The 72089-nt window shown below is 30.5% G+C and overlaps 3 protein-coding genes across 5 annotated transcripts; 1 reads left to right on the plus strand and 2 right to left on the minus strand.

Moving 5' to 3' along the window:
- Window positions 1-3311: 3311 nt before the first annotated feature.
- Window positions 3312-7582, plus strand: LOC106774455 (30S ribosomal protein S1, chloroplastic). Its single transcript, XM_014661454.2, has 7 exons — window positions 3312-3676; window positions 4385-4660; window positions 4903-4983; window positions 5952-6233; window positions 6317-6427; window positions 6712-6798; window positions 7269-7582. Exons 1-7 carry the CDS (start codon window positions 3416-3418, stop codon window positions 7371-7373), a joined length of 1203 nt encoding a protein of 400 aa, XP_014516940.1. The 5' UTR covers window positions 3312-3415; the 3' UTR covers window positions 7374-7582.
- A 1224-nt stretch (window positions 7583-8806) lies between these two features.
- Window positions 8807-18962, minus strand: LOC106775871 (nuclear export mediator factor NEMF). Of its 3 annotated transcripts, none has more exons than XM_014663101.2 (13): window positions 18643-18962; window positions 18359-18568; window positions 18138-18262; window positions 16980-17472; window positions 16672-16857; window positions 15215-15508; window positions 14667-14819; window positions 13410-13564; window positions 12024-12129; window positions 10973-11917; window positions 10603-10681; window positions 9607-9966; window positions 8807-9289 (listed from the first exon to the last, which is right to left on the minus strand). In XM_014663101.2, the coding sequence occupies exons 1-13, from the start codon at window positions 18745-18747 to the stop codon at window positions 9099-9101; spliced, it is 3402 nt and encodes a 1133-aa protein (XP_014518587.1). In that variant the 5' UTR covers window positions 18748-18962; the 3' UTR covers window positions 8807-9098. The 3 variants fall into 3 exon arrangements, with proteins under 3 accessions (XP_014518587.1, XP_014518585.1, XP_022642712.1); XM_014663099.2 differs by having other exon boundaries at window positions 9607-9969; window positions 18643-18961; XM_022786991.1 differs by lacking the exon at window positions 18643-18962 and having other exon boundaries at window positions 9607-9969; window positions 18369-18482.
- Window positions 18963-20241: 1279 nt separating this feature from the next.
- Window positions 20242-48536, minus strand: LOC106775722 (E3 ubiquitin-protein ligase UPL6). The gene is made up of 26 exons (XM_014662876.2): window positions 47990-48536; window positions 45068-45165; window positions 44788-44915; window positions 41365-41476; window positions 38461-38641; window positions 36821-37003; window positions 35965-36147; window positions 34291-34366; window positions 33298-33416; window positions 32900-33201; window positions 32691-32787; window positions 32229-32369; window positions 31630-31713; window positions 31466-31552; window positions 31165-31305; window positions 30953-31078; window positions 30155-30253; window positions 29531-29598; window positions 27278-27344; window positions 26523-26693; window positions 26178-26267; window positions 22819-22899; window positions 21665-21738; window positions 21516-21587; window positions 21318-21407; window positions 20242-20570 (listed from the first exon to the last, which is right to left on the minus strand). Exons 1-26 carry the CDS (start codon window positions 48146-48148, stop codon window positions 20504-20506), a joined length of 3096 nt encoding a protein of 1031 aa, XP_014518362.1. The 5' UTR covers window positions 48149-48536; the 3' UTR covers window positions 20242-20503.
- Between the last annotated feature and the right edge of the window lie 23553 nt (window positions 48537-72089).

Below are 72089 nucleotides of genomic sequence, written 5' to 3' on the forward strand. Positions count from 1 at the left end.
CTTACTCCAATTGTTATCCCTACGCTAGTCCCAACTGAAAATATCAGAAATACTCATCTAACTCTTATCTATCTTCCTCACTTATCCAATTTGTTTCTCTCTCATCTCCATACTTTCCTTCACCCACACACAATAACCTGTGACACCGCAATTTATTGCTCTTCTCTGTTCGTTCATTTGTTTTCCAATTTAATAACAAAATAATTGATGAGATTGATGTTGATTTTTGATTGAAGAGCTGTGTTATATATTTTCCATTCTGATTATTATTAAATTTGTAAAAAACCAAAGTCTACACTAATTTCAATAATTTCAAAATTACAACCTTATAAGTAAGAATATATTATTGTTTCGTGCTACAAGTTTGTTTTCTTCCTTTTTTATAATCAACTTATAAGTTTTTCATATTTCCTTTTTTTAAGGTTGGGGTTGCTGTGAACATTAGAAATCAAGCTGGAGAAGAGGCGAGAATGCGTCAAAAGTATCATAATCCTCTAATGAAAACGACTTTTCCAAATTATTGAAATTATTGCAGACTTTAGTTTTTTACAAATTTAATAATAATCAGAAGGGAAAATATATAACATAACTCTCCAATCAAAAATCAACATCAACATCATTAGTTATTTTGTTATTAAACTGAAAAACTAATGAACGAATGTAAAAGTGCAACAAATTGTGGTGTCACAGGTTGTTGTGTGTGGGTGAGGAAAGTATGGAGATGAAAGAGAAACAAATTGGATAAGTGAGGAAGGTAGACTAAAGTTAGGCGAGTGTTTCTGATATTTTCATTTGGGACTAGTATAGGGATAGCAGAGAAAATGGTGGAGTAAGAGAGCTGAAAGAGAAAGTGTTGAGAGGAATGAGGAATGTGAGCAAGGGTTTGGGTTGTTTTTATTTTTGAGAATGAAAATTATTAAAATATCCTTAACTTAAAACTTAGAATTCATGATAGGTTATTTTTGTCTACTAAAACATGATATTGTTAAAATGTACCAACTAAAAAACAGGTGTAGCAAGTTAGCTAACCTATATATATATATATATATATATATATATATATATATGTGTGTGTGTGTGTCTATATATATATATATATATATATATATATATTCTATAGGTTCAAATTATTTTTTATTTTTTACCATTTATTTTTAATAGTATTGTTTTCTTTATTATATTTCTTTGTAACGAGAGGATGTTAAGTAGGTCACTTATATTTTTTTTGTCTTAATTGGATTTTTTTTTGTTAAATTAGGCTAATTTCACTTAAAATGATGTTAATGTGACATATTGATGGTGATTTTTAAATGACATGATCCAATTTATTTTAATTAGGTGATTCTATGGTGTATATCATAAGTTTTAATTAAAGATATTGGGAAAAAATTGAATTAAACTCATGCCCATTTCTTTTAATTAGGGATTGAGAGGAGAAAGTTAGACTTCGTTCTTTCAATTAGGATTCATTGGAATGAAATTTAGAATCAATTGTAGATGACTCATTCATGTTGTCTTCCACTTGTAATGGGTGACAGAAACAAAACTCTAATCTCGTTTTTCATAGTGGTGACAGATCTGAGATTGATGGTGCATCCATTTGTCTCTTTAGTGGTGATTTTGGTAGCTCGTGGTGACGCGAGACTTACTATGAAGACGAACGAGTGATTTGTGATTTCTTTTTGCAATTCCTAATTTGAAGAAAATCCTAAGTTTAATTAAATTTTTCCTCTGCTTATTAAATAAAAATTGTTAATATACACATGAGAATCACTAAAAAGAAATAACCTACCTCAATTAAAAATTGTACCATCAACATGTCACTGTAAAGACATTAGTTCAATTTAATGGAATATCACTCTAAAGATGTTGACCCAATTTAATAACAGAGTTTTAATTGTAACAATTTTGTAAAAATGAGATCCTAATTAAAACGAAAAAAAAAGTAAAAGATTTATTTGAGTTTTTGAAAAAAAAAATGGACCTCACGAACTGAGTCCATTGTTTTGGTTTTTGATTTTAGATCATCCAAATTCATGATGTACCAAATTTTATTTTATCTTGCTTGCATTTGATAGGTGGATGCAGCACAATATCATCTTTCATCTTAACAGTTAACAATGTTCATTGGAAATGATTTTGTTATGGACATTTAACTTAAAATAAATTGTTGTGGCTGGAACATGTTAGTTCAATTTATTTGAATTATGATGTCTTCATCTCAAATTAAAAGTAAAATTGAAAAGACACAATGAAACAACACTGCTTAACAAAAAGTATAATGAAAGAGGCGTTTTATTCACATAACAATCTATAATGTTCGGTGACATTTCAACTTGCCTCTCAAAATATTGAAAAGAAAAGAAGAGAAATAAAGTACCAGTGAAGTTTTTGAAATAAACAGTAAGGCTTAATTAAGTTGAAAAGTTTTAAAAAGTTTAACTGACTTTCTATTAAATTTTTATGATTTATTAGATTAATGAAAATTTATTTATTTTTTAATCGACTTCATGTTGTTACAATTTTCTGATAATTAAGTAATTTGGTTATATGACCTGACGGTTTTATTATCCTGTTATATGTGATTTTATAATTTTATAGTTATATAATTTTAAGATTAAATATGTTTTAAACTTTTGAAGTTATGATAAATTGAAATTTATATTTATTTAAATTTTTTATATATGGTAGTTTCTAATTTTTAACTTCTTAATTTTTTTAATATAGTGTTTAAATATATATTCATACTTCAATGTCAATTTAAAATATATTTTGGACACATTAAAAATATTTAATGAAATTGAGTTAAAAAAATTATGTTAATTTATATTTAAAAATTAAGAACTAAAATATATCAAAATTTTAAAATAAAAGAAAAATTTATATTAAAATTCAATAATTAAAAATATATTTAATCCATAATTTATAATTATAGACAAAAAATAATAACTGTTTTTATGATAAAAAGATTACAAAATTATAAATGTATGAAATTATATAATTATAAATTAAAAAGTTAAATATAGTGAAAATTAAGTACAATGAGGAGAGAAAATATAGTACTTATCATCCACTGATTAAAAAGGGAATTCTATTAACTAAAAAATTTTAAATTTTTTAAGACTGAATAAAACACTAAAATAGAGAATCAATTTAAAGTTCCTACATTTATCGGGCATGTATTAATTACTGTATTAAAAAATAACATATTACTTTTTGTTATTACTGGTCTCCTAATTAAATTGAAACTTATGAGGCTACAGAGAAAGATGTTTGAAAAGAGATTTGTTTAGAAGTTATAAGTTTGATCTTTGAAGTTGTAAGTTGATGCGTCATAAAAAAAAGTGAAACAATAACTTAATTTCTTTTCACGCCTTATCTATCAAACACCAAGACTGCACTATACAAAGCTGCCATGCCGATGGCGATGACCGCGTCGCAGTTGCGGTGGGGATGGAGGCCGCCGCCGAAGCAGCAACGGCGTCGTATGGCTCCTGTGGTCTGTTCAGTGGCTATAGAGAACGCGCAGAAGAAAGAGAGAGCGAGACTAAAAAAGCTTTTCGAAGAAGCGTACGAGAGGTGCCGCACTGCTCCCACCGAAGGCGTCTCTTTCACTCTCCAGCAATTCACCGACGCTCTCGACAAGTATGACTACGAATCCGAAGTTGGCACTAAGGCACGTTCCTTTCCCTTTACCGTCCAAAAATGGTTTTGAAGTTGTGTGTGGTTGAGAGTGTTTTGTGTTTACCTATTTTATACTATTTGCGGCATTTTGATAATTGATTGCGTGTGAAGAAAATGAAAGAGGGGCGAGAGGTTTTAAATTGTGGTTGTAGTCGCTGTTTTCTCTCTGTCCATGTGTTGTAGAGAATTATGGACAAATGTAGCTGATGTGACCAATTTAGGTTATATAGTTATTCTTGATTTTATAAAAAATTGTAGAAAATGCAGCTGATGTAGCGCAAGTGGTAGATACCCTAAATATCCAGTAGGGTTGAGGACTGAATTTTGGATTCTTGGGAGAAGCTTGTAATTGTAGCCTGAATTATACTTAAGTCCTATCTGGATAAACTTCTTCGTAAGAGATGATTGGATACACGTTTTTATACATTCAATATAAAAGTTAACTGCGTAAGCTGATTTTACCTTACCGGAGAAACTCAAATTCTTTTTTTCCTTACATATTTTCTTCTTTAACTAGTGCTTTACAAGGAAGTTTATCTTAATAGGGCCTAGTACATTTTACATTTTTTTCCCTCACATGTTTTCTTTAATAAGTGTTTACAAAGAAGTTATCTTAATGGGGTGTAGTACATTTTAGTTTACCCTTGCGTTTTGGGGGGTTTTTGAAATGAACTAGTGATGGTTGCTGATGGTTTTTCAGGTTAAGGGCACTGTTTTTGCCACAGATGGAGGTGGAGCTTATGTTGACATTACTGCAAAGTCCGCAGCCTACTTGCCCCTGCAAGAGGCTTGCATTAGCAAAATTAAGAAAGTTGAAGAAGCAGGTATAGTTCCTGGGTTGAGGGAGGAATTTATGATCATTGGTGAGAATGGAACGGATGATACATTGATCCTGAGTTTGAGGTCTATCCAATATGACCTTGCATGGGAGCGCTGTAGACAACTGCAGGCTGAAGATGCTGTTGTCAAGGGTAAGGTAGGTTTTGCTAACTGAGAAACTTAATTCAGTTAGGATTTGGCTTATATGTTTTTTTCAAGTCTTATTTGTTGTGACATCGATTTGTGGAAATCTTTCAAGTAAATATTATAGAGTAAAGCATAAGAAAAATTGATCCTGTTAACTTTGCGAATTTGTTTATTTGATCGTGGATTGCATTAACTGTTTCATTTCCCTATCCACCTCTATCTTCTGACTTATGTATATTGTATGGCTGGCAGGTTGTCAGTGCAAACAAAGGCGGTTTGGTGGCTCAAGTGGAAGGCCTCAAGGGGTTTGTTCCATTTTCACAGATATCAGCGGTAAGCTTCTTTGACATTCATGGACTGGCATGAATTAGATTCAACTTATAGCAAGAGCTCAACATATTGGCATTAATGAAAGTATAATAAGGGCTTTGGTGGGAACAAGAATCGAATATGGTTAACTTAATTGTGGGTATCTCAAAAGATGTAAATCTCAAAAGCATATTAACAATAGGTGTATAAATGAGTTGAACTGCACTGAACACTTGAAACTCAGACTTCGCTTGCATAAAAGTAGGGTGCTCAAGCTTGGCTCAGAGTTAAAACTTTGGCTTGGCTTGTTAGGAAGTATAAAGCTTGAGTTTGACTTGTTTAACTCATTTATAACTTTTCTTTATCAAATATATTCTTAATGATTTTCTTACTTTTATCTGTATTGTATTTAATAGACATTTTCTTTGCAAAATGAAATAGAAGTAAGACGTGAAAGAGAGTATTTGAACATAGAAGTTATATATAATCATAATTTTTTTTAGATCAATCACATTTTATTATTATTTTATTTAATACACATGTACAAGGTATTCTTGAGCCTTTAATGTCAAACCTAATTATTTCAAGGTACAAAGCTTGACCTATCCAAGTCTAAAGTCAAAAGCTTGAGTTTGTTTTGCTTGTTATGTGCTTCATCAAACATTTAATGGGTGGAGTTTCAATATTTCACAAATACCTCAACTCATTTATATTCCTAAATGATATGGAGAATAACAAAGCCATAATAGAATAGTTCTTTAACAAGTATTGATCACTACTAAACTTATAAATGTCCAACTTCCATTAACATCAATATTGAAATTGTTTGATGCAATTTTACTAACAGTACTTCTATCCTTCAATAAATTAATGTAGATTATTTTGGGTAAATAGAAAGTTTCATGTCACGTTCATTCTTCTGTCTTATTTTAAAAAATTACAATTTCAGCAGCACACTCAAGCAATTTCCCTTTTGCCTCTTTTCTCCTTAGAAATCAACTGGAGAAGAGCTTCTTGAGCAGGAGATTTCTTTTAAGTTTGTGGAGGTGGATGAGGAACAGTCTAGACTTGTCCTCAGTCACCGCAAAGCTGTGGCTGAGAGCCAAGGACAGTTAGGAATTGGATCAGTAGTCATTGGCTCTGTTCAAAGCATAAAGCCATACGGTGCCTTCGTTGACATTGGTGGAATCAGTGGCCTCCTTCATGTCAGTCAGATCAGTCATGACCGTATAACTGACATTACGACTGTTCTTCAACCTGGTGATATTCTGAAGGTAAACCTATGATAAGCTACACTGTATTTGCTTGGAATCACAGCTGTTTTGTGAACATAAAATCTCATTTGTTGTTTGGTTAGGTGATGATCTTAAGTCATGATCGGCAGAGAGGACGTGTAAGTCTTTCCACAAAGAAGTTGGAACCCTCACCTGGTGACATGATTCGCAACCCAAAGCTTGTCTTTGAGAAGGTATAATTCAAAAGAAGTAAATCAAGATTTTTGCCTGCTACTCGTATAAAATAAATTATGATTGTAGCACTCAAAGTGGCTTCACTTGTCATAGTTTATTTTAAGTTTTTCACTTCCTGCTTCTGTCCTCTTGATTGATATGTAGAACAGCCAAAATACTGGGTTCCTTTGATTATGTTACAACTTCTTTCTATCTCTTGCTTTCTGTGACAAATCTGATCAAACCTTCTCATTACATTTGAAAAAAAAACGCACCCTTATAATTCTAAATTTGTTTTTTACAGGCGGAGGAGATGGCTCAGACATTCAGACAGAGAATCGCACAAGCAGAAGCTATGGCTCGTGCTGATATGCTCAGGTTCCAGCCAGAGGTATTTATTTGTTCAAAATCTCATCTCAATGATTGATACTGAACGGAGTTCTAGCCTAGTTAGATTGCAGTAGGTATAGTGACGAATTAGCATTTTCGCTTTTGTTAAAAAAAGTAAAGTCACATACTTCTGCTGACTATAAGTATTATAGATTCTGAAATGACTATTTAAATGGTGTTTTGGTGGTCCTTTTTAGTGGATGAAATACGAAAGTGTTATATGCATTTCAATTCTGATGATCCTGGTTAGGATACCAGTGATTTTGATATTTTGGAGTTTGGACTCCTGAATGACTCATTTTACTGAATAAAGATATATGAATATATTCTTGCTTCCAACTATTACAAGTTTCATCTTTGGGTTGGATATATTTCTTTGATCACGTTATAGCATTCATGCATACTTTCATAGAGATGCACTATTTGTTCATTAGGTGAACCTATTTTCATACCTATCCTTTTTGTTTACAGGGTGGATTAAGTCTCAGCGGTGAGGGAATCTTAGGACCACTTTCTTCAGACTTGCCTCCAGAGGGAGTGAATCTGAGTGAGGTACCCCTGGCTGAAGAGTCATGATTCTGAACTGAGAGCCTTTTGTTTTTCTCTTTTTTATACCTTGGTCTGAATATTGTTCTCTTTTTTATACCTTGGTCTGAATATTGTTGTAGAAAAACGAACCTAATGTAAAGAACGGTTTTGTAGCAACTCATTTTTGTAGAATAGGCTGTTGTAGAACTCTTCATTTTCTCTCTAAATTATTTCGAGCTATTGTCGCTGTTATCTTTGATTAGATTGAAAATAGTGAAACCAGTACAAAAACAAGATTTACATATTTGTCTCTGATAACTTCATTATTACCAACTGCTACAAACCAAGAGTATCTCTTGTGTGGTTTCTTATAAGCAACACATAATTTTTAAGTACTTTATACAAGTTTTGCTTAGTAAGAACTCACTTTTATAATTTCGTATTTACATTTTACTTTTTGACAGCTTAAAAATAATTTAATTATTATTTTTTTTAATTTTTTTATTCTTATTTTTCTTGTTAAATATAATTTCCTGTATAAATTCTTGTTGTCACGTTTTACTACAATTTTTTATAAGACAACTATTTTTTTGTTTGTTTGTTTGTAAAACAACTGGTTAAGGACTCTGTTGGAAATACTCTAATATGTTATACACAACTATAATTAAGGTTCTTTTATTTTTAAATATTTAAAAATTGTATTCTAAAAACTAGAAGCCGACATCGATTCATTAAAATTATAATAGTAAACAAATAACACAGTTTAAATAAATCTTAGAACATATATAAATTTTCTTGTTTGATTACTCCTGTTATGGTTAATCATTTTATATAAATATTTAAGAGGAGGTGTACAGAAAGGATTCAAGAGACAAGTTTATATATTTTTTAAATCATACTAATTATATTTTAATGGATTTGAGTAAACTTTCCAAAAAAATGTCACATCTTTTTTATTGTTTCAAGTTTTTTCATATTTTAAAATATTTTTATTTATAACTTAATTTAATTATTAGATTTTAGTTTCAATAACAGTATTCAAATTTTGTTGTTATCGCATGTTATTGATAACATATCCTTTTCTGTAATTTTAATAAATAAATATAATAATCTAACACAAATACATAGACACAAAATTTAAAGAGGTCGAATTTCCTCAATTTTGAAAATGAGATTTAATTTACTACATAGACCGCCATTACATGCGGAGTGTACATTCCAAGTTATTTTCATTATTTAAATTTTTAAACAATTATGTTCAACATAAAAAAAAAATTAAAATTAAACAACTAAAATATTTCAAGTATTCAGATGAAAATAAAAGACTAATTTGACATAGTTAACGAATCAAACTTAATTGAAATTAAAATTACATTTGAAAGAAAAAAAATTAACTAATTTATATACAGATTACAATACAATCAGACTTACAGTTTAATAAGAATAAAAATAAATAAAAAAAATGTTTTTTCATTTAAGAATAGTTTCTAAAGATGACTCATTTAAAAGATTGTTAAATAAAAGCATTGTCGTTCGATGATGAAAACTCATATTTACAATATAAGAGACTATCTTCTGAATAAAATCCAGAGACGGTAGGGCAGAAAACCAAACAGGATATAAAACTGAGGGAAGAAAACTTCCGTAAGGTTGGAACTTAGGAAGGATTTACAATATACAAATTTCTAAAACTCAAGGTAAAGAAAAGAAACAGAAACAGAAACAAAACTTGAGCTGAGTAAATACTACAGAAGTGCGGAAGTAGAGTTATCTTCAAGCTTGTTTGCTGCTCTTTTTGCTTTTCTTTTGCTTTTGCTTCAATTGAGTTAGGCCGGCTGCTGATATTTTCACATTACCAATAATTGCAGCAACTAGCTCAGGATCTGTACAGGCCTTCATCAACTCCTTCTCTCGGGTTGTTGCTTCTGACATGTGGCTGAACAAGTTCATTGCAGTTTTTGCAGCTGTACAAAAAACGGAAAAAAGAAAAATAGTTATGGCCACGTCTTGAAACAAATATCGACTACTCTAAAACAATGATTGCCATGGCCAGGGGAGGAGAGAGAGTATATCATAGACTCCGGGAAATAAATAATACAACATGCAGCAAATGCAAGTTACAGAACCATATGAAGATACTAGTCGCCAATTATGAAAGAACAAATATTCGAACTAAGAAGTAGTTTTCTAAGACTTACTTCTACAAGGTACTACTAGTCCAAAATACAAGATAGCAAAAAAGAAATGCAGTAAATTAAATAATAATAATAATAATAATAACCTTTCCCTTTCTTCGCTGGTCCAGGAATTATCTTCACCCGATATTTGTAAGACTGAAGTGCACTGTAAGGACCACAAACAGGAACAGCATACAAGAGAATGTCATTAGGAAGTGGATTCCCAGTCAAGTAATCCACGTCATTTAGTTTTTCTTTTTCTTCTTCTCCTATTTCATGAATATCATCTTCTTCCATTGTCACCCTGTCTGCTTGGGAAGTTTCAATATCAGTCATTTTGGGATTTTCTTCAGCTTCACCAATTGCATTCCTATGCACCGGATCATCTGACTGTTCCTTACAATCCCGAGACAAGTGACCTGGCTTTTTACACTTGTAACATATTTTTGGGGCTTCAACAGGACCTGCTGCAATATCATATTACAAACAATACACAATAAAACAAATTAAACACTGCGATAACTGCTATATAAACGTGTCTAATTTACAGCGAAATTTAGATCTCATAATTAGGTAACAGATACAAGGTAGTGACACAATGAATTACAAAAACAAGTACACCACCACTGGGCAGTGGACCAAGCAGGGTCACTATTCAATCCTTCAAAGAGGCCCAAAGACTGTACATGAACCAAATAGTGGAACTTGGTAAAGAATTTCCAGGAAGTTTGACTTGTGACACACTCGACTTGTTTAGTTCATAAAACAAGTCTATCAAGACAATGAAAAAAAATAAAAACATTATACAAAGTAAATATATTACCATAAAAAATTTCATAAAAAATACAATATGCATGTTCATGAATCTATTAATGAAATGCTTGGTCCAGCTCAACTCAAATTGGCTCACAAATCTATATTATTTGAGCTAAATCAGAATGGTTATATTATCTATTTTAGCCAAACTCAAAACAAACAAATTGATTCACATAATTAAATGCCAAATTTTAAGGCAGTGCAATTGTAATCGAGCTGGGACCAAGCTTGTTGGTTAGCTCAATCTAAGTAACACTGGTTATGAAACTATCTAGAAGGCTTACCGTTGCCAGATTTTTTCCCTTTGTCTAATGCATCATTTTCAGATGATTTCTCTTCCTTCTTGATTGATTTTCCAGAAGACTACAAATACCAGAAAAACAGGTTGACAGTTATAGGTGGAGCCAGGGAAATCAGAGGAAATGTGCAAGAATTACATGGGAGACAGTAATATGTTCTTTAAATTTTCCATTATGTGATCTCATGTTCCTCTACACTGATTTATTCAAAAGATGTTTTAGGAATTACAGCATTAATTAAATTTAACATCTTTTGGACTCATCTTAGCAAATATAAAGCAGGTGGATGCATAAGGCTAAAATATAAATTATTCTGTGGATGGAAACGAATGGACATGTAAGCTACTGAACTCACAGCCAACAACGCCATTCGGATGTTCCGTTCTTCCTCATCCTGGTCAGCATACTTCTCCTTTATCTTTTTCAATTTTCCCTTCTGCCCACGGCTTATTTTTTGACCACCACCTTTTTTCACATTTTGATCTTCCTTTGCAGGTAGATTTGCAGAAATATCTTTCAGTTTCGGTTCATCCTTACCATGTTCAACATTTGAATCTGTATCTTCAAGTTTCTGTTCTTTTTTAAGCTTTCGTCTCTCAGCTTTTGATATGTAAGGTTTATCCCTAACTGCTGCTTTGCTTTGTTCCAAATGTTTGTCACTGCCTAAATCAATTTGATAGTTCTCAGTTCCATAAAGCTTACTTGGTTTAGCAACAGATCCAAGTTCCAGAGCTTGGTCAATAAGTTCCTCAAGTTGAGGGGGAACAGCAACTAAGCCATCTCTGCTAGTATCTGATAATATCTCCCTGTCAACCATATTTGATGTACTTGTCTCTTTCACAGGAAAATCACGTGAAATTTCCTTTTTGGAACTGATAGTAGCCAAATCAGTTTGAGATGAATCTTTGGAAAAGTCTTCTGATAGGGGTTTGTGTGAATCTGCAGACAATTTACCATTCATTTCTGAGTCGGTGACAGATTTTATATCGGCGACATCCTTCTCAGATTCTGAATCAGATTTGTCTTCGAGATTAGCATTTTCATAATCATCTGTTGCTTCCTCCTCTCCTCTCACTCTTCGTTCATTTAAATGTGATCCTAATGAACTCTCATCCAAGCGAAACAGTAGGCCAAAACCCATGATAAGAGGGTGTGGTGGAAGAAAATTTTTCTTTCCCCGGATCATGAAACTCCCTACTGTCAGATATTCACCTGTAGGAGCTGTTTTACTAACCTGATGAGGAAAAACCCACCAGGCACTGGTAACAATTTTTGAATCCCATGCCTGGCTATGGCAGACCTACATTCCAAAATGATGTGGAAGTGGTAAAGTTAAGGTTTGGTTTATTTCACAACCAAAAAACTAAATTTAAATAACAAAGTATAGGCAGGTGTTAAGCATATACTGTGAAACATCCTGCTTGGTTTAGGGTCAGTGGTGGAACTGGCTGAACAGGCTTGTGATTCTTGATAACAGTACTAGAAGCTCCATGCAGATCAGCATGTACATACCTATTATATGAACAAATCAATGAAATTAGAGAATCAGAGATCATATACTTCAAAACAGAAAAATGTTTAAAATTTTAAAGTGAACTTTTATTTCTAACGAACATTTACAGATGTTCCAGGTGCTTTATTAGAAATGGAATGGTAAAATTAATTTGAATTGAAAATAAAATTTAAGATTCCAGTCTTCTGAGAAGTCTTAAGACCAAATCTCCAAATTGATGAAGAGATAAGAGTAGAACCAATTAAATGAGAAAGTGCATCAAAGTCCATAGTTTTTTCTATCTGAGGCTCTAAGGGGGAAAAATGAAAACTACAAGACAAGGAATGCTTTTCAAAAGAATACAAGTTGATGATGCAATGAGAAAAGAAGAATAAGTTGAAGATAAATGGGTAAAACCAAATAACTATGAAAGTGCATCGAAGTCCATAGTTTTTTTTTTTTTTCTATCATCGAGGTTTCAAGATCAACAAAGAAAATGCAAGACAATAAATGATTTTGGAAGGAATACAAGTTGCTAATAGCTTGACGATGTAACAAAGAAAGATGATTAAGATGAAGAGAATACAAAAAGAGGATTATCTCTTCAACCACAAATCTTTTGGATATAAACCAACCTCAGATGTCAGTTACCAAACAAAGAAAACCAATGCACTCATGAGAACAATTTCCAAGAACCTTAATTTGCAATGCCATGGCACTCACATCCGATGATCCCACACAGTACAAACCCATACTTTCAATGTGGATTCAAGTCCCACAATTTGCAATTGAATCGTAGCATTAGCTATGTTGGAACTGGGGGAAACCACCATAACCACCTGCTAGTTGAGGATAAATTGAGTCCCATAATGCCCAACTCCCCCACCTCACGTCCCAGGTACTTCACAGTGTAGCAATAAATTTCAAACTAGCAAATATCTAATTTTCAAAGGTATTCGGTATTCCAACTCTAACAAAAGGAAGTTCCTGTGATTTTCTTCATTGTTTGCAATATTCAGTGATCTCGGACCTTTTTTAAATACTCAAATGTCCTTAATCAAGTAAGTATATAGGAAGTTTTGGTTAAATATAGTTTTCTTTTTCAAACGACATACAATTTAACATACTCTTCAAATAATATCGAGACGTGTCAACAGTTAAGTGTTTATCATTCAAAAGAAAATAGAATATGAACCGTGCTAATATTATTTTCAACATTACTCAACATTTTTTCATTAACAGTTAAGCATTAGCATCAAGGAGGTAGAATTTTATCTGTAATATAACAAGAAATACTCACAGGTCTCCTTTTGACATATACCGCTTTACTATCAGCTCATTTTGCTGTGCATCACGTCCACTGATAACCAAATAGTTCTCACTGGTAATGAACCAATTAAATTTCTCAAACCAGTGGACTTTGCGCATATGTGAAATTGAGGCAACAGTTTTTTCCTGGAAATAAATTTGATAGGAAACATATGATTAATTTAGTTAAGTAAAGGTATCAGGAAAGCAAAAGAAATCAGACTAGGGTTGCATATGAACGTATTACGGATACAAAATTGGAGAAAAAAGCCTATTGTTAATTTCCATTTTAGAGAGAATCGATAGGGAATATAAAGACCATTGATAAACTTCTAATTTGGAGAGAAGACACCAAAGATGACAAAAGATGATCAAAGAAGGAAACCACACCCCCTTGAAAAAAACCTTCGGCCAAATATCTAAAGAGGCCCAAAAGACTATCATCTCCTATATAAGAAAATTCAGAAGCTTCTTTTGAAAAAATAGAACACTTTAATGAGAGCAGAGAAAATATCGAAGCAGATTATAATAAATTTTCCTAGGGAAGATCCAGAAAAATATACAGGATAAAAAAATAATAGGCACAAGTTGACTTGTATGTCCTACCACAAATGGAAACCCAATTAAGTAACAAACTTATAATGCATATGTATAATATGATCATAATGACCCAATAAACTTGAAGTTGGAATGAGACAAACTCTGCAAAATAATCACACTGCTTAATTCTTCCAGTAATTACATACTACATCTTTAGTTTTTTAAGCCTCAAATGAACTGAATAGGGGTTCAGTTCCCAGTCAGATTGGTGATCTGATTTTGAAAAAAAAAAATGATTAATAAGCACCCAAACACTTAGGAAACCCTACCATAAAAGATGCTTATAAAGGGAGCGGGATAGAAAAAATCACTTAGACCCCACAACATTAAAGTCACAGCATTGTTCCTAAGAGCCAACATCACAGCAGCACACACTCTAAGATGCTTCACTCAGCATTTATGGTCAGCCCTTTGAGACATGCAACCAACCCTAACACCATTTGTTAACAATCCTGGGAGAACCAAACTACAAAAGCTAGCTGCTTTAGTCAGGGTGCCCAAGGCCTTATAAACCCACATCAGAATCCCATACTTCGATGCAGTAAGCAAGTTCCATACCTTGCAATTGGATTCTTATAGATAGCAATCTAATATCTGCACATTAATTTTCATTATAGATTAAAGATTCACCAATAAAAATTTTAACCACCTGATTAAGCTGTAGGCGAGTCTTTCTTTCTGCAGCTTTAAAAGCCTTTTCATGGGCAGTTACAGTTTTTTCCTGTTTGCTCTCCTGCTTTTTCTTCTGTTCATACCACCTCCGAGCATTGGCATGTGCTGAAAGAGCTAAATCAACTTCAACCTGGAATATCAAGGTACTATAGTCAGTAATGTCAAACATTCAGGAGAAAAAAACAATAAAAATCTGCATTTCAAAAACAATGAAGAAAATCGGTGAGGATAGTGATAATTTAAGATGAAAAAGGTTGATGAAAAAGTGATAATGCCGACTTATAGACATAAGACTAGGCTATAGGAGAAGAATATAAGGTAAACATCAATGGCATGTTTAAGTGGTTGGAGCATAACTCTTTTTTAAAGATTTAAATGATGCATCGGATAGCTTTGCTATGTTTTCTTTTACCACTTTATTGTTTACTATTCACCCTTTTTTGAGGAGGATCATTATCCTCCCTTCTCTACGTACTTTTCTCTGAATGACTTCATTGTTTTGCATGATAAAAAAAAAATAAAAACCTTATCCACAGGGAGTGTCTTCTCATCATCATCCATCTCATCAAGATTGTTGCTTAAAAATAAAGTCATGCAGTTCCTCTCAAGATGGAGCTTGTCGATGAGGCCAGCTACTGGATTTCCAGCTTTCTTTTCTTCCTTTACCATCCGAGCAAGGTCATCCCAGTTCATACCTTTTGCTAGAGCTACTCGAACAGCTAATATAGCAGCATCCACATCTTCCAAGTTATATTCTATCAATTCTGCCATCTTAACGCATTGATCAGCTTCTTTCCTCAAAGCATGTACTCGATTTTCCTACAAAGAAAAAATGAGATATATTATGCTAAGTATCAGATGCCCTAAATATTTATTTGAAGTTATAACTGTGTCCAGTATTACCACTTGCAACTATAAATAATTGTTTTAATTTATAGATGGAACCAGCAATTAAAAGATACACATGTTAAAATTCACCCCTTTGATGAATCTGAAGTAAAAAAATGGAATTTAGAGCTTATTTGGTTCAAAAAACCATGTTTTGTCTTCATGTCCTATCATGTTATTAATGAAAATAAAAGAAGAAAACAGATAACAATTTTGGAAACCAAATAGGCCCCCTTTATTTTTCTGACCTTTGTAGCAAGAAAATTATAATTTCAAGTAGCACAGCCCAAATATATATATTTTGAAAAATGGAACCACATGTACAAACGAAAAATTGAAACCACCACGAACACAGTCTGGTAAATATTAAAAACTATAGGAGATCACATTGCTATAACATAATATATAATTAAAGTAAACATACAAAAATTGAAATTACAAGAGAATATGTTTTAAAAATGAGCACAAGTCATTAGAAACATAATAAACAAAACAAATTATTTATTGTTGTATTCAAATCAATATTAGTACAAATGCGTAAAAAACAGAAGAACAAAAATGAAAAAAAGGAATTAAAATAATTTAAAACAGTGATAAAGACACAACCAACCACTATGCATTGAGGATCTAACTCAAACAAGAACAATGGAAACTAAGAAATGCAACCTTTATATGATCCAAAAGTGAGATATTCAATTAACAAGATTGTTAGAGATTCAGATGATGAATCTTAACCCACCTCGTGCCAAACACTCACTAACAAAAACACAGAATAGAATGGGAAGAAAAGAATGGAATTTTATTCACACAAGAATCAAGAATGCAATGTACAGAGGAGCTTAACCTCCTTCACCAGGTTCAAAGACCAGTCAAACAACAATCACAGAAATCAACCACACCCTCCTGAACACACGAAAGGTCCTTATATAGACCTTTAACCCGCTCTCAACTAACTGTTAGGCAGTTAGTTTAACTGTTAGTCTGTCTTACCCGTCTCCTTTCATATACCCTCCAAGTCCTAACAAAGATTGTGTGCCACATGGCTCAGATGACTTTCAAAGAAGTGTGTTGCCAGTTTGGGCAACGCTACCAACCTGATCCTGGCGAATCTTATTAAGTTTCTGAGCAGCTGTGTTTTCTTTGGCTTTCTGCTGCTGTTCAGCTCTTTGACTCTCAATTTTGCTGTAGAACTCATCTAAGGCTGCATCAAATGTCTCAAATTTTGTATAATCCCTTGACTTAAACTGGTTGAGTAAGATGGGGCAGAACTCATCATACATCTGTGTCAAAAGACACAAATATGTTAACACTAAATTCCACAAACATCTGAGTAAGAAGTATTTTACTATTTTCTCCTTTATGTTTGTAGTGCTGCTAAAATTACAGAGAAATAGAACATAACCTGGCTAACACTTCCAGGCTGAGATATTGAAGAATTGTTCCCCAAATTTTTGTTCTGCATCACAATGTATCCTTCAGGGACTACTTCACCTGAAATAACATCCTGCATCCAATCTTCAAACTTCACAACAGCTTGGACCAAAGCCTGAATAGTAGCATTATCCCACGTTTTATCTTTGGGAACTTTTGTACTTGGAATTAGGCCAGCATCTAATATTATATGTTCAGAAAGTGCAGGTCCATAACCAAGTGCCTCCCCAAGGACAACTTTCAGTGTTGATATCTTACCACCTTTTTGGGTTCCCTGCTTCTCTTTTGCTACACTAGAAGCATTATTTCCATTTCCATTGACCTTAACAGTCTCATCACTATCATCTTCCTTGGAAGACACCAGAGATGCCCACAACTTTTCAATAGTAGTCCGCTCAAAAACTCTACAACTTTCAACAGGATAACGATGACGTGACATAATTGCAAGCCCTTTATCATCGTCCCTGTTAATGACAAATTGCAACCACTCTGTTAATCACAGAAATTTTCAAAATCCCAATTATAGGTAAATTAAATAAGCAACAACCCATGCCCCAAAGAACATAAATAAAAAAAGTGCAAGCTAATGGATTCTGAAAGTGAAGTAAAACAATGTTAATTAATTGGTCCCGATTAAAAAGCAAGGTCTGGCAGCATAACACACCATGGCAATTAGCTCGACTAGGCATGAATAAAAGATTCAAATCTAAAAATGCAATACATACACAATCAACGGGACAATCTCATGATCCTACAAAATGTACACTTCACTATCAACAGAAGATCCAATGATTGTGAGCTGGTGAAAACATAGGTTACGCGGATTCAAACAGTCCATCCTTAATATTTTATAGCACAGTAGTTTATGGTCTGTTTAGGTAAACTTGTCTAGAAACACTTTAAAAGAAAAGAAAAGAAAATGAAGGAAAAGTGAAATAAGTTTCCCCAAGCTTGCGGCGAAGTCAATATGAAAGAACTTCTACAAATACATAAATTAAAAGAGAAACTTATGTCATTCTTGTTTTTATTTTTATTTTCTTCTTATATATAAATAAACATGAAGAATCTGTTCTAAAAGACTCCTAGACAGAAATGGGAAGTAGAGGACAGAATAGAAATTAGTAAGAACCTGTGAGACCGCAGCAGAGTCATGACCGTAAAACTAGAATCCGTGAGGAGGATATTCCCTTGAGCATACAACTCCAATATAACATAGTTCGCATTCTCCCCAAGTCCAAATTGGAAAAGAATAATCTGCCACAGTTTTCATAGAAACAAAATTATACACTTTTTTTGGTTTGCGAAATAAACAAAAGTTGGTGGATGGTATATGGAAAGAGGACACTATACCCGATCGTACCCAAGTTGGCGCACATCCTCGAGCCTCCTCGTACGAATATGCTTCCTCAATTTGAGAGTGAAACCAGAAGGTGTGTTGCTCTTGTCACGCATGTAGATAGTAGAATGCAATCTCACGCCACTCTCCATGAGCAGTAGAACCTTCTCGCTCTCCCCAGATTCCGAAACTCCACTGCTGTTCATCAGCTTAAACACGTAGGTCTGCAGAGAAGGAAAATGGAATCAAATCGAATTGAGGAAAGTGAAAGAACGAAAAATAAAAAGGGAGGTGCTACCTTGGGAGAAAGATCGTAGACGTTGGAGCACCGCATTCCAATGAAGCGCCGGAGGCATTTGACCTCGGCGGCTACATCGGCGGTGTTCATTCGCACCTTCACCATCTTGTGTTAGGGTTTTGATAAATTAGTGCGAGGGGGAAGAAGAAGAAAAGAATATAATTTTATAGTGTGTTTTGGTTTATTTAATTAGAATGGTTTTGGAGAAGAAGAAGAAGAAGAAGAGGGAAGAGCATGAATGTATATTCTGTTCTGTATTTGGTTGCAGGGAGAGGAAGAGAGACAAGGGGAGGCTTTTAGTCTTACTCCTTTTTGGATTATTTTTTCTGTTTTAAACAACTTTTAATTGTATACTTTTATATGATGAAAATACATATGTCTTTTTTTAATTTGTTGATTTAATAAAAAGTATTACATAGTTTTGATAGTTAATTATGTTCAAAATATATACATAAAGAAGACTTTTTTTAGTGTCTACTTTTTCTTTCTATTTTTACTTTTTTAAGTTTTATCTTATTTAAATTTAACTACTTTTTAAAATTACATAAATAAAAATCATCTATAAAATAAATAAAAACCATTCACAAAAATAAATAAAAATTATGTATAATTAAATTACAAAATTATTTATATTTATTCTTATATAATTTCATTATCATTTTATAAAAAAGCGAAAAGAGATGCATAATTTGTTTTCACTGATTAATATATATATATATATATATATATATAACTTATTATATAAAATAATAAAATGAATTAAATATTATATACAATAAAAGAACTATTACAAAAATAAATTTCCTTAAAATTGTCAGTTGTACACAATTTTTAACCATTATCACCATTATCCTTTACATAACTATTTTTTAATTAAAATAATTACGTAACTGTATTTTAAATTTTATTATTTTTAATTGACCATTATTAAAAAATTTCTACTTACTAAACTTAAATATCTATTTGCAATAAAAAACCATAAAAAAATGTTGATTATAATAGTTTTTTTATTAACTTTGATTCTTATAAAACAAAAACTTAATATTGTAACACTTAATATCTAAAACTAATATTAAATCGTGAAATGATTTTTATTTATTAAAACAAAAAAATATTAATAAATTATAAGATACCTTTAATAAAAATAATTAATTTTATAATTTTTAATTATCTAAATGAATTTTTTACGACTGAAAAAGAAAATTAAAAAATAATCTTTTAGCATTGGTAATTATTGAATTTAAGAAAAATAGTTCTTAAAAAGGTAAAATTAGAATAAAATTTATTTATTAATTTAAAAAATAGTTATTAAAAAGATAAAGTATATCATAAAGATGAACAAAAAAAAATGTGAATATCAAATGGACACGTACCGGTGGTAAAGTCTATTTAGTCAGTGTCCTCGTAATCAATCTAGGACCTATGACTAACTTTATACTTATATGAGCTGTATGATTAAAAGATAATCAAGGATCGAGATGTAACTCATTTATGACACTTGGATAATTTAATCTCTTTAAATATATATATATATATATATATATATATATATATATATATATATATATATATATATATTCCCATTTACATTATTTATGTGTGATCGTATGTTTGATATATCAATTGTAAGTTAAGTTCGATCCTGAAATTTTTAATTCCATAGGACTTTAGTGATACAAAACAATATCCCACCGTAATTTATTTTTGCCAAATATATTTACATTTAAGGACAAATTGACAGAGAAGATGAAAATGAATATTATGTACATGACACTCCTATCTTCAGTTCACATTACATCGGATATTCTAGTAAAAATTACTACTGAACCTCTAATGGTGCGGTAAATTGCCGTGCCTCCTTTTAACTCAAATCAAAGCCAGCGTCAGCATTTATGGCATACAATAATTTGGTTTCCATTTGCTCTTTACTGCAGTGAACAATGAATGAGTAGGTTTGCCACATAATAAACATCAAAAAGATAAAAGTACACCAGTTAAAATAAATTCAAACTACGTTATCGAGAATCAAGAACATGCAAAAATCCATGAATATTGACAAGACTTAAGAAAAACTAGTTTTCCAGTCGTAACGATGGAAAAAATTGAGGAAATGATAATGCTCAAATAGAAATCATAAACCAGAGATATGTCCTCCCTTGAGCTTGAAAAATGTTCCGACTAAAATTAGCGTTAACAATTATTATAGAGAAGTTCTAATATAACGACTGATATCCACAATCCCCAAACATTAAGAACATTCACAAAAAAATCCTATTTAATGAGTTAATATCCAATAACCACCTAATAAGGTTTCAGATCAGGTAAAAAGGTTTTCAAATTTTTAAATCTGCTAAAGATAATATCAATATTTCTACAACACCACAATCATTAGACTTCCGTGAAATCTTGTGCACACTCATGCCTCAACAAGACGGTGTAATGTCAAATCGAGAGAATCAGATTATCTCGATTAATTTGTGTTTCCAATCTAATTTCTCTCTCTCTCTTTACACATACTCACCGCTATAAATTGACAAAGCAAAATTTCTCCTTACTTATGTCAGGGTTATTAATTCTAACATCTTTAATTTTCAAACCACTCTACAACGGTAGAGACAAACAAATTTTAATGTACACACTACAAACTGTAAAGACAAGCTAGTACTATAACGAACCTTTTATAAGGTGGAAGCTTTAGTAAATTCATACAGGTGGCTGATGTCGGTAATCGGTCAAGAGCTTCCTCCGAAGCATTACCACCGGCCCTATAATAAGAGATATCAGACAATTCCAATATGATTCTTCTGTCTGTAAAATATACCAGCTCAGGTAGAAATGAATTAGAGCAAATATTTAATATAGTCAAAGCATACTTTTGTATGCAAAACAAAGGTTCAAGATATCGGAATCCAAGCAATGGTCCCCGAGAGCAACCTGTCACAAACCTGTAAAGATAATAAATTTTTATCCCACAAACATGTCATAAAAGAGCAAATAAATGTTATTGCGGTGTACATCTTACTTCAAAAAGTTTCTTTTGTTTTCTGATGAAAAGCCTTTGAGAACTTCCCAGAATGTCTCAATAACATAATCCTCCTATCAGAAGAAAACATAAGTCAGAATTCACAAGTATAAAAAGAGAAACTGATAAGCCAAAATGGTTCAAATGCTAAGACATTAAGACTATTGATATTTACCATAAGATAGATGGAAAAGTAAAAAAAAACGTAAACTACTAGATCGGCAAATATCCCTTTTATGTAGAAAGTAAAATTCGGGAGATCACAAGCTATCCTCCAACGTGGAGGAAAGAAAAAACCAAGTTGGAGGAAGTTCCCGTGCAACAGAAACCAGAAGATGAAAACATAACCAGATCCAGTAATTGGTTTAGCAAGAGCTGCCCTTAAAGAATCAGATCACTATGCACCAACCAAATGCTATGCTCAAAAGTTAAAAGGTTGAAAAGACTACATTCTCCCACGGAAATTGTTCTTTTGTTTGACCAAGACCCTAATGTGAATCAAATTTGATCCAATGTTGAATGGCAAACCCAATGCTCATCAGAACTCCAAAATACTCACATTACAGAGTTAAAATGTAAAAACAAAAGCTCCACAGTTAATGAGCTTATTGAATTTAAAGGAGCTGATTTAGGATTCAGTTACTTGAGTGGAGATGGGAAGAATTTGGCGACCATATTTTATGTGCTTACTTCATAAATTAAGGGTTTCTTTGGATATGTTTCTCCACGGACGTTTATAGTTAGGAAAAAGAACAAATAAAAACAATTTTTTGATACGAAACTTCTACAAATTAACGTATAATATTAATTTAACTTACGGAGAGTTTTTTTATTTTTTTCTTTTCATTTTTCATTCTTTATTTTCTTTTTTTATTAAATATTTATAGACAGATTTATCCATATAGGCCTTAAATGGGTACTTTCTCCTGGGCTGAGTAACTCCGTGATTGATTTATACATCAATAAAAGACATGACATTTCTCTCAGTTTCTACAATCTCAATCTTATCTATCTTCAAATCCAACAATTAATTATAGAAAAAAACAGAAGTAAGCAAAAGAACAATCTCGGGAATTTTCAGTTAGGGTATCATTCAAATGTTTCTTGCTTTTGCATTACTAACTAAATCCTCATATAAATACTAGAAAGCTTACACTACGATAGCCTCCTGCATAGTTTGTATGCTGCCGCAAATCATCAACATCCAAGCTGTCAAGTGAACCTGATATCAAAAGCTATGGAAAACAATAGTGTGAAGCAAGTTGAGTTACATTGAGACAAATTACAGATTCTAAAAGAAAACTTGAATTAGTTGAAAACTGAATCCAGAAAAATTGGCAGTCAAACAATGTGTGTAAAAAATTTCAGAAAACTACTGAAGTTTATCAACAAATAAATATTCTAAAAGTCCAAGCCTTTCAACTACTACATGTTCACAAAAAAAACTATGGCTATTGGTTACAATACATGGATATCATTCGGAATGCACTTTATACCCTCTTAGAATTTGAACTTAAGACCAAACTCAATTCCATAAAACACTTTTTCGTATTCCTAAACTTTATATGCTTTACTTTAAGTTTAATATCTAGATAATGTGGGACCCCTTGAGACTATGGTTAAGGAAGTTGTCAAAGAGGTTGCAACTAATTGTAGACTAAGGGTGCTTGCGGTACTTGATGAAACCCCTTAGCTACATATCTTGCTTTATTATATGTATTTGTAGAGCCACAGCATTCTTGACTCTATAAACCCACAGTCAACAACTTGTCTATGAGGAGGTAGAGATACAAGTCCAATGTATTTTTCTGCATAAGTGCGTCACATTCCTGCTGCATTGCAGCCCGAGAATTAGCATCCTCAACTGCTTGCTTAACCATTTCAGGTTTAGAATGAGTAAGAAACAATGAAAGATGAATTCTGGACTGAAGAATACCACATGTAGATCTAGTATACATAGGATAAGTGTTAACTACTGTAGCTTTATTAGGAACAGAAATAGACTAATAAGATGATGGATCAGAAGTGATAGATGGTGTATTAAGGGACTCAGGTGTGATACAAGTTATTGGTGAAGGAGCTGGAGAATTTTGAGGCAATGTAAGAGTGGGATTCAACCTGAACTACGAATTTCTTGAAGAAAATAAATGAGAGAAACAAACTGAACTGTTTATTATTTTCACACATCTGAAATAAGAAGGTTACAATATTAATTATAGGAAACAGCTTACAACAAAAGCTATTGTTAGTAAATGAAACTTTCATTTCAGTGAGCAAAGTAGAAATCCACGTTAATTCAGTGGAAGTTTGAGCTAAACTTCTATACTCGGCCTCAATGCTAGAACAAGCAGTAATTCACTGCCTGTGAGACAGCCAACATGTTAAATTGGAACCAAGAACATCTATCATCAATACATGTAACTCCTGCCCTTGAAGTAGAACATCTATCATCAATAACAGATACCCAACCAGCAGCACCAAAGGCTTTCAATGGCAAGGGTTCCACAAGAAATGATAGCTGATAATGTAGTCCATGGAACAAAGTACCTTTAAGATACCAAGTTTGTGTTTAACTACAATCTAATGAAAATTTAGTGGTTTGGCTATAAATTGACAGACTTTGTTCACAACAAAGTTGATTTTTGATCTTGTAAGAGTGACCTATAGCAAAACACCTACCGTTAAATGATATATGGTAGGGTCTGAAAATAGAGCAGCACCAAACTTTGATAACTTGAAATTATAAACCATAGGGTAAGAAATGAAATGAACTTCTGCCATGTGGTTTGCAAAGCAAGTCTCGAATATATTTGCTTTGAGTCATAAGAATAAACTTATCAGATAAATATTTAATATTTAGTCCAAGAAAATAATCTAGAAGACCAAGTTGTTTAAGACAAAAAAAGCTACACGAAGTTTGGTTGTAATCTATTGAATCAGAGAAACAGAGCTGCTAGTGAGTATTATATCATCAACATATTTCAGAAATATATTGCTAGAGATTGTTCTGTAAACAAAAAGTGAAGAGTCAAATTTATTGCTGACAAATCCAAAGCGTAGATTGCAATATATGAAATCATTGTCACGGTGCTTGTTTTGGATCATAAAGGGCATTATTCAATTCACAAACAACAGATTTAACCCTCAATTCAAATGCAAGATGTTGTGCTATATAAATTTTTTCTTCAAGGAAACCATTCAAAGAGGCATTATTGGCATCAAGCTGAAACAATTTCCATTCATATGAGATAACAAATGAGTTGTAAATAACTGATGATGAAGATGAAACTCGGGTGATGGTTATCAATAAAATAATGCTTTATTATCTTACATAGTTCAAATTAGTATCAGAGTTCCCAATCTTGGGAGCTTTGTTTCAACTGTCTCGTTGACAGCCATCAAGATCGTTGCTTGTCATTGTTATTGAGGTAAGTGGTGAGCCAAAAAGGTGCGCCCACTTTCTGTCACCAATAATAGGATTGTTGGGACCTCTGTGCAGCATGAAGTCCCATTTGACTATGATTTGATTCTTTTTCCAAACAAGTTTTTTCTATTATCTCCTTGTTATGTGTTTTTCAATGTCTGAAGTGAAAGATTTTAAAGAGGAACTTGATTATTTGAGAATAGTGATTGAACCAATTACTAAGTTTGCTAGATCATATACCCTACCCATGAAAGGTAAGAGCACACTCAGGGCTATTGGCCCTTTGCATTAGGGTGTTTGGATTGTTCATTTAGGAGCAATTGATCACATGACTCATTTTCCTAAGCTCTTTAATTTGCATGTCAAGATAATCAGAGAACAATTTCCATTGCAAATGGTGAAAATGTGTCCATGTGTAAATCCAGGAATATAACTTTGAAATCATCTATGGTATTAAAGGATGTTTTATATATCCCAAAACTGACCAATAGCCTTCATTCTATACAAAAGCTTAGGAAAAAGTATAAAAGATTAAAATTGTTCAGTAACTTTGTTTCTTTCCTTATTGTGTATTTGAATTGAAGACACTGCCACGAGAAAGACCATTTTAATTTCTAAGGAGCAAAGTGAGTTGTATCTATTGGACCACCGAAAAATATTGAATCCTACACTAGTTATGTCAGTCTTTGGCTTAAGGGTGTATTGAAAATCTCACATCAACAAAAGATATGACCAAATTATAGTATATAACCAGGAACAAACCTCAAGTGGAAAACTTGTTCTATGAAGTTAAATTAGACTTAAAATAACTTTCTAAGAAGGTATAACCATATAACCAAATATAACAAAGTCAAGGCCTACTTTTCACTTTATAATTATTGATCATTAGAAACATAATTTGTAGCTAGAGACAAAAATAAGCGAGTGCATGGCCATCTACCAATGGCAAGTGTAAACTATTGCATGTAGGAGAAAATGATAAGCACGCAATTGTTGATCAGACCCATAAGATCACCATGCAAGAACAGGAATTCGAATGAAAAAGGAATGGCTTTAGAGGCTTAAAAGTCAGTCAAGATAGAAGGAAACCTGAAGTTCATGCTCATTGAACATATCAATCCAATCCTTCTGAATAAGTTGCTGAAATCCTCTCAGGAAATGAGAGCTTTGCTGACGTATCTATAAAAGATAGTTATTTTTAATATATTTGACACATAAATACAGTCACCCTGAGATGCATTTTAAATCAAATAGAAAATTAAGCCTTGTTTTGTTATTTTTTTTTATACAAACAGTTCAAGTACAAGAAAGAGAGGTCAAATGAATCAAAATTTCCCATAAACTAAAAAGCTAAAATCATTTCTCCTCTCCATTTATTTCTTCTCTTACATGAGTGTTAATTGAGACCTTTATTCAAAGTAGGGCTTACTTTACCTGACAATTCAAGCGGTGATTGGCTACTAGATGAATAAAAGTAATGACATTCTCATTAGTAACACGGATGTTCTTTCCCCGTGGAAGCAGCTCCTCTTCTGTTTGCTCTCCGTATTCATTGTTTACTATAACAAAATATAGTTCCAACTCCGAAATGTCACCCTCATAATGCTGTTAACAAAAAAGAGGGAAAAGATTGACACACTCACCGAGACAGTGAAGGCTTTCCTACACGTAATCTTTCAATAATTATAAAGCAATTGTGTTACAAACTCCCCACCCATAGTTCTAATCCAAGGACAACATAGTCTTATAATATATTTTGTATTTGGGGCAGTATATCATGTATATATTTGGTAGGATTAGTTACATTACTATGTGGCAGTCAAAAAATGTATAAGATTCATGCTGACACCCCCGTCCATTCCAATTTTGATTTTCAATTGTTTGATCATACATGCAAGCATGACAATATGTTTATATAATGTTGAATTGTTACATTTGATCATAACAGTGCATATCAATTCAACAAGACCATCGAAACTTGACTGTTCATGAAAAAAAGAAAAATTATGTCAAGCTATATATAGTTCTATTAGTTTTTTTTAGCTTGGATACGAGCTTAAGGTGTTATTTTATTTTCAAGAAACCTTCTTCAGTCCAGCGATAACTAACATTACATAAACTAATTTCCATAGAGTTTTCGCAAGAATAAAATAGATGTCCGGAAATGAAAGCCAAAGACGAGCTATTACCTTAAGAAAAATAAGATGACGATATAATTCTGGATCCAGGGAAGGCAAGTCATTTAGATAGTTGTGCCTGATACAACCAGAAAATAAAGGCATAAAAACAAAGAAGTATAGCTTCCTCTCACCTAACAAATGCATCACAAATTAGGTATAATTTCTCATTCATTTTCTACATATTCCTAGTAGAGGCATGTTTACTTAGTAATTTACACATGCCTTTGTCCTATTGGTACATGTAATTTTTCTTGTTTATTTTCTACACAGGAAAGAAAATCCTAACCTTTATAAAGGATTGACGGTAGTTTGAATTGAATGCAGGAAGAAAATAGGAAGTTAATCATTGTAACCCCGGAGTACATGACAATTGTGGAACATCCAAAAATTAATTAGGACATTTTCACTAGGCCACACTTAGAAACTCTAAGAGGAAACTTGTGTCTCTGTTAAAAGATAGGTTTTTAGTTCTTTTCTAGTTTCCTTTGTTCTTGGATTCTTATAGCTTTTGTTGGAAGTCTCACATAAACTAGAACTAAGACCAATTTAGAGTATATAAGTGAATGCAAACCCCACCTTACAAGCCAGTTTTATGAGGTTGAGTAAGGCTTAAATTTGTGGAGTTGAGTAAGTTTTAAAGTTCACTTCTTAACATGGCATTAAAGCCTAAAGCTTTTGATAGTCAACAATTTGGTATGACTCAAAGTGAGGCCTCATCATTTGGCTTGATGACATTGTTTTCACATGCAGTGACCACCATAACATCTCCCAGATAAAACAACACCTTTGCCACCATTTTCAAACAAAAGATCTTGGTAAACTCATACACTTCTTAGGTATTTAGGTTGCACAATCCAACCATGTCAAAAGAAGAATTATGAATTGGATATTTTGGAGAAAACTCGGTTCATGAATTTAAAACCTATTGACACACCCATGGATCCTAATACCAAACTCCTACCAAATCAGGAGGAGCCTCTTTCAAATCCTGAGTAACATAGAAGATTGGTTCGGAAATTAAGTTACCTTTCAGTTACTTGTCCTGACATTTCCTTTGCAGTCAATGTGGTGACCCAATTTCTCAATTCCCCAAGTGAAGATCATTGAAATACAATTATCCATATATTAAAGTACATTAAAGGATCTCCTGGAAAAGGTTTGTCATATGGTTCCAATAAGCATACAAAAGTTTTTTGTTATTCAGATGTTGATTGAACTGGATCTCCTTTTGATAGAAGATCTACCTTCGGGTATTATGTCTCCATTGGTGGTAGTTTGATTTCTTGGAAGAGCATAGAACAAAGTGTTGTCACAAGATCTAGTGCAGAAACAGAATATAGAGTTATGGCATCAACCACTTGTGAACTTGTTTGGCTTAAGCAATTGCTTAGAGAGTTACAATTTGGAGATCTCACTCAAATGACACTTATATGTGACAATGAGGCAGCTCTTCATATCATTTTTAATCTTGTCTTTCATGAAAAAACCAAACACATTAAGATTGACTATCATTGCATTCAACAAAAGATTGTATCAAGAAAAGATTGTATCTGGAGACATTAAGACTGAGTTTGTTAACTCAAATGATCAATTAGCATATATTTTCACTATATCTTCAAGGGGACCAAGAATTGATTATATTTGTAACAAGCTTGGTATATACAATTTATATGCACTAGCTTGAGGGAGAGTGTTAAATACATTGAGTTTTATATTAATTAGGGAAACATATACTTTTGCTATTGTTTGATATTGGTAGGTATTGTTGATATTGTTTTCAATAATATCTTCTCTTTATCATATTTATGTTTGGTTGTCATATATACTCAAATCATTCTTCATTACAAATATATTACCCTGTATGTGTTATAGACACAGAGGAGATTGATCTTATACCTAGTTTTATTATATTTAACATGGTATCAGAGTTTGAATAGAGTGTATCCTAGTAATATTTATTGTTTGTTTGACATATTGTTCCACTTGTTATCGAGTCACTATCGAACCATCTATTAAGGTCTAGTCACACACAAAACTCATTTAATAGGCTCATTCACTTCAAGAAATAAATACATTTCACAACCAGCTACGCATTACATTAAGGCTAGCAAGTGTTATTTGTGAATCACAAAACATCAACATAAAGCAGTTGTAAGCAACTAAAGAAATGCATGGAAACTCAAGATTTGAGCATTGAACAATCTAAACTTAAATAGAGCAAATAATAACTGTAGCAAACAAACCAATAAAGCTAAGTCTTACTTTTGTTTCAATTTGCTCAAAAAGAAAGTAGCAAATGGTAAATCAACCAGAATCCCTTCAAACATAGCCTGCAAAAGTATTTTGTACGCGTGAAATGTTGTTCTAATCAAGCAAAATCAATATAGGAAACGAATGCAAACACACAGTGTTGCTCTAATCAAGCAAAATTAATATAGGAAAAGAATGCAAACACACAAGAAAAATAACGCATAGAAACAAATAACTGATACAGACCAATGACCGACAAAGCAGAGTCAATCACTATGCTACTTATACCAGATTGCTTGATCCAAACTAAACCCCAAAACACTATCTCAAGGGAGGAGAATAACCAGGTCTTATATGGAGTATTTTGGCCTAGTTCCTACTATACACTATTGGAAATCTTAAAACACCCATCTTGCACCTAGGAACTTGACATCTGGATAGTGAAGTTTACAGGGCTATACTACAGGTAGCCAAATACTAACGCTGCATAGCCTCTGATTTCATATATAAAAAGAACTGAAAAGTAGGATTCCATAAATCATGTAAGGAATGGATTATTTTGGCCACTTTTTAGAAAATATAGGATGTCTTGATACACCTTATTAAAAAGACAGACGAAAATGGAAAGAAACATACCTTCGCAAGAAGAGTACCAAGAAAATGGAAAAATTGGAGATGTTGTTCATGTATCATTCCTGATCCAGGATTAGGATAAAGCAGGTGATCTGCTGTCTCCTGGATATAATGATGTTCAGAACTTCAGATAATCATAAACCAATAAATCAAAGTAAGAATATAAGGACTATCAAGAAGGTGTCTAGCTGAAGCAATGTCCAATCAAAGATTACAAAACGCAAAAGCTTTTTTTTTTCAAATATTTTCAAAGACACATTACAAACAGTTGGTCATTGTTACTAGGCATAATAGCAGTTACATTTTCAAAATTCAACAAAGAACTGCAAAGTTTATTCACTACAATTCTTGTCTTTCACACTTCACCCATACACCCCAAACCAGCCACTCCACTGCTACAATATGTAAAAGTTGAATTTGCAGCTCAAGTTTGGCTACTGTGCTGAAATGAAAGTACTAACACAGTATCCAGACCCAATTCTACACTAAACTTTGGCTACATGTGAATAGTTTTGAAATGAACCAGCTTATCCCAAAAGGTTTGTCGGGCAAAAGAACATGAAGAGTTTTATATTTAACATCCCCTCCCACTTAAGAACCCTTTAGAACTAAAGCGAGAATAAATATGGTGTACGAGCCTAACCTGTGCTAAAATTCAACTTTAATTTAGAAGGGTGTGAGTTAACGGAGGCTATTCCCAAAGATTAAGCTATCAGGTGAAGCACAAAAATCATTTTATATCTAGCAGTTATTGTACGTTAAGAAACATGAAACACAAACAGTAAATCATATCCATATGACCTTAAATAATCCATATTGCACATCAAATGCAGCACGTGTGATGTTCTCCATAAAATCTTTGAATATTCCACCTCCATCTATTCCTGCCTCTTCAACTCCAAATTCATTAACAAAAGCCACACGAATCTGAAAATTACATTGAAGGATGACTTACAAGTTCTTTCCTGAAGACCAGGGAGGAAATGATTAGTAAACATTAGCATAGGCCTTACCAGTCCTCGAAGGTCATCTTCTGACAGCTGACTCATTTGATTGTAGGCATCTTCCAAAATATGATTCCGACGAATTTTGAACCGATTTCTAGTAAAAACAGCCTGAGATCCCTGTCTTTGTCTAGCAGCAGCTAGTTGAGACTGATGAATCAATAAATAGACAAAAGCTAGTTTATGAAACACTTAGGTAAAATATTATGATAAGCTGAAACTCCAAAGTTGCTTATTATCATCCACTGTAATTCTGTAATACAAAAATAACCCCTAACTGGATCAAATCAGAACTTAGTGAGATTCTTACAGTGAAAATTTTAGCCCTGCTAGTAAATGGTATCAAGAAAGGAGCCTGCTTCAAAATTTCATTTGCTCGTGTATTTTCTATAATGGCCTGCAGAAAAAATTTGCACAACTAACAAATTATGTTTCTGTACATATAACCCTAAATATCAATTGTATAGGAAATACCTGAGAGATAAAGTAGTCATTCACCCCATCAGCATGGAAGTCACTGGGTGATGTAAACTGTCTTCTGTTGTTCCAATCTTGCAGCTGTGGGGGATAAAGGTTAATTAGGAAGAAGATAAAAAAAACCTTCAGATCCATACGGTTATTAGTAGTGCAGATGCCTTTTTAGGACAGAGGTATCAAAGAAATTGCAATTTGAATTAAGTATTCGAAGAGTATGGATAACCTCTAAATATTCCTTGTAATTAATAGAAGAAAATATATTTCCATTCTTTTTTATAGGAAACCAATGATATATAATTTTTTTATAAAAAAGGACCAGAGATAATATTATTTATTAGTGAAAAAGGAATTAAAGCACCAGTACAGAAAATATTCGATATCCTTCAAAGTGGAATAAGAAACATTAAATCCATTACAATGTAAGGCTGTCCAAATTCTCTAAAACTCCCTAGAAATAATTATAGAATAGCACTATAGAAGCCACAAATGTATAAACCCATTATAATGTAAAGCATCAAGTGATACCCTGGAAAAACATCATAGTATCATGACATCTTCCAAGTTCAACAGTGTAGAAACATGAAAAATTGCTCAACCTGGGACAGAAGCTCCGAGACTACAATGCTAACCCTCTGTTGAATAGCTTCGAACTGCTTTTTAATTGCTGTGCTGACGGGACCCGATTTTACCAAATTGGCAGATGTGGTATGATTCACCCACAATAACTGCCACAGAGCCTGCAGAAACAGCAAACTTCAAAAATCAGTTGCTACTGCAAAGCACGTTACATTTGTTAGGGGCACTGCACTAAAACTTTAGGGATCTTTTTGACATTTGACCACCGATTTTCCAAAATGTAGCACAGTCAATTCTTGGAACTTTGATGCATGTACACATTGGTATACATCCTTGTTTAGGTCTTGATTAGAGAGCTAGAAAGATATGTTTTTTTTTTTTTTTAAATATGTGAGTGAATTCCCCCTTTCCTGGGACTACAGATTTGAATCTCTGAACTCTCAACAACTTGTCTCACTAAAACAAGCATTCCATTCCATTACCTGCCTTAGCAGAGTGATAAGGCTTCTAATATCCTTCAGTGATAGTGGTTTCTCCTGCTCATAATACTCCTCATTATCAACTATCATGAGCATATGCCTGATAAAAGACAGGTTATTATTAAAGGAAACACTAAAGGTGTGCAGAATCTACAAGTCATGCATTAATAAAAGCATGTAATAAAAAAGTGAATAGTTTAAAAGATCCTTACTTGTAAACAGGACAGAATACAGAAAGTGGCAACAGCCAACCTGGTGCATCACCGGAGAGGTATGATAACCGTTCAGACAAAGATGACCACTTTTTGTTCTCATGGCACCGTTTCATAAAATTCCAAAGTATAGGAACAAGTTCAGTTCTGTAGGCAAGTACAGTCATAATCTTTTCAAGTGGCAATGTGTTGAAGATAACATGTAAAAATCCACAAACTGCACCAACAGCTGCAACCTCCCTGTCCTCTGGCTCATGATCTGAACCATTTGAAGATGAAAAATCTCTAAATAATATAGTTGTCTGCATGTGACAAAACACACAATTCATCAATTTTTCAAAATAAATGGTTAAAAAAAATTGACATTTGGTACAGAAATCATTTGCAAGATGGTATACCAGTTGCAGAAGGAAGCGAGTATCAATGGCATTAGAAATTTGTTGGTTCAATTTCCTATCCAAAACTACTTCCATGACTTCATCTTCGCCAGTCATTTCATCATTGGCAATTTTAGAATCTGAAATTAACAATTCACAGCTTAAAAACAAATGGTAAAGAGAGAACCATCTCCCATATACAAAAAATTATAAATCTAATAATTATGATTGAATATAGTAACCAGGCTTCAGAGTTATTTCAAATTTAACATAGAAACAGTTGCACACTTATTTTTTCATTTTAAGTTAACTTCTCTATGATAGATTACTCTGTTAGGGGTTCTGAAAAAAAGTGTCCGTCAACTTTTTTGCAGTTTTTAATTATACACTCAGTGGTTGCAGGTAAAACTAGGCTGCTATGTTATGGCGTTAGAAGTAATATAAAACCATTCATGTCCCTTCACGTAATAATAACTTAAGCTTTGTTTGTCGGGTCATGACAAATTGCAATATGGATCCCCTGTTATAAGATAGAACTGTATTATTGGCTTCTGTCAATTTTTTGCCTGAGGTTGTTACTATTTTTTATGTTCATTTTTATAACTAATACCAAAAACAAAATTATAGACTACTTAATTAAATTTTTCAGACACCTGGGGTTCACTCTTTATTTCCTCTTTTGGCCTTTCTAGTATTGCCGCCAGAGATGTAATTGCCTTCTTTCTTCATAACGTCAATGTATGTATATCTGTATATATTGAGGATTGTTTATATAGGTAAAGCTGATCCATCCTTGATTAAAGGGTTAGGTTATCACCTAATTAGTTTCCTTATGTATATATAGATGTAATCGTACCTTATGATAATCAACAAAAAATTCAGAAATATCCTCACTAAATTAAAAAAACATTTTTCCTTCTTTTAAAGAGAAGAGAGGTGATGTTTGTAAATATAATTTAAAACTAGAATAATATCTCTAATAAGAAAAGTTTGAATGTCTGATCAGAATCATACTCTCTCTACCATCAGATCTTGTCGGAGATGGATATGATTCCAGCAAAAATGTAGTAACAGAAGCAAGGTCTACAGCCTGCATACAAAACAAACAGAAATCAACTTAGCTTTCAACAATGACTTTCAAACTTCATTCTTATTAAAGACTAAATCTTCAACCACCAAGCCTAATCCCCCATCAAAATAAATTAAAGATACACTTTCAAGTCATATCTAATGACATAACTTTGTGTAGAATGAATTGTAGATAGTTAAAAGTTTAATCGTAATGGTAGATGAATGCATAGCCTTACGGCCCTAATCCACAAAGCCTGTAAGTGTTCTTTAATCTGTTAGTGCTTCTTCCTTCATCCTAAACAAGAGACCAAGAGTAACAAGAAAAATTGTTTTCTTTTGCATAATTTCCAAAATTTTGTATTACAAAGAAGTTTTGCATTTATATAGGTCAATTGCAAAAGCAGAACCAAATTATTAAGACTTCGAATATATTGATTATAAATCATGTGTCTTCATTATAATTGTTTTCTAATGCATTACATTAGATCCTTTGGCTGCAAATTAAGTGCCTCGCCATTAATATACAATGAAAAGATTGCAAGCTAACAAAAATAAAGAAAAAGTCCCAATAAATAATTTCAAGTTGAATTTAAAAGAAATGATGTTTCAAAAGAAGGCTATCTTGATCACATATACCTGTTTAGAATTTGCTATTTTATGCTTACAGTGAAATATTAAGACCTTTAATTTTTATACTATATTCATGGTCTAATGCATTAAAATATGAGCTTTGTACTTACTACTCACTAGTATGTATATACCTAATAAGGCACTGAACCATATTCAACCACGAAGGTTGCTTATCATTAAGATATTCAATTATATTCAACATCGAATATTGCTTACAATGCATTAAGATTAGTCATCCTTTCTCTGTTTATCATTTACCTAAATTGATGGACTTCTTTAATCAAGAAGTCACTAACCCAAAACAATACACATAGAACAGACCCTCTCCACTGAATTTCCTCTTCTTATTCAAAGAAAACAAGAATACAATTGTATAGTAATCACCCCTAAGGAAGCCCAATCTCCCTCCACTGGACGAAGTTCCGGTCAACAAACAATTTACCAATTTCATAATCCCGCCCTTTACAACTAACACTTTATTTATACTTCCCTTTCCCTCTAACTAACTTCTAACATAAACTCTGTTTCCCGCCTTTATTTTTCCTCACATATACTTTTATTCCCCTATCATAAATTCTCCATATTTCATTCAAATCAAATAAAAATGTTCAAGGCCCAAGAGCAAAATCGTTGTAGAGTTTAAGCAAAACAACTATAAATTTTAAGGAAAAAATATCACATCTGGTATAGCCAATCAAATCAAAACTCATATACCATAAATTAATAGACAAACTAGCTACCAAACTACCTACAAATATCTAGTCGCACACAAATATTTAATCGCTCATTCAAAATGTCTACTTCTCAATGTAAGGATGTGTTTGGAGATCTCAAATCAAATTATAATATATAAGTGAATACATATCTCACCTTACAAACCAATTTTGATGTCTAATTAGGCTTAAAATCCATTTTCTAAACTATACAAAGCAATATCAAATTAAAAACTAGAATAACAATAACAAATGGCAATTGTAGTCTCCTTACCATATCAAATGAACAGTCAGGTCGAGACAAAGCAATTCCACCAGTTTCTAATATATTTCCAAGAAGACAGGCATAGGTAGGAAATTCATCTGATATATCATTAGGAAGAGAATTCATCAGATTTGGTAACCATGTTGCCATCTCATGAACGTAATGTTGGCCCAGGCCCTGTTGTGCAAATACCTAAGTAGAAAAAAAAATAATCCCACTTCTCACAAGACTTTTCAAGGTTAAAGCAAGTAGAAAAAAATAGTTGTAGAACGTCATCCAACATGCCAAGGAAAATTCAGCATGAAGGCTGGAAATTTGAAAAGACAAAGACATAAGCAAAAAGAGACAAGGATAATTTCATTTTTAATCAGTTTAGGTGGTCCCCAAATCCCCCAGATTATGCAAGTAGCATACAGAAGCCCAAAACACATAAACAAAGATTTTTTTTTTCGATGTGGCCCTTTTACTTGAATTATGAATGCCATGTTGACCTTTTCCTTCCGTTTTGGTTAACAGGATTATATTCTATATTGGTAGATTTCACAATGAAGATCCATCAGCACAAAAAGAATTTGGAATGTATTAATTTTCTGCATTTCAGCAGAGGAGAAATAAAAGGAATTTTAAAGGTGTTTAAAAGTACTGAGGAAAATTTCTTTCAGTGATTTCCAAGAATTTCATCACCATCATACGTGGTTTCTATGTTAAATGATTAGATACTTTGAACACTACTTCTTCAATCTGGATTTTAGTTCTCCCATATATTTAAAGAACAAATAAACATCTTTGATGAGAAACACCTCTGTTTAACCTCATCTTAGACAGAGAAAAGGATGTCAATTAAATAGGTTAGTACAATGAATACCTGTTTTAGGTTTGGAAAAACATGCCACAAGAAAGGAATCGAAAGGATCTGTGATGAGAAGCTATATACTGGATCAGTAGGTGAACAGATACATGGCTTCTGACCAATGTGGCAAGTTACAACAGTAAGCACACGCTCCAATGATGATCCTTTTTCACTGTAAATACAATTTTCAGCATTATCCTGCAGTAGATCATTTAGGTAGTTTATGGGTTCAAGTAAAGCATAGTATAACATAAATGTCATAGAAAATAAAAAAACTAGAAGCAGTCTGATTAGAATTATGACATGGATGGAATATAAAAGTCAAGTGTACATTTGATCCACTAGCTCAGAATTCCTCAAATTAATGACACAAATAACTAACGCAAACACATGCAATACACTGCATGGAAGTTTCTTCATACAGAATAATAACTTCCATTAATAATATAAAACAAGCTTTGATCTGAATACAATAGCATTCTGAATTTCACGGTCCAATGAAGGACATATCCACCCCTTGGCCTTGTAAGAGGACTGTCTGGCAGCCTCTACAGGCTTTTTGTAACAATAATGAAGTTAATCCATAAATAAACTACATTATTGCCTTTGCTCAGTCCCACCCGTTAGAAAATAAAATGTTATCTGCCGCCCAGCTTCTAGAAGCTGACTCGATTAATATTTACTCTGTACTTCTAGACAGGAAGTTTACTCATTGTAGCTTCCTCTTATCTTCACCTTTAACATGTTTTATTTACATAAGCGTCACTCCCACCTATTAAAATTAACTAATAACATAAATCTGAAATTTGTTTACAAATTAAAAGTTATGAGATAAATGTAATAATTTTCCCGCATTTGCATAGAACTTATTTTGAAAATCAATAATATGTATTTTTGTTCAATTTTGGGTTTGATCAGTTTGGAAAATCGTCAGCCTGTACTGACCATAATCAGGTTGGACAAAACTGAAGTCCCTAACATCTCCCAGAAATCCATGTAACATTATCTTAGGTAAAACAGCAGACGTTTGAGTCCATTCAATCACATGTCAAGTCCAAAACAAACACTGCATTATAACATTGAAGGAACATATCTTCAAATTCAACAGTCTGACATTAGTTGTTTATTATTAAAAAAAGAGTTTTCCTTACACATCAAGAAAACTTCAGATGAGACCAGTATCCAGGATAAAAATGCTCCCACACACAATATAAATATAGAAAGCATTACGATATACACTACATGTTACGATACACAGAAGAAATTAGTTAAGATATCCATGAGTTAGTTACTTGAGGTGTTAGATATAAATGCAAAATAAGGAGAGGAAAGGAGAAGAGAAGTGAATTATTGTAGTTTGAGCTTCAGCTCTTTCCAAAGGGGAAGCCCTTGAAGGAGAGAGTGCTCTCCTATTTTTATTCTTTTATTGTATTCAATAGAAAACCTTTCTTTTCTTTCTCTTTTCAATTCCTGGTTCCTAACACTACGGTGAACATATTTACATAGTATGATGACGCACAATGATAGTTAATATAAATATATTAAACCAAGATGTCCTAACTTGTTCTTTGACATTAATATAACATTAGATGGCGATGATGCTGTAGGGTGCCAAGAAATAAAAACTAAAAACAAAAAAAGAATTGCAATGTTACCTTTCCTGTAAGAATAATCTCTCTAAGTAGACTAAATGCACTGTTTTTAGACAGACTTGATACTATCTTACAGCTCCATGGCAGTTTGGGATCTATCAACAATACTAAGACCTCCAGTAAAGGAATGGCCGATACATTAGATTCCTTCAGAGTTAATAAAAGCTGATCCTTCAAGTGATACCTGTGCAGAAAAAATACCATATAAGCATGATAACACAAAAATCAATCCTTACCTATCAATCTATATTATTTATGTGAAATTTCATGTACCCAACAAAAACAAAGGAACAAGTACATATACAAAAGTTCTCCACGGTTTTAAAGTATTCTTCAAAATAAAAAATACAGCAACATCAAAATCCATGCCAAATGTGTCTTCCTTTTAAAAGGTCAATGACAACACAAACTCATTATTACAGAAGTAAAAGTGGCACGAGAAAAACCCAAACCAGAGCCCCGGTTTAATTCATTAAACACCATAACCTGTATACATGATATATAATAATCAAAATCTTATTAAGATAGCTTTTTAAAAAAAAAAAAAAAATCCTTAACAATTAAGCTATGTCTATAGCATACAAGAATTTAGGAGCTGTAATAATAGAAAAAGTAGTAGATCCTGTATAATTACTAATATCTACACTACATATGTAATATTAGAAATGTTTTTATTATTCTCCTATCGTATCTTTATTATTAAAGGATATCAAATTTCCTCTATTTATTGTATTGTTGATTTCATTTTCTCAATGTAAAAAAGCATTTGTGTTCTCTAAAAAACACACAGTTTCAGCTCAGTAACTCTCTTTTCTATAGTTTAATCATATGTATTTAAAAATTAGACACGAGAAAAATCAAGAAAGCATATAATAGAAATTATTACAGATATATATGAAAAGTTTTAGAAAATGTTACAGCGTTGAAAAGAATTTATAAAAACTAATTGATCCAGGGTCCTTTAAAAGGTAAAATTCTTGGAAATTTAACTTGCCTAGAACTCTTGAATCCCTAGACTATGTGATTATGTGGTCCAGAGTTCAATTCTTTGATGTTCCCACTTTTCTAAATAAACATAAATCACAACACAAGGTAGAGAGGATCAATGTGTTGCCCCTGCTTTAAGTCAAAGGCATGTTTGATATAAAACAATACATGTGGACTTTGTCTGACACACCCCACAGCTTAAGCTTTGCGAGGAGTTGGTTTATTACACTTAATAATATTGCTCTTTTAAGAAAATAAAAGGGGACAAAATCTAATAGCATTGTGCACCACATCCTTCATCCAGGGGTCAGGGGGGATACCAATGCCTTTAGATATGTAAGTGGATAGGGCAGTGTTTACAGACCCCTTACAGTGATCTTCAAATGATTTCTGTAAGTTCTGATCTCAGGTATGTATGGTCTGAGCAAAACATGGTGCGTTTTTATTTACATTAACTGTCTTTAGTCCTTTTACCTTCTTTTAACTTCCTTGGAGATTTTTTATCCTTCCCCTACCTCTGTTTTTCTTTGCTATCTTTAATAAATTATATTTTATAAAAAAAAAATGGTTAGAGAATTTGAGAATCAACTGAAAAACAGAAGTAGAAACTTGCTTTCAAACTCTCCCAAAAAATACTCCAACCCATCAAACAGCCTCCATTTTCTCTCTAATAAAACGAACTCTCCCAAAAGTGAACTTATTGATGAAAAAAAGGTTTCCCTCTCATGAGCCATTTATTTGGGCTTGAACCACGATAAATGCACAAACCCACTTAATTATGTGCAATCGTCATTTGTTCTTGAAATAAACTTAATTATGACAGAAGGCGCAAGGACGGATTGATGATCAGAGACCTTGATACCATGTCATCAACTAACTCGCCCAAAAGCTTAGTGGTATAAGGAGAAGGGACAACGTGAGTATTAAGTCTTTAACACGAGCCAATCAAATAAAAGTTAAAAGAACAAAGTATTGACAAGATCCTCCACAGCCTATATAGGCTATAACCCATTTCAAATTCATATTCAACATTCAGCCACCACTTCTAACAGTGTTCCAATCGAAGTCAGCAAGAAAACTCAGGAATACAGGTCCAGTCTAAACAAAAAACCATTTCGAGAAATTATTCATATCCAAAAAAATATATATGTATATATATAACCATTTTTTCTGACTTTAATTTACTGACCTCGTAAAAAATATCACAAATGAAACCGAAGAAATAAACTAATAATATCCTCAGTCCTCTATACAGAAAACACATGGGTGCAAATTTTTGTATCATAATTATATGAATTAAATTTTATACCCTTAATTTATTTTATATCTGTTAGAATAATTACTAAGTCTACCTATGTTAGTGTAGTCAGTAAGACTTAAATAGGAAGTAGTGTGTTGAATTATCTCTAATGATTGTACCTAGCAGTCTAGGACAGTTCCTTGACCTTCTATCTTCCTATTGTATCAACTCTTTATCAATATAAATAGTAGAACATGAAAAGGGTCTTTTAAGCCCTCAAGAATATATTTTTATCAGTTTTAATTTCAAGAATTGGTCTATTAACCTTTTAAGTTATACTCATTAAAGAAAAGTTATGCCTTGAATTAAAAGTAGTGCGTTTAAATATAATCAGCACTTGAACCATTTAATCGCTGGTTATTTTTTAAATAAAATTTAAATTTACGACATTATTAATTAATATTAAAACTAACTTAGCTATTTTCATTGATGTTAATCAATTAATTGCTTACTTCTTCTAATAAAAGGATATAAGGAGGTAGTATTGTTTAACAGTAACAAGTAACTTAGAATCCAACGCAAAAAAAAACAATAAACTAAAAGGAAAATAGCAACCAGCAAGAAAATATAGAAAAGACAAAGGCTCAAAAGTTAATGAACTTAAAACAGATAAAACCAACCTATTATGATGTACAGCACGAATACAAGTATATACAAATTGCTTCACTCGATAGTTCACCAAAGCACACCTGGACAAGTAGTCCTCAGCAGCAAAAAGTTGGACAACATCCCCTGTTGCATACATTTTAATCCAACACATTAAGCTCCATTCCCAAAGTAAAACTTGCAGAAACAGCAAGGATGCAGCGGCAGATATCATCAAACCAATAATTGCTTTTGTTCTATATTAGATCAGCAGCACACAGCAAAAATAATGACAGATTTGGGTTTCATGTCTACATACTTAGTCAAACTCCATGAATTGTGATTAGGCTTACAGAAGAATGCAGGAACAAAAACAGTGGGACTAAGTTGTCAAATATACCCACATTTTTATATAAAACCAGACTTCCTTTAGGAGAAATACGTACAAACAATGAGAACAGAAATAGGTTACATCCTTCAACATATTTAGCAAATGTCATTTCAATAATATCTTATATGCAAGTGCTTTCATAAAAAGGAAGTTCAGTTCACTGTACTAATAATATTCTTATTCTTATATGACTAATAAATTATGGACGTAGCATCTGTCATGTGGTACACTATCACTTTTTTTATCCACGATAAAGAATTCATTGAGAGAAATGAAAAAATCATTAATCATTAACATAATTGTTTGGAGAGAAAATATACAAATTAGAGTAAATGATTCAACATGCTGCACCTTTGTAAAAGTGCTGAAAAATTGGGTAAATAATCAAGTAATCACATACCACAATATCAGGTAGCCAGGGAAAAGCTAAGTGTTTAAGGGGTTCTAATAATCTTCACTCACCCAAAATGAGGAAAGATATATGCACAAACATGTCAGGCGACAGAAAGGAAGAAAATAGATTTCAATAATGTGGATGCATTAAAAATGAAGATGGAAAAGGTATTGGTAACAAAAATATCAAGGAAAGATAAAGGAGTTACTCTTACAACACATCCATTAATCCTCTATTTGGTATAGGGTACATGAAGAGAGAACGAAGTGAGTGCAAGTGAAGGGGGATTGGATGTTTGGAAGAACTATTTAAAAGAATCAAGGGATTCCACATTAATGATTTGCATGGAAATTACATTATTGCTGTTACCATAATTGGGGACATTGCTTCCAATACCTCCCAAAATTACAATATACCCATTATACCCTTTCCATTTATGATAGTAAAAGTGCAAAGTGTAAGGACCAAGTTAATTTGGCTAAGAGTAGAAGTAGTTTAATTGGATTAAGTATGAATATTTTATTATTTAAGTAAACAAAACGTCTGTTTTAAAGGATAATTGTTCAAACTTCATTTTACAAAAACCATCTTCTCAAAAACATTTTTCCTATGCCTTCTCTCTGGATCTCTGAAATAGTTATTCATCCTTTCATAGATCCAAGTCAATCTTAGAGATGGTGGTGGAGAGTATAACACTTTTGTCTTATCAAAAGTCATTTTTTAGTAAGTTTTTCTTTGCTCTTTTTTTCCTTGAGATGGTTTTGTGGGAAGGGTTGCATGCCTTGGGTTAAGACTATGCATGTGAGGTTTATGAGGCAAAGATAAATCTCTCTTAGTCCAGGAGTGTGATGATATGACTAGATTGTTGATCAGAGTATTTTATGTGCAGATTTTACCTTCATGTGACAGTAGCGAAGTTGGGAGCATAAGCTTGGTTAAACAAGTTGAAATTGTAAGTGAATCTAGTTATAATTTGATAGCACCAGAGTAGATGATTTGGACTATGGATGTGACTTCGTCACAATGTTTTTTGGCTTTTGTGTAGGGAATGTGTTTTGTTGGATGACATTCAAAGCCTTGTGTTTTTTATTTGGATAATACATGTGATGATTTTTTTTTTAGAAATTTTGATGATTATTCTAGGTTTGAAATATAGTTGATGTTCTTGATATACATTATCAGTTAGTAATGCATTATATGAATGAGATATTGAATTGCTGAAAGTGAAAAAAAATGGTGAATTTGTATACTTTGAATTTGAAACAATAAATGAGTTGCAATATGACGTAATATTTTGACGTTATGGTAGCAGAAGTGTAGAATGTTGCAGGTGGGTCAAATTGTGGAAATATGCATATATGGTTTTGATATACACATGTATATGAGATTTTAAGACATGAATTACCATGTTTTGTGTTTTTTTGTCTTGTTTTCAAATTGTGATGATGGAACGTTACATGGGAGCACAAGATATCTCAGGAGAAAAATCTCAACAGAAATAACTTCTACAGAGGGAAAAGAATTTCTATTTTGTTTGATTTCTTTTCTTAAAATATGTATATATCTATAATTCCCTCTGTAAATGAAAGTTTATATAAGAGACACTAAAGTGTAATATGAATATTACTTATATGTTTATATTATCTTGTGATGATTAGTAGTAATATAACTTTTAGTGGGATGTTCACAAAAGGTGAAGAAAAAAAGTGCATGTATAAAAACTATACTGGAATGGACATTAGAGAAAGTAATAAAAGCACAATTTCCAAACATGCAATCAAGAACAATATTTTAGCATCCAAAATGAGGGTTCTGGAATGCATTCTCTCCCATTCTAGAATGAATAATCTTGAAATATTACAGAATGAAGGCTCCGAAATATATTCTCCCCAGTTCCAACAGCAAAGGAAGAGTTGTTGGCGGCAGAGACACATTTCTCATCCAAGTGCAGTGCATTCCAAAACCCTCATTCCAAAATGATAAAACATAATTCAAAGTGCAGGATATGGAGTTGCACAGCCCGTTATAAACAAAAGGTTAGAATGGTATATAATGAATTTTCGGATGGTGGAGGAAGCAATAGGTAGAGTGCAGGAAGCAAAGACCCATAATCGGTAATTCAACCACCATAGCCAATTATGGTACTTTTGTGACCTGATAATCTCCTACCCACCCCAACCACGAACCAATTAATCTTCTTCTTCTATTATTATTATTAACAAAATAGAAAAACATTTAGAATAATAACACTAATAAATTAAAATATATATTCACACACACACATACATACATAGAATGAATATAAAAAAATAACACTAATAATGTGCTGCGTATTTGGCAAATGAAAGATAATTCAATTCAAAGGGTCGAAGATAAACACATAATTATCAAAGAGCTACTAAAAGAGACCTTCCTATAAATTGTTTTATTAAAGTACAGGTTGTTCATCGTGCTTGATGGCATTGGTTGGTATGCCCATGTAATTGACTCCACTCAGTCAGACAAGGCTTGGTTTGCATTGTCAGTTAAACAGATATTTTTCTGGTGGTTGAAGGACTAAATGTAAAAGAAATAAACATTACAGCTTGCAGAAAGATGCTAAAAACCTAATCAAATGTACATTATGAAATAAACTACAATATCACGACAAAAGGAACGTTGATTAAAAATTACCAGTCTCTTGAACATACTGTTGAAGCAATCGGCAAATTTGCACAAGAATTAAAAAATCATCAATACTTTCTGCATTAAAGAAATAGAGGAACTGACGGAGGAAATCTGAATCTGGACCAAAAGCATTCCTGAATTCAAATAAAGTGGCATTAACTTCAGTTTTAATAGTGCAGAGTTTGGGTCAGACTATACTAAATAAATAAATACATTTTAGAGAAACCGAGTGAAAGGAAGCAAATAGATGTCATGCAACAATTCAGAGTTAACAATCCAATTTCACCTGTCTAAGTTCTGACAGTTCTCCCCATAGATGCTAAGAAATTTCTCTCGTAGTTTAGACCGTTCTGTTCTGACAACTTTTCTCCCTCTGAAGCATTTCTGTAGCAAGAATCAGTCAACAATTTGCAAGACGCTCATAAAAGATAGATTAACACTCATCACTTTTCCAGTAATAGATGTTTATAGCACATATGAAACCATATTGTAGGGGCCTAAGCTTTAAAGTTGGCAAATATGAAATGCTTATTTCCCATAGATGTACACATTAAAAATTGTTTTATAATTTTATAAAACAAATTTATAGAACCATAAAATGGATGAGCACTGACCAAAATTAAATTTAAAAAAATAATGCATCTAGGATTGCACAAATTTCTTTTTCTTACAGCAAGTAAATGGCATGGCATCTTTTAACAGGCATTTACACGAGTTCATAAGGTCAATTTGAATTAAAATTTTGATTGTACAGATGAGTGATGTTAAATAGCATGGCAAACTATTGTAAACCAAATCTTCAATGTTGAAACATTATGCATGCAGTGCAATGCATGATTAATTGATTCAGTCATTTTATATGCCATATCATTGTAACTGAGAGCTAGACATTATTTCCTCAATGATCATTGGAACTTGACAAAGGAGAACAAGGAATAATCAAATTGAAATTTAAGAGACGAGTGTTAAAGATATGATACCCTCATGATATATACTCCAGCTAGAGGGGGAATGTTATAGATATGATACTCTATAACTAGAAAAGTATGCATGGCTAATATTCAAAATATGGTTAGATATATAGCTCAAGATCAGGCATATCCCTTATTACCCTTTATTTTGTTTCCTTATTTTGCATTCTTGATCGTCATAAATAGAGAACTTTTTGACTGCTTTTACATATTCAGCAAATCCTACTTTAACTTTAAACTTGAACTTTGGAGATAGACTTTGGAAACAAAGTGTCTTCGCTTAAGTAGGAAAAATGGGACATGGCATTCCACAAGTTGATCAGTTTATATTACAAAAGGATGGAGAAATCAACAACGAAGTCACACAGGATCCATGAGGATTGCATATAATGGAGAAAGACATATGGGGTTATTTGTAATTTCATAATACTCCAAACTCAACAGCGAGTTTTATCATACTACTATGCTTCTCACTAGTGAATGTTGAAAACAGCATGAGAGAAAAGTAAAAGAAACAAAAATGAGAATGCTAATATAGAACTATTATATATAAGAAGAGATTTGTGTATGACTGATTGACAAGAGAGTAATAGAAAATTAATTAAGGTGGTTTGGGCACATAAAAAGAAGGTCACGAGAAGAACAAATGAAGAAAAAGTAGACAGCATGGTCTTAGGTCCTATGAAAGGAAGCGAGGGAAATAAAAAAGGACACTAAAGGAAGTCATCTAGAGAGAGCTCCTGGTAAGCAATATCCCTAAAAAATTTGTTTTGATAGATCAAAATGGTGCGATCCGTGAAACTGAGCTCACCAAGTGGGACAAAAAGCTTGACTCCCTCTACAACATGTAGCTTTCAGATCCAATATGATTCTTGACAAAAAGTATTGTAGTTGCATTTCATCAATCATATGTACCCATGGCTACTTATTAAAAACAAATTAAACTTATTTGACACTGAAGTTGTTTACACTTTCCTTCAATGACGAAAGAAGATTAAGTTTGATACAAATGGAGATAAGAATATCACATGTTATTACTAACTATATTTATTATTACTTAATTTTAAATTATTAAACATATTAAAATCATTCAATAAAACAATATATATAATTTATTCAATAAATTTAAAATAAAACACCACATAAAATAAAAGATATATTTTTATAACAAACTACTAAATAAATTGATATGAAAAATATACTTTTGTTTGATATGTTTTAAATTGTGTTTTTAGTGTCAATATTTTCTATTTGATGAATAAATCATTTATGTGTGTGTGTGTGTGTTAAATAATAGTAAGAAAGTTTACTATGAATTTTTTTAAAATGTTATACAAAATGAAAAAGAAAAATAGAAAAACGACCTTTTGTCACCATTTTAAGGCAAAATTTATTTTTAGAACAATTTGGACCAACTTTCTATCACAGGTTTCAAAGTTATGGGAAGAATGAGAATCTGTGACTTTATGGCCGTCAAGTGCTCTAGTTACTCTAGTGAAAGCAGTTGGAGTGTGTTGTTGTTAGGGGGAGGCTCGTGAATAGTTTTGTAACTCTGACAGATAAGAATGTCCAAAATGCAGTCTACTTCCATTACCATTACATCTAATTATGGAATAGGAATGAGTTTATGGCTTTTCTCCGGCCCTCTCCTCAGATATTTAAAGGAAATTGTTATCGCCAATAAGCAAGCAGTTGAAAGAACTTTATGCACATGTTAGTAATTTATGTTTGTATATTTTTTTCATTATTGTTATAGGAGGACTTCCTATCCTCCTCCTGGTGCATTCTATCTTGGTAAAATTCTCCTACGTCTTTAATCAAAATAATAATAGTGATGATAGTCAAGCAGCAGTTAGCTTTGCATCACCACTCAAAACAGCTAAAGTCACTGTGTCTGATTCCTAATTATATTATGCGTACATAGGTTGCTGAGAGTCAGAACACCCATCATCACGTCTCAAAAACATCCTCAAGAGTCTGAAACACTTGATAGTACACACACCTAAGACTTCAAAAACAACAATTGAAATTGCCACAGCCAACTCACTACCAAAATCAAGGCATTAAAATGCAACAATAGCTGCAAGATGGATAAGCAAAGAAACATAAAGTTCAATTTTTCGCATAGTAGATCCACCTGAGGTACACTTCACAGCAACTAGACCATTGAATTGGAGTTACTTCATAGTGATTATAACCAATTATCTCAAATGCATGCGGAAGCGGAGAAACTAAACCTGAATCTTGAGTGCAGCAGAGTTCTGCTGGCGCAACCACAAACGCCGGTTCCGCTCTAATCGTGTCTGCTCAAGAAGATTCTTTCTATCCCGTTCTTTCGAGCTGCGACCGCCTAAATCAACACGCTTACGAGTAGAAGGATCGCCGCTGAAAAACATGTTTATTCGATTTCCTTCCCACGCGAGCTTCGCCCAATTCACGCCCTAATTTTCAAAAACGAAAAAGAAAGAAAGAAAGAGAAGCGAAGAGAACAATCGAAGCACGCGAAGCAGAGCTAAATCTGCAATGAGAAAGATTTCAACGAGGACTCGAACCCCCTGGAAATGGAGACCACAGCAGCGGCAGTAGCTGGAAAGAGAATCGTAAATTGCAGATTTCGATTATGGGCAAGAAAATGGTAATAATAATAATAATAATAATAATACAGAATAGTAATTCTGTATTTATACGCAGAACTGCTCCGAAGAGAAAATAAGAAAAAGAAAAGCAAACGCGAATCTTCTTTAACTTTCTCGGTCAAGTGTGTTCATATACCAGGAAGGTTCTGATGGAAAGTAACAAGCAACCACCGGTTCAAATGCCAAACGAGTTGCGATATAAAAAAAAAAAAAAAAAAAAAAAAAAAAAAAAAAACTTGTGTATATTTGAATTTCCCAAAATATAATGCGGGTTAGAGAAAATTAAATGTTATAATTCTTGGTTTATTATCTACTATATGAACAATTTAATTCAATATAAACAGATTTATAAAGCAACCAGAAATACTTTCATTAAATTGACCAACACTTACGGAAATTTTTTTTTCTAATTATTTATAAACTAATTGGTAAAACTATTTCTAATTAGTTGAGAGTGAGAAAAACCAATAAAGTTGACATAATATTTTAATTTCAATCTTTCGAATTGTTTCTTGTCCATAGGGTATTCTTACATTCCAATTATAATAACCATAAGTAATTAATAAGCTTTTGTTTGGCTATAAGTACTTGTATTATTGATTATTTAAACTTTAATACGACATAAAAGGTATATCATTCTTTAAAAAGTTGTTACGAAATATTGATTATTTTTACATCCCAATTATAATAACTATAAGTAATTAATACGTTTTTGTTTGGCTATGAATACTTGCATTATTGATTATATAAACTTTAATATGAGATAAAAGGTCTCTCGTTCTTTAAAAAGTTCTTAGGAAATATTTTTTGAGAAAATTATATATTTATAATTATTTGTTTATTATGAGATAACTTTTGGTCTTGATTTATAATGGTTTGATTAGTGATTTTGTTATTATGATTATATTTATAATTTAGGTTTAAATACTTTTTTTGTCGTAATAATATTCAATTTAGTATCCAGTTTTAAAAATGTATATATTATACCCCAAAATTATAAAAATTATATGGATCAAATCCTTTTCGTTAAATCGGTAATAACGGAGTTAAGTCTGATCTCTCTTGACAAAAAAATTTGCATTTTTTTTTTCTCTCTCCTTTGCATACAATACAATGTGCAGCTTTTTCTCTCTTTTTTATATCTTTCGTATTTGCTCTTCTCTCTTTTTTTCTGTCACAAGTGTATTTTTTCTCTTTTTTATATATTTAGTCCCTGTTTATATTGGGTTCCATTATTTTGACACTCAATTTTTGACACATATTTGACACTGCCACATGTCAACGTCCTATTGGGTAGTCATTTTTTACTTTCTTTTTTAAATTTGGCTTGCAAAATGGAAAATTTTTCAGAAACTTTGTATTCCAATTCTACCCCCTCAGTTTTTTCATTGGTTTTGTGTGACAAATTGTCTCTCTCCCGTCGTCTCCCAACTTCTTCTCGTCTCCCCTTTTGCGTGCTCTCTATTGCTCTCAAGTGCTCTCCAGTGCTCTGAAATGGCAAGTTCCGAAATAGATCTTCGTTGGACCAAGGTAAATGTCTTTTATCCTCTTTAGGTTTGGGTATTTCGTTTTAGGTTTAGGTATTGGGGTTCTTGTGTTTTCTTGCATCCGTTATGGGTTTTGTTGATTTGGTGTTTTAAGTTTGGATATTTCTCCAATCCGAAAAATATCATCAATATTTTCATGTGACCGTGCCTTATAGCGGAACCAACGTAACATGCGAGAGAAATGTCTATGAATTCGATTAAGAGTTTTATGAAAGTTTACACGTGTAAAGGTTGGAAGCGAGAATGTGAAATCAAAATGGTGAATATGGAAAAGGAGGAGAGGGTGAAAGGGGTTAGTGTCATCGAAGTGGTAATGGTGATGATGGGTGTCATTGGAGTGGTGGTAATTATCACTATGGTTTATGATTGAGTGTGTAATCAAACAAAAGAGATTAAAGAGAAAAGCAAGTTTGAATTAACAAATAATCACCTTTTTAACACCATTAACACTAATTTAACATGACTGCTCAGGTTTACCGGGACTCAATTAAATAAAAAATATATAAAAACAAATTAACCTTAAACATAGATATACCAACCAAATTATTAATTAAATATTTAAAATTTAATTAAAACACGTTTAAAATTAATCACGATAATACATTCAATTAAATAAATATAACACAAAATGAAAGTAAGAAATATGATATACAGATTTTTATTATCATTTTATCTTAATATAGGACTTAATCCAAATTCCTTCTTTAATAAATATTCAGATAAATCAATTCTAGGTATACTTTTTCATTTTGATGGCGTGGCGTGTTCTTTTGATTAATATGACATATTAATATATATATATATATATATATATATATATATATATATATATATATATATATATATATATATATATATATATAATAGGAAGACTATAAAATTGTCTATGTTATTAAAATTAATAAAAAATGATTTTTGGATTAGTTATAATTAATTTTTGAAAAATGTTGACAATATTTTTGAAAGAATAAATATATAATTGGAGTAAATAAATAATACAAAGTTAAAATTTTTTATTCATATCCACGACCCTTTAAATTTGTGTTAATTTTAGTCTTTCACTATAAAATTAAAAATATATATATAATTATTAAATAACTACAAATAATTTCTAATTTCTAATTTTAAAATCAATTAAAAAAAAGTAATATTATAAATAATATAATTTATATGTTTTCTGTGTAGTGGAGGGTAGCATTTGACATTGAATTAATATCACATCCATGTTCATAGTTTCAATTGTTTCAAAATTAGAACAAGATGCCTGAATTGGAGAAACACATCTCATTACAGATTTCGAATTCAGAACCACGCAAACCCCGTTCACAAAAGAAAAAGCTTACCTTTATGGTAGCGACAGTCTTAGGTATATTATTAGCACCTCTAATATACTCTCTCACAAAAAGGTTCATTGCATTTAGGAAAAGAAAAACTGATTATCACGTAAATAAGAAATAAACAACACAAAACTAACACAAATTAGATAAATGAACATTACTTTTGTGCAATAAAAAAAATACAATTTGTCATCCATTAAATAAAGAGAACGGTGATATGTAAAAAAAAAATCACATTTTTTTATCATGGTGTTTTCTAATTTAAGAACTTCCTTGACCAGATCATATATTATAATGTTTTTATTATTGTATATAACTTATTAGAAGTGGTTATTGTTTTTTTTTTTAATAAATAGTATTTCTTATTATTAGTATATTGATAATTATATACATTTTTAATATAATAAAAATGATTAGCAAGATAAAATTAAGTATTAAAATGCAGTAAACAATACGAAAGACAATGTCCCTAAAAATAACGTGTAATTGATCTACTTAATACTAACAATTTTTTCTTGTCATGTATAATAATTAATCTTACCCTAATAGTTATAATCTTACAAAAGAAAATAAAATCCTTTAATTGCGAGTTAAACATGGTACGCTTTTGGTTATTTTACCTTCTACCAAGCTTGAGGTGAGTACGTATAGTTGATTTGGTGTCCTTTGATGTTTTAATTACATGATATCCTAATAAATAATAGTGTAAATATATGTGAATGTATATATGATTTTAAAAATAAATATTTATAAAAAAAGCAAAAATGAAATTATTATTTAGTTAAATATTATACAGATATTGTTAGATAAAAATCATACAATTGTCTATTTTATTGAAATTTAATTAAATTTTAAGTTTTTTTTTCATAAATTTTGATATTTTAAATTAATTATTAATTTTATTGTTATTTAACTTTTTCGTTAAATAGGTAACTTGGTTATTATTTTACTTCATTATTTTCAAAGGTTTTTCTTTTTTTGTAATTAATATAAAATAATGTTGTAGTCAATGATAAATCTATTTTAATTATTTAATACAACCTTAAACCTTTTTTTATTCTAGAATTATATTTACTTGGAAAAAACTATTTTTTCTGTTATTTACAGGGGTGCTCCTCTTCTTTTTTGTTGCTAATAAACATTATTTTTGTCACAAATTTATTTTTCTTCCTTGTCTTCTTAAAGTAGGTTTCTTTACTGACACAATTAAAAATTATAAATATAGCAAATGAATTTTTGACATAATTAATGTTTAATTTAAATAACTTAACTAATTTCAAGCCATAGGAGGGCTATTGTGAAGAGTTTTGGTAAGTGCATTAAGTTTCGCAGTAAAATAAAATCTCCGATTTTTTTAAAGGAGCAGTGCAAGTGTAAAATAACATTTATGTATCAATTTAAGTTTAAAACTAAATTATCTACAAATAAATAAGGCTTAATACCTATTTTGATCCTTCCAAAGAATGAAATTGTTCAAACTGATCATATTTTTTTTAAAAAGTTCGAAGTAATTAATCATTTTTTGTTACTATATCAAAATTTTAACGGTGCATATGTTGCTGGACAAAACATAATGAGGTGCTCAGTTTTTGTGATTGCATAGCACGGCAAGGGTGAATGAGATGTAAAATAAAAAATTGGACAAAAAGAATAGATTGTGTGGTAGTGTAATGTGAGAGGTTAAGAAAAGAGGAGTTAGGGTTACAATGAAATCGCAATTTGGGATTAAACATTATGGTGAAAGAAAGATTCAAATCAAAGTAATATAAGCTCAGGTGTAAGAAAACAAAGACGAAGTTTCGGAATCTAGGTTTGTTCTGTTCTAATACTGATAAATTAAAAACAAAATCGAACGCCAGAGTTGTTTCCTTTAGAGCTACCCATTTTTAATCTTTATGTGGAAAAAGCAAAATGAAAAAAGAGAAAGCGAACAGAGATGAGAGCTGTGATGAGATTTTTATGCGGCAAGTTGGATAGATATTTTTTCTACACAAATTTCAATCTTACACTACTTTTATATAATTTCTTTCACTACGAAGAAAGTTCTTGAGACATTGTTATGTTGTGAAGGTGTGTGATTCATGCGCAAAGAGAAAAAATAAATAAAGAAAAGAGGTAGTAGATGTTTTGGGTTGAAGATAACAATGCTTTAAAATAAAGTATAGTATTTGTTGAAAAATTCTTTAATTTCACAGCACAAAACAAAAATTTATTCTGAGATAATAGTTTGTTCCAATAGTATAGAATAATTAAGCCTCAATACCTCTTTCGTTTTCACGTGTTCTTGGTGGTTATGGATGAGGCTTAAATTTGGGTTTCTTTGGGTTTTTGCGGTTTCTTAGAGGTTTCGAATGAGGAGATTAGTGGAGGAGTTCGCATTTTTGTTTCTGAGTTTTCTTTAAAGTCTAGCGGAGAAGATGATGGTGGTTTTTTGGTTTCGTTGCGGTGGCACATGGAGGAGTAAAATGTGATCTGGTTGTTAGGAAGAAATTAATAGTCTTAGCAATGGTATGAGGTGTTGACAACGACGATTTGTGGCTCTAACGTTTTTGGAGGTGGAAGATGAAGCTGATGTGACAAACTAATTTTTTTTTTAAAAAAAAATTCAAAATTGACACATCATATTATCTCAATGTGCCACGTATAAGAAAAAAGGGACAATTCTTTAAGTTTTGGCCAATGAAGCAGCTGCACCATTAAATTTTTGATGCTATAAAGAAAGGATTAATTTAACTTGATTTTTCAGAAATTGAGACGTCTTTGAACTTAAAAAAGAAAAAACTATGACCATCTTGAACAATTCCTTCTTTCGAAGTACCAAAAGATGTATTGAATCAATAAATAAATATTAAGATGTATCAAAACAAAGATAAATAAATAAAAAAATAAAGATAAAAAGATGAAGATAAAAAATAAATCAAACTAAGTAGTTGACATAATTGACAAAAGAATATATTTAAATACATAATATGACACCAGATTCGTATTACTCATTCCTCCTATAAATTACTTACAATAAAATTATCTTTCTAACCATAATCTTGTCATCAAACTCATTCAATTATCTAAATATTAACTGTTCAAACAAATGATTATAATTAATCAGTTATAATATCAATTCTTAACAAATTATAAGTAATCAATCAACATCATACATTAAGAGTTTTTAAGGATGTTTAATTAAAATCACTTTATTTAAAATATTAATTACAATTAGGTGCTACTTACAACATTCTAAATTTATAATTATTTTCCAAAGTTAATCAAATATAATTTTAAAAAATAAAAAGTGATGAAATTAATATAAATATTAAACACGTAGAGAAAAAAAAAATGTATAATTGAAATTAATCAAATTATTGAAAGTATTTTATTTGAAAAAACCTATGTGAGTGAATGATAAAGCTTTTTGCATCAAAAAAACACATGACCCAAACGTATTATCATTTGACCCCTTTTTTTTTTTTTTAATTTTTACATTAATAGATTTTTTCTAGATGCCCCAATTGGCCCCACGTATGTACTGGAAAAAATAGTTTTCGTAGAAAAATATATTTCTTAAAGATCTTGAAAAAGAAATGAGCAGTGCAAAGAGCAAAATGCAAGAGTGATATCATCAACCTTTGAATAACATACTTCGTGGACTTTCTTTTATATGGTACAGTAGGCGGTTTCTCAGTGCACCTCTCTGTTTTCCTTCTTGCACCCCAATAAATTATAACATTCTCATTTTATCCTTCATTAAAAATATATTAAAACCCTAATTTTTTTTTCATCCTTTCTTCTCGTGCGTCATGAACTGACCTACATTGCTTTTTTTTTCTTCTGTGATTTGAGTCTCCTTCGTCGCGCAGGCACGACTCCTCCATTATAGTTATTGTATCTACTCTCCTCTCCACTACAAACCACTATTGACTACCCAGCCATATGAAGAGAAAAGACGTGAAGCAGATGATGGACAGTAATCATAAGGGAGTGAAGGATTGAAGGAGAAGAAAAATTTGAAAAAGAATAATGATATCAGGAAATATTTTTAAGTTTATTTAACATGAAGTAGAAGAGTAAAATAGTTATAAAAGTGTAAAATTTTGTATTTTTAAAAAAAAATAAAAAATAAGAGAAAATAATGTCAAATGAATGGAAAAATTTTAGATGTGTTAAAAAATTATTTTTCTTTTAAAAATAACCATCTGGCAGAAGTTGTTTGAAGTATTAAAATAAAAAATCTTTTGGGAGGGAGGTGCAGGTCGGTCCATGGCACCGAGGAAGAAAGAATGAAAAAGGTTTAGGATTTTTAATGAAGGGTAAATGAGAATATTACAATTTATGGGAGTGTAGAAAGCAAAAAGAGGTACAGGTAGAAACAGCCGGTCAAGTAATATTGAAGTTTACAAAAGAGTCCAACTCAACAACAGTTCATGGACTCCTGGCCCAATTCTGATCATGCATTAACAAAAATACAGCAAAAAACAAAAAAAAGGAAAACAACCAAGCAAAGAATCCTTAAAATTTTCAATGGACAACATTTTGTACATGTTCACCCAAATAAAAGTCAAAAACAATATGTTTTTGTAACCGAAACATGATATCCAACGGCGAGAACTGGTAGCAGTTGACCCGACAGAAATTGAAAATGGGTTATTTGTTTGTTTGATGTCAAATGGTATTAGGTTGCAAATCAATTAAGGTTTCAGTGCTTGATTCTAATTCAATGATCAAGACATCATTAACAGAAATGTTTAGTTTTAGCCACAATGCTTACCTAGCTGACTCACTAACTCACCCACTTAATTAGGATGATTTCTTAAATAACATATAAGAAGATATTTTGGTGATTGACGTTCCGTTTGGACTCTTTGACCCTTATTTTTTATACCCGTTTTTGGGTATTGTTTTTGACCGGCTAAGCTTGTTGATTTGTTAAGAGAGGCAAAGTTGAATGTGAATCAAGTGGCAGGTTTGAGATACCTTCCAAGAGTGTCACCTATAAAATGATGAAATTATTTTACTTGTTAAAGTGAATTTTAAGTCTCATTTAACTTTATAAAACCAGTTTGTAAATAAGATTTTATATCTATTTATATATTATAAATTGACTTTATCTCTAATTGAATGTGAAACTTCCAATACGTTGAAATCAAAAGATGAAAACAAGTCGAATTTTTTCTTTCTAAGTAGTATTATGGTTATTATTTGCATTTTATAATAGCATTAGAATGAAACACACGTTCTTGGTTTGACCAAGAATCTTCCTCTTTGGGATATAATAATAACAGTGATATGGTAATAAGATAATTGGTGCGTTCCTTTTGCTGACCAGCACTAAGTAGTGCACGAATGGTGTGCTTTGTCTTGATGGACTTTGCTTGCTACATTGGTGTGAAAGCCATAAGAAATGGCTTCATATTAGCATAAAGTTTTTGTCCTCTTTGTCTGAAACTTTAAGTAAAGAATCAAAACAAAACAGACAAGCATGATCATAATTGCCAATTAAAGAGTCGTTAATCATTTCTTTTTTTAATGGGTTCTGGAATGCCTTGAACAGTTGAAGGGTTTAAATAATAAATAGGAAAAAAGAAAAGAAGAAATTGTGCGTTTTCAAAACTTGCTGCATGTGTGATTCGACTGAAGGAATAATGGTGTTGGGCTTTAACGAAACCAGATGTTCCCTAGAGCTAAGGTTTCCACAAGAAAGTTAAAATTGTAGTGCTTTTTTGCAGTTTGAAGGGACATTGCTGCGTAGTTCAAACTCCAAGACCATACGTTGTGAGTTGGACGAAATGATTAATTTGGTTTTGGGTTTTGCCTTCCACTTGGGAGGAAATGTTGGTGATAAGAACTCCAAAGCTAGGTTGTGACTTGAGCTAGGTTCTATGTTCCTATGTTCCTAATTTATTAAAGTGAATGGTTTGGTTCATTTATAGTGTGTACTGTTGTTCGGCCTATTATAGAGGGTCCCAAACATTTTGGTCCATGTTATGCGTTATGTGCTGTGTCTTTTCAGAGCATATAGACCAAAAAGCCAAAATTTTCACCATGCATTATAGTGGAACATATGGAATATGCATGTGATCATGTTTCTTAGAAAGGTGGATCAACACACATCTGACATGGTTTTCATTATGATCCATGAAGAAAGATAAAAAAGTTGACGTCTTCCAATAAAACCAAGAAATAAGCTCTATATATGTGGGGGACGCCATTCCAAAACTTCTACCATTATGTTTTCGACTCATCAATTTTATCACTAAGCAATTGTATATATAGATTTAGTTTAGTTAACTTGTGACGAATCTAGACAAAAATATTCACTTATTACAAATTTAGGTAATTGTTATTATTTATCTAAATGAGTAATCATGTAGTCCTCACACGATTTCAAATGAAGAAATAGTGCAAAAGTACATTACTTCTACACTAACACAAGAAAAAAGTTAAAATTATGTAAAAAAATACACGATTTCATTATCAATGAAAAAGTCATATCCTCTTTTTACAATTTTTTCATTTAAAATTTTGTTAGGATGATATAACTTATCCATTTATATAAATAAAAGAAATTATCTAATCGATAATTTTTATTTAGATTCATAAAAAAAAACTAACTTATACTTAACACAATCAAACTAGCTTATAATATCATATTAGCTTAGAGCATGTAGGAAGTAAATCCAATTCTTAAAGTATAAGGAGATGGATTTTAGAAAATTAATTTAAACCTAATTCATATTCACAAAATACTTTTTTTTTTTTTTATGTCGATATATGTATATGTGAAACGTGAAAATATGTATTTTCATAGGAAGTGAATGTTGAATTCATTATCATCAAATTAATTTATATTGTATAAATAATTGATCTTAGTTAATATAAAATCTCTAGCAACCGAAATATAACTTTTACATTATTATTAATTTTTGAGGCAGAAAAGGAAAAGGAAAAGAAAAGTAAAAGTAACAAATATATTGTTATCATGTAGCGATTCATTAACTTATTTAAAAATAGAAGCAAGAGTACATGACAGCTGAAACTTTATATTATGCAGAAACTTCTAGGGAGTATAAAAGGACCGTTTCACACCATATATTCATCTTTTAATTGCGAGACATCAAACAAGTTATAGATTCTATTTCAAACATAATTTATACTTAATGTATTTGCTCCATAATAATGAAACAAGTTATATAAACTCAGTCAATGGTCCTTTTTTAAGAGGAAAATAATGAAATAAAACGCATATAAGAAAATATTTTTGCTGTTGTAGCAGTTGTTGCATTATATATATTATCTTGATCTTGAATATGTTAATCACATTTTACAGTTTGGTCAGAGAGTGACGGAGGCCAGTTAGAACGGTTCTTTTCTGTCAATGGTAGTATAACCAATATAATCTATATCATCATTTAAAAATTTTAAAAATATATTTTATTTTTATTTTCACCTAACACGTTGTGCTTTGAAAATTACATTTAAAAACAAATTTATTGTAACTATCCCAAACGACCCCTAACAATTTCATAATCGTTTATTTTCTTCTTTTCCATTCTCAAATAATCGTTCAACAAATAACATAGATTTGTTACATATATGTTAGCATCCATGTTAAGATTTTATCATCGTTACAAATTGCAGTCCACTACTTGCAATATTTGTTGAATTGATCGGAAACTTACGTTATTTTTTTAAGGAAACATTATGAAATGTAACATCATGCAAGAAGACAAATAACATGTTTTTTTAAAATACAAAAGAAGGGCTGTTTTTGGTGAGAAAAAATGTATTAGAATTTCTTCGCAGAGACAAGAAATAAAAGAAAAAGAAAGAAGGTGGCTGATAATGGGGGAATATATTAATATTAGAAGAAATGAAAGTGAATTGAATAAAGCCGTAATAAGGATGTGAAGAAAATATAGAAAAGTTTTGCAATTATTTAAAGAGCAGTCGTTTTTAAATGTAGACTTTACTGAATTGGTGCCATTGTATCTAGACTTGGTGACTTATATCTTTCATCAAAATCTCAGTCATATTTTCTTCAAATAATTTCAAGTCTCACACATCACTTTCTCTCATTATTTTTTTTTCTTCATTACATATCTCATTCGTCACCATCTTTATTATTTTTATCGTCATAACCATAACACCATTTTTTTTTCCTTCTTCTTTCCATATATCTTTATTTATATAAATAAATCAACAAATTTAAAGGATAGACTTAAAAAGAATATATATAATTCAGACTTGAAAAACATAATCGTTTCAATATTTTCTTTATAACGCATTAAAAGGTTTAATGTCTCGATAAATTCCTATTTTCGTTCAGAATTTCAAATAGGTCCATTTCTTTTTCGACGTCTTAGTTGAGTTTGTAAAATTAAATCAAATAGGTCTTTCCGTCAAATTGAGATAACACCATTAAGAAAGGTATGCTGACAGTGTAGTTTTTTGTTACATTGTATTTTTTAATTTTTGAATTAAAAAATGAAATATACAGAGTATACTTCATTCTTTAATTCAAAAATTAAAAAAATATAATTCAGTCACATTTTCAATGCCATGTAATAAAAAACTACACGGTCAAGATATCTTTCTTAACGGCGTCATCTCAATTTGACGGAAATGTCCTATTTGATTCAATTTTAAGAAAATAAGAACTTTGAGTCGCAAAAAAAAAAGAGACCTATTTAAAATTCAGAACAAAAATAGAAACCTGTTGAAACATTAAACCTGCATTAAAATCATTAATATGGAAACAATTTAAATGACATGGGAAGGAGGGAAGGGAAAATTTAGTAGACATTTTTTAATTATTGTAATTTTTTCGCATGCAAAAAAACATATTAGGTAGCACAAAAAGAAAAGGAAAAGATAAGGACAAGGTGTCAACTTTTATCCATGGATAAAACCTTTTTCTGAAGAAATGGCCAAATAGTTCTTTCGTAACTTATGTACCACACTTTCTTTTCACCATCATATACACAGCATTTTCAAAAGTCCCCATTTCTGTGATAAATAATATATTTGCTTTCCCTACTTAAAAATTAGCAGTGTAAATTCTCTCTCTCGAGCATTTTCTATGATAAATAAACCCTCATGATTCGATTTCCACACCAGAACGTAACCATTGATGTTTATTATAATTAACCTTGTCATTTCTAAACCTTTGATCCAACAAAAAATGAATAAAAAACAATGTACCTACCTTCTCTCACACATATACAAAGGTGTACTAGTTCTAGTCAGTTCTAGGGTTTTAAGCATAAGATCTTCAACCTTTTACTTTATGCAAAACCATATCCAATTATGTATAAACTTCATAACCAACTTTCTAATGATAACCACCATGACCCAATTCCTCTTAAAAGTTGATAATGGTCCCCTACATCACCCAAGATGCACTACAGACATCTGTCACCAGATAACATAAGTACCACTCAACATATGCCACACATCCACCTTAATCCATTTCTCCCATATTATATACAATGTGAACTCTAACTTCAAAAGCTATGGATAATGGTAAATCCTCCAATTTTGAGGCGTTTGACAAATCAGATTGGATGAATACGTAGAGAAAGACGTATACAGAAACATAGAATAAAGTAATTTGACGAAGACGAAGGGTGTTATTATTATGATTAATTGTGTGTAGTGGGTTCTATAAGAGGGTGTAAAGGAGAGAAGAAACACTAATTATTTAATTTAGGAATGGATTGAAATTAATGTAGAGTTGGAGACAAACATAGTTACGTATACTTTTATATAAAAAAAAAAATGAGAAAGACTATGAATGGGTAACATAAGTTCACGCTTAACCTTAAAATATTGATTTGTTAATGTTATGATTTAGTTTTAAAGCTGAGGCGTGCGTCCAAGGGACCGGACACTGGTGCATGGTGGTCGTCCTTTTCTTCTCTTCTGCTTTGCATTGGCGGCTTCTTCTTTTGATGCCTTTTCATGGCATAATTGGATGTGTAATCTTACTTCTTCATTTGTTTTCACCCTGCATTTCAACTCACTTACTATGTACTAATTTACTTTTAAAGCAATCAATTGTGTTACTGCATATTTAAAATAATTTCGTAAATTGAGTCTTATATATATGTATTTATATTTTGTTCATAATATATAAGATTGTATTTATATTTTTTAAGGCGTTATTATAATTTCTCATATTTTATATCTATTTATTTTTATTTTAATAACTTTTTATATAATGACAAATTATGAATGAGTTTTGAGATGTCATCAAGTAAAAGTTTATATTGAATGTTAATGTCTACGATGGATTTACGAGAAAAAAGAAAAAAAAACATGTAACAATTTTTTGCCTATCTTCGCGTATATTTTTATTTTAGTCTTTTATTTCGATTTATAGATTAGGATTAATTTCTCCATTATATATTATCTTCAAATGGTATGGGCATGTTTCATTAATCAATCATTTTAAGAAAATATATTTATAAAAAGTAAATTTTTAAATAACAAATTAAATTTTAAAATATTTACATTAACCGGTATTCTTAGCGTCTCTTTCAATTTTGATGATAGGAATCATTTTGAGAGTAATTATTTTTCACCTTCAAAACTCAATCTCAAGCTAATCTTATCAAAACTGAATTTATTTGACACTTTCTAATATTTCTACTCATGTTTTTATGACAATCTAGAAACCCTGGTTTTGTTTATACAGCTTTATGTAGACATAAAAAGAATAATGAGACAAGAAGCTCCTTCAATTTCAGCATTTTCAAGAGTACTATACTCACTCAGTAGGTAATCAAAGTCAACATTTGTATGCCAAAACAACATGATATTTACAGTATGCTAATGTTTTTCTTTGTCTAATCAATCTGAATAATGTGCTATAATCGAAACTATACTATACTACAAGATAATGAGCAAGGTTATTTAAAACGAAAAAAAGAAAGATAAAAGCAATATTTTAAAAATCTTAGACACGAGCAAAACATAGGATTAAATATGTTTTTATATTTTAATTTTCAATAAAAAATAATAATTTCTTTGTAAAACTTTGATTTAATTTTGTTCTAAAATTTAAAAAATGTATAAATTTAGTTTTTTTAACTAAATTTTGTTAAATCTATTTAACATCTCAAATTGCTTTTCGTAATAGCATTAAACTTGTTTATACTTTTTTAACTAAATTTTGTTAAATTTATTTAACATCTCAAATTGCCTTTCCTAATAGCATTAAACTTGTTTATACTGTTTAATATATTTTCACTCCAATAATAATTGATAGACCTTTTTAAAATATTAAATAAACTTAATAAAATTTGATTAAAATATCAAATACAATAATTATAAAAATAAATGACTAAATTAGTTCAAAATTTCAAAAATAAATCAATTCTAATTTTTTAAAGTAAAAAACTAAAATTATATTTAATCCTCTTAATAAAAAAAATCAGGATCAAACATTTTAATGATTAAGGTGAAATCTTGTTTACATCACTTGTACTAACGCCATATTATTACATATAGATTAATATGATATTTTTTCTTTTGTATTTTAATAATAATAATTGTTATGATATTTTTTTAAACAACTTTAGGAATACTAAATTGTCAGAAATATTAAATTGTAACAATTCTCGGATTAAAATCCAAAATTTATGAGAGGGACGTCTTTAATTATCTCCTCTGCATTTTTTAAAATAATATGCAAATGAAATATAAAAGGAAAAAATAAAGATAAATTTTTCTCAAGATAACAAGACCTGATGGGCAATGTCTAAACTACAAACATTATTTTCATATTTTTAATCATATACTTTAGATTATTTTTAAAAGCGGTTTGAAACATGGTTTAAAAGCCTTAATCCTTTTTCATGTTTAACACACCTATTAGGGAAAGGATAATATATTTAACTTATATTTTTATATCTACATAAAACATTTGTAAATAACAACAGTATTTTACTTGACTCTTTGTAAGACATAAATTTCACCATACTTATTTTTTCAGATAAAAGACATCAAATTTAGCATACTTTTATTTTTCAGATATATTTTACACGTGAAAGTGTTTTATTTGAAGTTTTATTAAATAGTGATGTCATATCACATATTTATAACTTTTTTATTGTCATTTTGATAATTTATAACTTAAAAATTAACTAAATTATATTATTTAATATCTTTTAGTCTCATCAATGTGTTTAAGAAGTCAATCTAATCAACCTCATTTTATTTTAATATTTAATCTAACTGAAAAATGGTCTTTTAAGTTAAGAAAAAATATTTAAATAAGGTTGGCTCAAAATCCAAACAAGTAAAGTTATTGTTTTAGGTTTATAAAAAATATCTAAAAAAGTTTTTTTATTATTAATTATTTTAGTCCTAAAAAAAAGTCTCAAAAAAATTTATTAATGCCATTTAGTTTAGATCTCTAGAAAAAAAAAACCTTTAAGAAATGTCTTATTTTTAATTTTGTTTTAAATATTCCAAACCCTTAGTCGTCTCTGTATATAAATAACATTCATTGAAAGAAAGGAAAGAGAGAAAAATTGTTAATATATTCATCAAGTAGTTTGAGTAAAATTATGATTTTTTTTCCTTCATTCACCTTGAATAAGGTTGAAATTTGGACGACAAATTCACAATATAAGATTCTTCATTTTAAAAATTGAAATAATCAATTGAAAGTCTAGGTTAAAAAAATTAGTTTCATTATTTTGTTTTAAGTTTCTTCTTTGTTCTTAATATTTGAAAACATAATTATGTTGTTGCTATGATGTATAAATATTTATTTGTCTTTTATTTAACTTATATATATATAATCTTGGCAGAGTTTCATTTACTTGTGAATTTTTACTTCTTACAAGATAACTTTTTACGTTAAAATATTTATATTTTTTTTTATAATTATTGTTGTTTTTTTTTATTATTATTGTTCAAAAAATTTACAAGTTTAGAGAAATTTTTTTCACTACATATTTTAATAATATTTTTTGTTGTTTTTATTTCTTCAATCAGTCTTAATCTAAATTTAAAAGTGAAACTATTCATCGTAATATATCACTAATATTGAGATTTATTTATAAGATGTGAGTCTTAATTGAAGACCTTTGTTAGCAAAAAATTAAAAATGAAGTTTTGATTATGTACAGAATTGTACAACACAAGATCCAAGAAGATTATTTGAAGATTCATTACCATTAAAAAGCTTTTGTAATAATCATATTTGATGTATTGTTAAGTAGAGATGTAATTGGGTTTGATTCATGTACTCTTTTCGTAATTAATCATTATTCAGAATAAAAAACAATTTGTTTTAATCGATTAAAACTTCGTTTAATCGATTAAAACGAGGCTGACACAGCAAACTCAAATTACTCTGGAATAATCAATTAATTCCTGGTTTAATCGATTAGTTAATCGATTAAAATTAAGAATAATCGATTAATATTAGCCGTTAGAGGTTTTTGATTTGAAAAACTAGCCGTTGCACTCATTTTAATCGATTAACGTGTTAATCGATTAAATGCGTTAAAGTGACCAGTTTCGAAAAATGGAAGAGTTTTTGCTTGAGTCTATAAATAGGCTCTCTTTATCCATCAACAGGAACTCTTCCCTTATGCTTTAAACATTTGAAATCATTGAGAACATTGTGTTATTGCTGAAGCTAAAGAAACTCTTGTCTGCAAAGCTGTGAGGTGCTACTGCGGTGACAGAGGAATAACTTGTTCATCCTTGGTGCGTCTGAGGAAGTTCTTGGAAGAGAATCATCCTTCGTGAAGTATTCGAAGGAGGTGGTCATCCTTTCTGAAGACTCAAAGGAGGTGTAAGTTCATCTCTTGTGGTTTCAAGATAGGTGGTATTCTAAACTCTTACAAGTTAATTTTCTGAGTGATTATTAATTGTAATTGTTTTGTGTTTAGTGAAAAAGGTTTATATTATTTTTTAGATAAGCGACTAGACGTAGGATCTTTGTGATCTGAACCAGGATAAAATCAACTGTGCAATTTTTCTCTCTTCCTTACTCTATTTATTTCAGTTTAATTATCCGCTTAGTAAGTGAATTTGAGAAAAATATTAAAAGGCACGAAAAAATCATATAACCAATTCACCCCTTCTTAGTTTGTTATTCGACGCTAATAATTTCGTTGCAACAATTCTAACAACCTTAAGTAATGCTTTGTTTTTGAAACTTTTATAACATTAATACCATTAACAGATTACGATGTAATTAAGAAAGTTTCACATCGTTACAGATATTTGGATAATCTTATATTAAGCTGATTGGCATGTAATAAATAAATAACTTTAATCTTATATTATTTTCAAAAGTGTTTTTTTAGTTTTTAAATGATTTAAAAGTTCATTTTGTTATCTTAGATTTTAATTTTTAACGTAATACTTTAAAGGATGTTAAAATTATTTTTTTCTTATGCATGTTGTCATTCTCTTACCAAGTTTTGAATCTTGTTGATCCATTCATTTGGTGGAAACAATCCCCAGTAGAAGAAAAAAAAAAGCATTAGCACAAAAATCCAATATCAACATAAATTAATCGGTGTACTCCTAAAATCTCTCTCGACTAAGAAGGATAATGGTGTGAAAAATACAAGTTTTATTATTTTAATTTCTATTTTTGAGTACAAATTTATGTTAATTTTTTATATTTGTATTCATCGAATATAAAATTTAATTTAATTGAGGCCAAAAACATCACATGATTTCAGTTTCATCAAGATTTATATGTTTGTGAAAATTATAAAATTGTCTTTATGTCTTTTTATGCTTTGATTTAGTTGGAACCGAAATTTAATAGACATGTTAAAAAACCCTATTTTATACTAATGACTTAACTGATGCTAATTTATTTGTTTTTAATATTTATTTTAGATAACTTATTATAAACCATTTCTAACTTATTTATTTTTAAAATTTATTTTAATTAATTTTTTCTAAGTCTATCATAACTCAAATATTTGTTTATTAAAAAAGTTAAAAATATTTTGTATAATGTTTGTATCGACTAGATTTACTTTAATATCGTTGCAATGGAGCCAACACTAATAATTTGAAGGTAAATTTATATTTTCATGTAGTGACAATTATATTTATTGTGTGTTTTTTTTTTTTTTTTATATTTATAAGGCTTGTGACATTGATTAATCATTAAATCAGATAATCAAACTGAATAATACCTGCTAATTGTATTGTTTGTCTAAGGATCGATTAGTTACCTATTTTGGTTTCAGATTCTCCTTAACCGATTGATCATCAGGATATAACACACGAATTTATATTCTTTCCAAAATTTAGATGTCTATAATAAAATAGTCAATGAGATGAAATTGAGTTAAAGAATTATACATCAATGAAGTATGGGAAAAAAAATCCCTCCGATTAGTAGTAATAATATATGAACACAGTAGACATAATATAAAGTATTAAGCAAATACAAACTGAAATTAGGCTTTCTATAGCGAATATGTTATTATAAAAGTTTTTGACAAACTTATTTAAGAATATAACACAAATGATAAAATAATTATCTTTTCATTATTCTGTTATAACTAACTAAATCGTAAATATATATTATTTAGTTGATAAAATATTGAAATTAAATTTAAAATATTTTAATTGTGGGCACGTAAAATTCTAAAGACAAATATTAAAATCATTGAAAATGTATATATATATATATATATATATATATATATATATATATATATATATATATTTTCTTCCCTCCTGAAGTTAGTATAGTAAAACGCGTAAAATTGTTGTGAGAATTGTCAATGGTGCGCATCGTATGGCATCACAGTGTCTAATTATAGTTTACGACAAGACATCACAAAAAACGACATTCTCACCATGTACAACTTTTTATGAGCAAGTGAATATAATGGATTAATTCAATGTCCATGCCACATTTTTCTACTCCTTCTCAATACCTACCATAGACATATATACATATATATACATATATATATATTCTTAGTTGTTCTTAAGATGGGAGAAAATACACGCTTTGGGTTTCAAAGAGGTCAAAAGATTAGTGAGAAGAAAAAGGGTCGCAGTTAACGAATGTGAAGAATTTAAGTCAAAGACGTTTTCAAAACTAGGATCGAAGATATTATAAAATTTTTCACCATCTTCGTTTTGAAATGTAACTGTTGATCAAAGAAATCATTGAATTGAGTATGAAATTAATTTGGAATATTAAGTGTTAATTGTCTTGTCTTAGTAGAAGGATTACACCGTCCAAAAAGGAAATGTCAACCCCATGGATCCAGAAAACCCGCTTATCTTTTTGACAAAAACTATGCATCTTGTCACTCTCATTCAACCCAAAATATTCCTTCTGACACAGATCCCAATAACACATAATCCATTATTTAACAATTTTGCAAATTCTGGTAATTAATTATCACTTAACTAAATAAAATAACCCTTCTTATCACAAAATCCTTAGTCAAAAATGCTCTTATGCATATCAACAATTTCCTTCACAAGCTTCGGTTTCTTGCGTGACAAGTATTGAGTGAGTGACTCAGTACAAACATCTCTCAATTATAAAGAAAACAAAAGGGTGATTGAATATCTCTTTGACTTTTCCTCCATTCGTCTTGTTCGTTATCTCTTCACTAATATTTCCATGAGAAGGTTGCTCAATTCGAAAAAAAAAAAAACGTGGACGATAATAGTGAAAGAAAAATCAAAGCTCGACTGAAATTACTACAATAATGGTAATGGGTTGTGACCAGTTTTGGTGGGGCTTGACCATCGTTGCTGTTCTACATTTTCTAATTACTTACAAAGAGATCGTATCTGGTTGGCGTACACGTGTCCATCACTAATTAGATAGCCATGATCTATTTCTTAATTTAATCTTTCCTTCTAGTTTCCTTGTGGGGAGTAGGAAAATTATTCTTCTATCTTTAGTGTTGTGTCTTCTGTAGGAGACCCCTTTTCACATTCTGTCCCCAAACGATATCATTATTTCTTTTGCTAATCATAAAATATATTTTTTAACACAAATTTTTTACTACAGGATAATACAATTTTTAACATAATGTTTTAGAAGTGAAGTTATGCAGAAGTCTATTTTAACTGTTACGAGGATGTTGGAAAACAGCTGTGACCAATAAATTGTAGTAACATTCATGAAACGGCTGCGTTTTAACCAGTGATTAATTTGTACTAATTTAAAAATATGTACTTGAACCTGGTTGATTATCATAATGGTTATTCACCCTCCACTCATATAATGATGCTGTGCGCTATTAGTGACTATTGCAGTATTAGGTAAGATTAGTTTTTTATCTCTCTTTTTAACTTCATAAAGATTCCTGCTGAATCATTTTAACTATTTTCAAGTTTAAATAGTTATTAGGTTTCTATCATTATGTTTACTAAATACATTTAGTGAAATTATATATTTTAACATTTTTTTTTCAGGTTAAATTATATGTTAACTTTACTGAAGACAACGCATCTGCTTTATATGTTTACATTTAATTTAATTTATATTATATTTTATATTTTTTTTTCAAATTATTTCTCACACTTATTCTCTTAGTATTACAAAAAAAATCAAATGAGGCTTGGTGAGAAATGTGCTGTTCATTTTCTAACAAATTTAATTATAGAAATATCCATCTATTATAAAAATAATAAATTTCAGAAAAAATTTAACTGTAAAATTGACTGTCAAATACATTATCAACGACACTATTTGTTCGTAATATAAACTTTTATTTTCAGACATATCTTATGCATGAATTTATTATAAATACATATATTCATATGTAATTTAAATTATATAATCCACTAATAAAATTCATTGCTAAAATTGGATTTACAGTCATATTTATTTTTATCGGTAATTTTCTTTTATTAAATACAAAAATTATTCTAGTGATACATGAGTAAACCAAGAAACAAATTCATATTAAAAAAAATATATCAAGAGATATAACCTCTCTAACATGGAATGTCCAAAAATATACAATTTTACCACGTAACATTAAATGATATATCTTTTAAATGGTGTTCGAAAAGAATTTTCTTTTTAATTGTTGTTGAATATATGTGAAAAGTAAGAAAATTTGCTCTAATTAATTTTTTTTAAGAATAATCTATATTATAGTTTTTGTAACTGAAATTCAAAATGAACAACCTAATTCATTGTTTCAATCAAACTTCATATAATTAATAATCAATTATATTAATCATATTATTAAAAAAGAGTGAGGTTAAAGTAAATTCATGTCCTAAATACAAAAGTGAACTTAAAAAAGAAAAGAGCTAAATTACTTTAAGCCTAGAAAATTAATACTTATTATAAAAAAAATTCAAACAAATAACACAAGACAAAACAAAATAACATTTAATCAATTATAATTTATGATAATAGATTAGACTACACATTAAAAGAAAATATAATAATCCTAACAATATCATCAACCATAAAATTATAAGAATATATCTTTAGATTGATATTCAATTTGGTAGAATGAGATTAATACGAATGAAAGAAGAGACATCCAATTTTTATTTGAGATGCTAGTGAACATTTGATATTCTTATTTTAAATGATACTATTTAAAAACGTCTTAAATTTCCCTTCAAATCCTTGTTCTGTTAATTTGTATAACATTTTTAAAATGATAAATGTAAACAAATTAATGACAGACCACCGATTCTTAATTGTAAAATTGTAAGATAAAAATATTGACTTTTTAAAACGTGTCAAGAACTTAATGATATGATATAACAGAATTTAAGAGTGTGGTAGAAACAAAATAGACAATAAACAAACAAATAAATGAATATAAATCTTATATCATTTTAATTAAGTTATTTATTTATTTTAATATATATATATATATATATATATATATATATATAATTTTTAAATATTTTTATAAGTTTTTTATTTTTTTTATTGATAAATTCTTATTGTGAAAACTAGGTAATGGTAATAATAATAATGAAAATAATAATATTAATAACGATGAGAAAAGTGCAATGATGATTCTTATAATGAAATTGCAAAGTAGTAATAATAAAAAAGTTATTGTAAAAATATAATGATAATAGTCACTGGTGTAAGAAAGGGATATTAAATTTTGATTCTACAACTAAAACATACTAAGACGAAATAAAAAGTGCTGGATTTTCGACTTTGATTATAAATCAAAGCTTAAAAGTCAGTATTTTACTTCAATTCAATAAGAACGAAGCAATAAACTATAAATAAATAATAAATAATAAAAAAATGTGGATTTGAATATCAGTTATGTATAGAATTGAGGCCATATATTTTTTCAGTATAAAAATATTTTTTTATTTTAAGGGTATTTAATTTTGAATTCTTTTATATATATTAAGAAATCATTAAGACATGTATTTTTTTATACTTTATATACATCTGACAAATAAATTTCCTTGTATTATAATTACGAGTGAATATTTTATTTCTATAAGGAAATATTTTACTAATGTTACCAACAATTATGTAAAACTCTTTTTCATTTATTGCTTTTAAATTTACAGTCTTCACATATTCATAATTGTATGAATTTAGTTGAACTGTTATATGACGAAGTCTTCGTGTTAGTGAATATCGCTTTTAAATTCACAGTCTTCACATATTCATAATTGTATGAATTTAGTTGAACTGTTATATGACGAAGTCTTCGTGTTAGTGGATATCGTTTAATACACGTGTTTGAGAAAAGCTTTTGTACCAACATCATGGAGCATGTCCTCTTATTTATCTTCTTTTAGTCAATCTTTCATAGTGGAATCGACAACATATTCAGCTCGAAAGACAATTGAAAATTCTATTAATTTGCTATGTCCATATTGTGTAATTTCGAAGGAAACCATCATAGATAATGTGTTCCTTAATTTAAGTTGCATTCAACTTTCTCTTATTCAAACATTCGACATAAGAACATATAAACTTAACTTCATCATCATTTTTATCCTCATTCCGCTGTATAAATTGTATAAATTCGTCTACTCCTCTCATACTTGACACTTATGTGTGATGAATTAATTCAATCTCAATCCATTTGTAAATATACTGAAATTGTTCATCCAATTTCATAATCTATAAATTAATTATCACCTTGATCACTTTTATATTTAAGATTTGACCCCATTCAAGAAAATTCACTTTTTTAAGTTTAGTAATACATGTCAATTTTAAACAACATATCATTAATTTCACAAAATTTTGTTAGCATTTCGTATTAGTTTTCAAATTATATGAAAATAAAATGAGAGTAAAATGTGTTAAAAGTCCTTCATCAATTAATTATAAAACCAATCTATACTATATAATTTGATGTAAATATGTTAGAGTTGAATTAATTTATATTTATTTATATAACTTATTTTAATAAGATTTGGAAACTATTCTAAAACAATTTTATTATTTATTCAGTCCATTTATATGATTCATTATTGAAAAATTTATTACTTATTAAACCATTTATATAACCACAAACAAAGCCAATATCAAACAAACCCTTAATTTTAATTTCACATCCAACTTTCATATATCTTTTGATGTTAGAGTGGATTGTAGAACCATCATTAATTATCAAAGATGAAATTAATTCATATTATATAAATAAAATAAATACAAACTTACTTTTACAAATGAGTATTATAACCGTAGAAAAGATGAGTAACTCTTCAAACTTGTTTAATGATTTTATGGTATCCACTGTTATAATCTGATGTGATATAAGAATAGTAACTTGCTCAGAACATGGTAATGAAGGCAAATCATTGCCCTTCCTACTGTAACGGATAAAGTTAAAT

This window comes from Vigna radiata, chromosome 10 (genome assembly GCF_000741045.1).
Source record: "Vigna radiata var. radiata cultivar VC1973A chromosome 10, Vradiata_ver6, whole genome shotgun sequence".
Lineage (NCBI taxonomy): Eukaryota > Viridiplantae > Streptophyta > Magnoliopsida > Fabales > Fabaceae > Vigna > Vigna radiata.

Bases quoted from the DNA above. Each gene is read 5' to 3' on its own strand.
- LOC106774455 (XM_014661454.2), top strand. From the start codon at position 3,416: ATGCCGATGGCGATGACCGCGTCGCAGTTGCGGTGGGGATGGAGGCCG. The intron at 4,661-4,902 runs GTAGGTTTTGCT...TATGGCTGGCAG, and splicing joins ATGCTGTTGTCAAGGGTAAG to GTTGTCAGTGCAAACAAAGG. The intron at 6,799-7,268 runs GTATTTATTTGT...TTTTGTTTACAG, and splicing joins TGCTCAGGTTCCAGCCAGAG to GGTGGATTAAGTCTCAGCGG.
- LOC106775871 (XM_014663099.2), bottom strand. From the start codon at position 18,747: ATGGTGAAGGTGCGAATGAACACCGCCGATGTAGCCGCCGAGGTCAAA. The intron at 16,858-16,979 runs GTTATGTTCTAT...CTTTTGACACAG, and splicing joins AGCCTGGAAGTGTTAGCCAG to ATGTATGATGAGTTCTGCCC. The intron at 9,290-9,606 runs GTTATTATTATT...TTTTTTGTACAG, and splicing joins ACCAGCGAAGAAAGGGAAAG to CTGCAAAAACTGCAATGAAC.
- LOC106775722 (XM_014662876.2), bottom strand. From the start codon at position 48,148: ATGTTTTTCAGCGGCGATCCTTCTACTCGTAAGCGTGTTGATTTAGGC. The intron at 26,268-26,522 runs GTAAAGTAAGCC...TATCTTTTATAG, and splicing joins ATCACCGCTTGAATTGTCAG to ATACGTCAGCAAAGCTCTCA. The intron at 22,900-26,177 runs GTTTCCTTCTAT...TGTTTTCCATAG, and splicing joins TCAATGAGCATGAACTTCAG to CTTTTGATATCAGGTTCACT.